Genomic DNA, 72,089 nt, shown 5'->3' with positions numbered 1-72,089 from the left:
TTTTGGAGGAACGATCTCTCAGCAGTGGTGGACATAATTTACTGCATAACTGTGCGTGTGTACCTGCAAATATTTCTTCTATTTTGAACTCCCTATTCTTAGGAATTCCTGAAAATGTTCACTGAAACAGCCAGTGTGTATATCAGCAAGCAACTTTCATGAACAAGACATTTACATTAACAAAACACACTGTGACAGCACACTCCAGCACAACAGTAGGAATTATATCTATGAAGAGCATGTTATTCACAGAGCACAGCATGCAAATACTCTTGGAGCTCAAGATTTCTTCACAAACCTCGGAATTACATTATGCATGCAATTCGTTAGTAGGCATTCATTTTTTCCAGACACGAATTATCAGAAACATTAAATCACCAGTCCAGCAGCCACGCTGTCGTCCTGGACGGCAGCTTCCACAGTGTCCAACTCCTCGGGGGAGAATGCGGGCAGTGCAAGGGTGGGAGGCGGTGGCGAGGGGGACACTGGCCGAGTCCTCTGCTCCAGCTGCCGGTCCGACCGCAGCAGCACGTGATCCTCCAGCCTTTGTAACCGCTGCATTAAGTCGCGCTGCTGCTGTCGGACCTCCAGCACCAGGCACATCAGCTTCAGCAGGGTAGCTGAAACTGAAGCAATCAACAATTTCAGTGAGAGCAGGGTTAACCTGGGCGCAATAATATCATTTGCGTACTGAGGTACAATAAAGAACAGTATGAGGCTAACAGTAGGCAGCAACACACTCTGTACTATGCTCCTAAACTTCCCCCAGTTTTTATCCTCCAGGACACTTCTAATTCATGTTCTATTCCTTGCTAGCCTAATTTAAATGCCATAAATGTCACCATGCACTGACAAACACCTAGGTGAAATGGAGCTGCTCTATGTGTGATAGCTAGCACAGAACCTGCAGCCTTGTTGTGTAAAGGACTTCTCAGTCTATGAGCTTCGCCAATTTTTACATTGCTTCATGGGCATTTCCACTGCTATTGCACCATGGCAGAGATGGCAGCAGTTAGTCGCAAATGGATTCTTCCAGTGTCATGAGAAGCATGTGCTAATAGAAGCGAGAAAGCAGAGCAGGCCTGTGCCCTTAATATAGCATTGCACCATTTGGAAAGTATTGCTCACGGCAAAACCCACATTGGCCAAAATGCTGGAGGTAGACATCTGTTCTAACTGCAAGTGCTGGCAGGGATCAATGCATTAAAACTGCAACAAAGATAGCCCTTATGGAATTATAGCCCTTAGCTGACAAGCGAAATGCAACAAAGAGGTGGACCAAATGTTTCTTGCTAGGCACAGGAGGTCCCAAACCGTTGAGAAATAAAACAAGGTCACATTTATCTCTTACCACGCATCCATTTTCTGCAGGCAAGACAAGACTAGGAGCCAGCTGATGTGCTCCACAAGGCAGTTAGGCTGTTCAGTTCTTTCCTAAGCAAGAGGTCCTCCTTCAGAGCATGCCACTATTATTGGCTGCTTATCTCCTTCAGCACCCTTTATGGGAGCTTTGTGATAGCGCAATTAATTTTTTTTCAGCACATTTCGCTGCATCCAAGGCACTGCATTGACTTCCAACCAGTAAACTTTTAAAATACTTTGAAAGACAATGAAAAATTACAATATGGGCCTTGCTGACCCACCGCGACCAAGCGACCAAATTATGCTGGTAAGGAAACAAATGCACAGAACATGGGACTACTGTGTAGAGTGCAATTCGTAGGAGTGGCTTCCTGGTGGTGATGTAGGCCGAGAGAGACAACAGAAATGCCAGGATCCAAAAGAACCCAACAAAAGCACAACATACAGCTCTTGGGAAGGGCACACAACAACCACTCCACTATGAATCACAAGAGGAGAAAGCAATGGAAGTACTAGGTTGTAAATTCCAGTACCACTTCAGTTCAATACAATGGATTTTGAGAAATACATGTGATGATTTTCAGAGTGACCCCTTTCAAAGCACATAGTTTGAAACTAGAAATGTGCTCCTAGCACCGTTTCAAGAGCCACTGAGGAGAACTCCGTGCAAATATCTTCCTGAATAAGTATATTCTCTAGGTCTTTCTGGGCCTGTTGACTGCTGCTCGGCAGCAGCAGGTACAATGAGAAATTTAAAATTTGCTCTGTTTTTCTTTAAGGCAAAGCAGATCTAGCTTCTATATTTTGTTGTGTCACTTGATACTAGACAAAATAGGAGTGTAATTAAAAGAAAGGAACACAGTGAAAAGACGGGACAAGCAGCATTTGTTCTGTCCTCTCACTGTGTCCCCATGTTTGGCTTGCATTTCTCTTTTTGCACAAAAGTAAACAAAGTGAAAATCTCACCATCAACAGTCCCAGCTGTCGACCCCTCCAGCTTGCTGGGTGGCGCACTGTTTTCGTTCACGCTCTCCCCAGCGTGATTCAGTGGGGCTGGAGATGAACATGCGTCATTGATGGCAATCCAGGAAGTACAGAACACACTACTGTGTACAACCACAATGTCACATTTCTATCCTAATTGAATGCAGAAATGCTACTTCAGGATATTTTTGGAGAAGGGACAGAACAGTTGCATGGCCAGGCTGTTTTTCATACAGGTGATCTTTTTAAAACACAATAGACACAAAATTACGAAGTTCAGAAACAAATTCCTGGTTATATAGAGATGCCCCCCAGGCAATAGTAACACTTCCTTTGGCCGAAAAGATATTTTAATTTGGTTTCAATCACAGGCTGTACAAAGACTTCATAATTCAAAACCCATCAAAACCGACACCTCCATGACAAGTAGTTGACGTGACAAACAATGTCACATCATGCAGATACCTATGACACATAAAAGAACGTTGTGATCCGACTGCGGCGGCGCGTTTCGATGGAGGCGAAACGCAAGAGGTGCCCATGTGCTGTGCGATGTCAGTGCACGTTAAAGATCCCCAGTCGGCTGAAATTATCCCAGGGCGCTACGGCACCTCCTTCTTCCTTTCTTCTCACACTCCCTCCTTTATCCCTTCTCTTATGAATGTCCACCGAAATGCGAGAGAATTACTGCACCACTTTCTTTCCTGAAAAATCAGTTTTCAATTTTTTAAATATGTGTCTATAGTACTTCAATAATTACATTTCTCATGCACCAGCATGGTGCATTGGTACCGTATTTTCCGGTGTATAAGACGCGGCTTTTTTCAAAAATCTTGCTGGTGCGTCCTATACAAGGGTGCGTCTTATATGCGAATTTTTCGTTTTTTTTAGAGAGTTCAGAAATTACTCAGGTTCATGTTCAAGCCTTTTTTACCGAAAAAATATCACTAGCAATGAAGCGGTTGTAACACGGTTAATACTTCAATACGGGGACCACCGTGCGCAACTTTTTTTAGGTGAACTTTATCATGAAACGACGGGGATGACGACTTCCGGGATCACAAACACACCACCGTTTCGGAAGCCCCAAGCAAAAGTAATGTGAAATGCCAAAAGATGACGACAATCACGCTTCTCGCCATTGTCAAGACAAGCCAGGACAAGCCGGCGTTCTTTTTTCAGCCACCCTTTGCCACTTTGTTTGCTCCATGTACGTAGTGCGAAGAGAATATTTCAGTCGCGTTGCCACCAGAAATGGGTGAACTTTTTGATAGCGCATCCGAAGGTGAAGACTTCCAAGGTTTTAAGTAGAAATAAAATGTTCTTATGGACATGTGGGAGAGTTTTTTTTTGTTTTTCTTTCTTTTTTTCCAAAACGTGGGCAGGAATGGCGCGAGTGTTGCCTTTTTCGACCACTTAGCGTTGCTTAAGAATTTCTCACAAGTACGGTGAATTTCGTGATGGTCGCGCAAGCGTGTTTAATTGATCCTCACTAGCCCAACTGGGAAAACTGGGGTGCGTCTTATATAGCAACTTTTTCAATTACAGCCTGCATATATGGCGGGTGCGTCTTATACACTGGAAAATACGGTACATTTAAGGACACAAAAGAAACTGTCATGGCGAAACCAAACACAGAGAGCAGAATATATGTCATGTGAATAGAAACCTGTTCGCAGTACTGTTAACGTGGGTAAGAGAGTTTGCCACGAAATGGTTACTGGCAGAATCACTGCTGATCTGAGAGCATGGCAAATGTATAAAGCTGATGCCAAGTCTGAGCACGTTCCATTTCTCTGCAAGTGCAATTAGCTACGGTGGAGTTTTTTTCCCAGATTTTGCAAGCATACTACCATAAATCCCCAATCAAAACTAACACAATGTCGACCTTACATTAAATAGAAATGAGAAATGGTGTTTTAGTTTTAAGGCGGTTAACATCCAAAGGCGACTCAGGCTATGAGGGACGCCGTAGTGAAGGGCTCCGGAAATTTCGACCACCTGGGGTTCTTCAACGTGCACTGACATCGCACAGCACACGGGCCTCTAGAATTTCGCCTCCATCAAAATTCGACCGCCTTGGCCGGGATCGTACCCGCGTCTTTCGGGTCAGCAGCCGAGCGCCGTAACCACTGAGCCACCGCGGCGGCTTAACAAATGAGAATTCATGTCTTACGTGGTGACGGCAGCTGTACAACATCGTTGTGGCCCTCATTTCCTAAAACAGAATTGCACATGAACGTCTTGTTGAGTATGCAAAATAATTTCTCATCAATAAAGAAATATGAGAATTTCAATTACCAGAAACTGCCGAGCTTTCTAGGGCTGAAGTGAACTCGTAGCGCCGCACCTTTTTTTCGGCGCTCTTGTAGGATCCTGCAAACATTCTCAATATCTCGACAAAAACCATGTCATCTCCAAGCAACAGTACGGATTTCAAAAAAACAAAACAACTGAGGCCGCCTTACTGGAAATCAAAGAAAAGCTAATTGAAAACATAGAAAATAAACTGCTAACAGTTGGCATATTCCTCGATATGAGGAAAGCGTTTGACTCGGTTAACAATAAGATATTGCTTGAAAAAATGCATTGTTATGGAATACGCGGTGTTCCTTTAACCTTATTTGCTAGCTACCTTGACAACCGATCTCAAACAACTATCATTAACGGTATTTCATCTGGGATCGGTCAGATTGTGTCTGGTGCGCCACAGGGCTCCGTTCTAGGACCAACGTTGTTCTTATTATATATTAATGATATCGTCAACCTTCATCCAGCAGACAACATTATAATCTATGCAGACGATACTAACGTATTTTTTTCAGGACAAGATAGTAATATTTTGCAAGCAGCCTCCAATAGTTGGTTATCCCAATTGTCTGTTTGGTTAAAATCAAATAGGTTAGAACTTAATGTCAGGAAAACAAAGTACATACTGTTTAGAGCCAAAAATAAGGAAGTTCCGAACAACTTCCAAATTCACTTCGAGCAAGCTCCTATAACTCGTGTCAGCTCTACAATGTTCCTTGGAGTCATTTTTGAAGAACATTTACTCTGGACAGATCGTGTAAACTACGTTTGCACTAAAATGGCTCGCTCTGTTGGTATCCTAAATAAATTTCGCACAATACTGCCTCGAAAATTCAAACTACAAATTTATTTCTCTCTAGTCTTTTCGCATGTACAATATTGTTTGTTGATCTGGGGAACGACTACCTCAACCAATTTTGTGAAAGTACTTACTTTACAAAAAAGAGCTGTACGAGCGATTGATAACTTACATTACAGTGAGAGCACGGGTCCTTCCTTCCTCAACCATAGACTGCTAACCATCACGGCCGCTTACCACAAGAAGCTTGCTGTTTATATCAGAAACCTTATGAAAGGAAACTGGCAGACTTTCGAGAGCACATATTTAATTGCCCAAACAGCATACAGTCTTAGGCACCCTCAATACCATGCACCAAAATCTCGTACAAACTATGGGTTCCAAAAACTAACTCACATAATTCCTCATAATTAAACACGTATCCATACTTAACAGAATTGTCGCTACAAAATATGTCCGAGGGCTGCTTTGCTGACTTGATGCCCGTTCAGCTGCCTGTATAGCAACACTCAGGCCAACAGACTATCAGTTTGAAAGCCTGTGAAACACTCATGTGGCAGAGGCATTGTTTTATTTACAATTAAAAGTGTGATTCTGGTTTCTAGGATTTAACAGCTTTAAGCTATGAAGAATGACGTAGCGGAAGACTCCAGATTAATTTAGACCACATGGGGTTGTTTAACATGCACTGATATTACAGAGCACAAGCGCATTCTGCACTGCTCCATTTCACCACAGACAGGATGTAACCTGGGCCCTCGGCTCAGCAGCATGGACCACTCAGCTACTGCGACAGGCTAACAATTCAAACTGAACTAAATGTAAACAGCTGGATGAGTTGGTTCTGAATTTGCATTATGAAACACTGTCTCAGTGCACAACAAAAATGGATGAGGAAAGAGCACACAACGCAAAGCATCAATTGATGTCTGGCATTTGTATTGTGTGCTCTTTCCTTGTCTGTGCTTTTTGTTTGCCAAAAAATGTTTCATAATGCAAAAAAAAAAAATTACCATACTAAACCTTTCTGTACTAAATATTATTAAGCATACTGAGTGCAGCACTAATTCTGGGAACTACAGGTCTTCAAAAACAAGGCACTAATGAGTTTCAGATGTAGTTCATCAGCTTACAAGTGCAATAGCTAACAGTTCATTCTGCTCCTCTTTTTGACAGCTGGCTAAGCGGTGGCTATCAACATGACTTCTTAGTCGTAATTTAGCCATGCAGAGGTGCAGACTCACAGAATCTAGCAAAGAGGCCTTTACAATCGCTGATGAAGCTACCATCAATATGTCTACAATAAGACTACTTATGGCAAGTGGTAACGACGACCACTGGGCAACGCATCCACTCCCCTCCGAGAGCTGGCTCGGCCTCAGCTTTTGCGAGCCGCGTCACCTCCGAGCTCCTGGCCACAGGCCAGTAGCACTCTTCTTTTGTCTCTGTGAGCCATCCGACAGGAATGACTGCAAGGCAGTCGTCCTCAAGAGGAAACTTCACCACAGCGAATGGTTTTGACATGCTGCACAGAGGAAACACAACAAAAGATTAATGGGCAAACAAGGATTTTTACCAGACACTCTCTGTGCCATTCTCTACTGGCACTTGCCTGTTTGGGTGCCGAAAACTTCACACTACCATGACAACTGACAGGTACTCTTACAACCATCTCGTTCTACTTCGCAACGCACTTCTGAACTTTCATGAGTTGAGAGTTACAAGTGTCACGAGCGCCTGCAATTTGGGACTTATTTAAACAATATTTCTGTGCCTGCTGTCATGTGAAACAAATAACAGCCAGCAATAGTGGCGTGCAACTTCACTGCATTGAACATCAAACTGAGTGCAGTCTACCAGGAGCATAGTGATGAAAAAAGAAACCAGTAAAACGCAGGATTGACCAAATGAGGAAGAGAGAAAACAAGCGCGTTCAATTAGCGAGCTCGAAACTAGCACTCGCTATATGTAGAGTCACACTGATCTAGACTTTGTAATACAAGGCTCTGAGTAGCGGGAAGGGACACACATAAATAAAAAGTACTCTCAATTTTTTTTCTGTAACCGATCACTGGCAGGAGCAGCATTACTTCTGGCAGTACAGAAGAATTGTGTTCATTCATCCTGTTCTTGTCACATTTCTCTCATCGCACGGAGACTCGCAACGCAACAATGTCAACACTGCCATGGAAGCATTTGTCAATCAAGCACAAGGCATGCAGGCTGCGACTCTATGACGTCTGACATGCATGCCTGAACCAAGCGATTAGCCTCACAAAAGCAAAAATTGGCGATGAAAAACACTCAACTGCATCGCACGTGGCAACTGGTTGGTCATGGGGGGCGCCGCAGAGAACGGCTCCGGAAATTTCGACCACCTGGGGTTCTTTAGAGTGCACCGATATCGCGCACAGTACACGGGCCTCTAGAATTTCGCCTCCATCGAAATTCGACCGCCGCAGCCGGGATCGAACCCGCGTATTTCGAGTCAGCAGCCGAGCGCCGTAACCACGTGACGACTGTCATTGCGATCATGATCATAATATCTATACACGTACATAAATGTACGATGTGCCGAGAAACAAACCCTCTCAGAAGCAATGCGCCAACAAGATTTGCCGGGATAGTGCGTTCACCCTGATGAAGGAACACACAAACACACACATTTAGAAGCGCTTCCCTTCGTGTACGTGTGTGTTACTTCATATTACCCCAACCCTTACACGCAGTTACACCTTGCAATGCGCCGCTGAGTTAATCAAAAGACAACTGCTGACAGATGCCTACGGACAAGTTAGATAAAGGGGCGACACACGAGGCGTGCTCATTGTCCTCACTCTTGACAAGTTCACAAGTAAATATTAGCTGACAACTAACATGAAAGGGAAAAAAGGACAGAATGTATACTTACGCAAGCAGTGCCTCCTGGTTCCCCTCGGTGACTCACGCGTGCCGCCACCAAACTTCAAAAAGCTTGAAGAAATAAAAATTCACAAGAGCGCTTTGCTGCCAAACGTCCAAACGAAATGACCACAAGCTATGGATTGGGATTGGCTTGGAACGTACGTGGAAGCGAGAGCGGATGCCTACGTTTATGCGTAAAGCGGTGTTTAGTTCCGAAAAATTTCTTTGAAGCTTAGTGTTGACAACACCGCCAAGAATAATTTTTATCAATTTTTTTACACTTCAATTTATTAATGAGCAAAAGATCTTATTTTACGCGACAGCTAAGATGAAATGGCATGGCTACTTTTGACTACTTTCAGCTCAAGTTTTGGCTCCTTTTAAAATGTTCCCAACGGCAACCCTGCCCGCGAGTCATGCCGCGAGTGCTCGCGCTTGTTTTTCTTTTGTGGTGTGGAGGTGTTGGTCGTACTGCCTGTCTGCTGTCCCTTTGTGCGGCTGTTGCGGTCCTCGTATTTCACCGCAAAGCTTCTGCATTTCGCCATGAATGCAAAGCAACGCAAGTACCGTATCGTTGAAAAAGAATACCGTGAGATCTTGCAAGATCTCGGTATTTCACAACGGCCGGTCGCATCTACGTCTTCAAGCTTGGATCAAGGCGGCAGGAAACGATCGCACTCCGAAACATCAGTCGACGTACGCACCCCCCAACTCTTGCTACCGTCCGAAGCAACCACGCGACGCAGAAGCGAAGTGCGCGCTGAAGACGCGTGATTGAAATCTATGACCGTAATCAATATGAAGACGATTAACCGATAGCGATTAATACGTCCCTATCGAAAAATCTCGTATATATGTGTCATATGTGTCTGGTTCATACGAGATTATGGAATATCTCGTATGTGTCTGGTTTGCAATTTTTGGGAAAGGAAAGGGAAGGGCTGGGGTGGAATTATAAGGCAATTAACAATAAAATAGCTTCCATTGAAGTTAGTAAACTAAAGAAAGTGAAAAAAAAATTCGGACGCGAAAAAAAAAACCTACGCGCCCTTCCGGATTCGAACCACCGACCTAGAGATCTACAGCTCACTACACTACCCACTACACCACTGCTGGCATGGCAAAAACTGCTTTACATTTCGATGACAAGACTTATGCTATGCTTCCCACTACTTTAGAATTCGACGGTTAGGTGCGAGGACAAATGTTTATTTTTAAGGTATAAGGAGCTGAACTACAGCCGATTGCACTTCCACTGATATTGTGGATCTTGATGTGATCTGTGATAAGCACTGAAAGATCTGATATTTGTATGTGTTTTAATTTTCACAGCGCCTGCACCATTGATCGTAGTACTCTCATTGCGCACATATTGTTAACTACAGTCGGAGCTCTTGCATGAAAATACCTGGCGTTATTAGCTCAACTAAGCCCAGAAGGCAACATTTGCCTTCTGGCTGAACGTTTGTCCAAGCACATTGGAAACGCCTAACGTCATACTGTTTGGATAGGCGCGGTTTACAACAGGAGGGCACAAGCAGAGAATCAAGGAGAAAAATATTTGAAACAGGCCAAGAGTTTTTTTTATGCGTTGGTTGGGCACTTGTTAATCGCTTGTTCATCCCTTCTTTTCCGCGTGTTTCAAACAGCAAGGCCCACTCTATGAGAGGCACTCATCAGCGGCTATGTGTTTCGCTCGAGATTGATGTAAGCTGATACGGTGCATATCGGAGCTCTTGTGTACGCACGAGTGTCGCGTGTCAGTTAAGGTATGCCACATATGTAATCCATACAAGTCACCTTTCCGTAGCGCGTGAACTACTATATATGCAGCAGATGTGTTCATCTGTGACATTTGTGACGCGTATGAGCTCGTACGCAGCCTATACGCGTTCATACGAGACACATTAATTTGTGACACACATGAACTCGTATGAAGTATATGTGCTGATACGAGGCGCATTTGTCGACACATGGCTCATATGGTGCCCATATGAGTCAAACGAGGCACATATGAACTCGTATGAAGCCTATATGTGTTCATATGAGGCACATATACTGACACATATAACTCATATGGGCTGCATACGAGGCAAAGGGAGAGAACGAGTACCGTGGAGGCGCAATGCCTTCGCATTCTTCCAATTCGAGTTCCCGCAGACGATGTAACGTTTTTTTTCTTAAGCTATATGTATCTCTTATATAAGCGCATGGTCAGCGCTGTCCTATCATGGAGCAAACGCACGTTACTCTTTACCCATTCCTGCTTTAATGGAGTGCTCGACACGTTGCGCCATACATATATGTTTTGGTGCTGTTCTGCAGGTATACCGCATTAACTGCGACGCCCAAGCACATCAAGGTACAGCGTATTTAACGTTAGAGTCGAGAAGTTATTTTTATAAAATGCTATTTATAGTTTTTGAAATTCAGGCCTGAAAATCGGTGCTGCATATATGTTTCTCCGACTCGCATTCTTTCATTGCACGACTGGACTTTTTACATTTACACAGAACGAAGACCACAACCTTAAAGGGGGAAATAATCGCACGCATGCATGCAACTTTGCATATTTTAGTTTAAAAAACTGAGATTTAAAAAATCTCACAGGAGGTTATGCGGGTTTTTACGAAGATATCATTATCTACGCCCCGGACTATATATGCTAATAAATAATTAACAATGTGCGAGCTATATATATATATATCGCGCCTATCGCCGCAATTGAGAAAACTAAGAAGTCACAATAGCAACTGCATGATGCTCCATAGCAGTCGGCACTTCAAAGTTGCGTTGCCTATTGCAGGAATTGGCCAGCTTCTAAATATGGCAAAGTCAATGCAGGGGAAACATTCGAGAAAGTGGTCCAATACTGCCAACTTCTAAAAATGGCTGAGCCAAGGCGGGTGAAACGTCCGAGAAATTGGTCCAATACTACCAACTTCTAAAAATGGCTGAGCCAAGGCGGGGAAAACGTCCGAGAAATTGGTCCAATACTACCAACTTCTAAAAATGGCTGAGCCAAGGCGGGGAAAACGTCCGAGAAATTGGTCCAATACTACCAACTTCTAAAAATGGCTGAGCCAAGGCTGGGAGAACGTCCGAGAAACTGGTCCAATACTGCCAACTTCTAAAAATGGCTGAGCCAAGGCTGGGAGAACAGAGGCAACGCGGGGCCTTCACAGGGCTGTCGTTTGCCAACTCAGATCCTACATTGGACCGATGTCATGTGCTGCTTGGGCTGCTTCCTTGTCTCTTGTTCTTGTCGTCGTTCGCGCTGTTTGTTCAAGAAGGTTCTTGATATGTACGCTCCGAACTGTTTGGCGTCATATGTGTATTAAGGCGAACGCCTTTAACTGCTCATAGTGTCGGCCACTTTTGTCACACTATAGCCATAGAGTAACATAAAAGTAAAGAGCGGACACTCGGGCCCTTTCGCGGCCGAGTTCGGCGCTTCCCCGTTTCCGCCAGATGGCACTGAACGTGCAAATAAAAAAAAAGAAAAAGAGTATGATCTTGGCATGTCTTGGCTTGCAGTGACGTGCGCTGCGCGCCTACGGCCGCAGTTACGTCAGCAACAGCGGCGTTTTTTGAGTGCGTCAAGCCAACGGGCAAGCACGTCCAGGCGGCAGTGAGCGACGGACCGACGGTGTGAGCGGCTGTATTTTTTTGCGGCGTCTGCAAGCTTCGTGGGCACGTCCGTTTTGTGTACTGCTGTGGTGCAGCGACGGTTGTTTCTTCCACCCCGTGAACTGTCCAACAAGAAGCTGCAGCTGTCGGCCTTAAAGGCGGCGGCGGCGGCTCTTCCTAAGCACTTCCAAAGAGGCAACAAAGCTGCGTCAAGGGCAGATGCCCACCACTAGGTTTTGAAAGTAGAGCCTGCAAGATTCCCGTTATCGCCTATCATCTCTGAGGCCAGTGCGTTTCCCCGGGTCCGCTAGGTTCGCTTTGCACAAAAGTCGGCCGCACGGGAGTGTCCGCTCTTTACTTCTATATTACTCTATGCTATAGCTGTCTACCGAACTGATGACGTCATCGGTGGTTCCTACTGCGCATGCGCTTGGCGCCTGAGAACTTCGAGTCACACATGATGGAATTCAGAGACGATGCACCACCAGAATGATTCACCCAATGCATCAGTAGAATGATTCAGCCAGTAAAGTCTGTAGAAGAATTGGCAACAGAAGCGTAGTCTTTCAATCGCGAACAGCATGCAGTCAGGAAGGGAGGCAGTCAAATCGGCGCGGAAAAGGCTTTCGCCTCGCGCACTTTTGATCGTCAAAGTGCCCCCGTAATTTTTGTACTTGATGTCGCGGAAATAAATCCTTCAATTAATAGGACTGTGCTCGTTCTCATTCTTCGTCCCACTGTGTGTGTGTTCCTCAGGTTGCTCTGTTCACTTCATAGCGTAAGACAGTGTTTCAAGACGTTCTATTGATTTGTTTTGTTTTGATGGGGTTTAACGTCCCAAAGCGACTGAGGCTATCAGACACGCCGTAGTGAAGGGCTCCGGAAATTTCGACCACCTGGGGTTCTTTAACGTGCACTGACATCGCACAGCACTCGGGCCTCTAGAATTGCGCCTTCATCGAAATTCAGGATCGAACCCGCGTCTTTCGGGTCAGCAGCCGAGCACCGCAACCACTGAGCCACCGCGGCGGGGCAAGACGTTCTATTGAAATTTCCCTATAACGTTTGCTGAGGTAAACAAGTTTGGATATCATACTCATGTTCAGTATCCGCCAGGGTGTACAGGTGCCGCCAAAAGTAAATGGAAGGCAATATTCACGAAAAAATTTAATCATTGCCCCCCCCCCCCCCCCCCCACCAATTCATGCATCCTTGAATACATATGTGCAGCCTAATTGCGATTTTGCGAATTGCACTGTGCACCAACAAGCATGAACCATTATGCTTTAGATTTAAAGAAATTATTATTTTTTGACGAAGTCGCCTTCATTTACTTTTGACTGCTTACCGTTTTCTTACTTAACAAAAGATACAGCCTGTTTTTGCCTAATAAGATGAGCTCTTTTGTAAGCTGGCCCGGATATGTTGATCGCATTGCTTCCCTGCCCTCGCACAGGTGGTTTCAGAAAACGCATGGCTTTGACCACGAGTTATCTACCCGCGGCTTTCAGGTTACGCAGTGGTACCGTTAAGAGCACGCAGCATCGTAATAGCTTCTAAGCTTCAGGAAACGTTGACTCGACCTCACCTCATATGGCCACGAAAACTTCAGCGGACGATGTATTTCAGGATCAACAACGAATGAATGGCCTGGCACTGCCGGAGTTCTGGCTCGGCCACTTCCTCTCAGCGTTCGCCATCCAAATGTTCGAGAGTGCCATGGTCATGGTTTTCATGCTCTACCTGCGGAACGTGGAAGAAGAGAGCAGCACCTTCTTCAGCCGCATTGACGTCTCGCTTCTGGCCTTCGTCATGGCCGTCTTCAACACCTGTCACATAGTGACGGCCATGCTTATTGCCGCGGTGTGCTCGAATGGTGAGCCCGAGTTGTGCGGATGGGCGTAACTGACTGATTTTTGCTCTGATTTTTTTATTGAACTTTGATTTTTGATTGATTTTTTGAACTGTCGGGTTTTTTTATTTTGATTTTTGTTTACGCCTTATGATTGTTAGAGCTTAGTGAATGAAACTGCCTGAGTGGGCAAAACACACCTCGGATAGTAAAAAAAAAAAAACTGTTGCTTCCTTGAGCCTTCTACTGTTCGGTATGCCTGCGGCAGCCCATTTTCAGATCACAAGTGCACTCTCTAGTGGGCTCACCTTGGCCATTGGATTCCAAGTGGGGCATTGTGAAGGCCTGCCCTTCCATAAGTTGTGTATGGACTGGCTACGTTTGCACGACATTGTTTCATGGCTGCAATTGAACTCGACGATGTTAGTGTCTTGAGTCTACTGATATATTAAGGCAGGAGGATTTCCCACGGTTATGTAATCGCCGAGGGGCTTCCTATACACTATGAAAACGAGTTACATGGAGCAAAGGGCAGCATAAAATGCGTTAAGCAAACCACGAGAACATGAGTGCTCGAATACAGTACACCGTATTGGTAGGGAATATCATAATCATTGCTGTGAGTTTGTTAATCGTATATATTATTACGGGGGTGTTAGCCCAGCAGCAGACGGGACAGGCCACAGTCAGAAGACACACCGAGCTAAATCACTCGAGCACAAACTGCCACGTCCTCGTCGTCGTCCACTGCCAGCGTCCAAAACAACGTAGTCTTCGCCTAGCAATTACGCACCGTAGCAATATGAAAGTAATTGTGCGGATGCGCTCACCACAACCAAAAATTATTTTTTCTCACGAACATGGATGTGGAAGAATTTTATTCTCAGCATCTAAGCCGAGGGAGACTCCTCACTTGCGGATGTAAATTCTTCACCTTTCTTGTTTGCGTTAAAGCCTTTAATGAACTCTTGCCTATCGATTGCGTTGTTATGCACGTTGTCACCTGTACCCCACATGAAACAGTAAATAAATAAATAACAAAATGCAGTGTTTTTTATCAGCGATGTTCAAGCGGTTAATTTTTTGTGTGGCATTTTCAAACTCCACGTGCACTTTGTGTAATGACCCTTGCTTTACGGCAGATACTTTTTGTACCATACAGAACTGCAGGGCCGCTGCCCTTGTGTCACCGGTGACCTCGAGAAGCCCGCGTTAATAATGGGCTCCCTCCATTTGGCGTCGTTTTTCTCTCTCATTATCCCACTTCTCTCTTTAACTTATTTTTTAACCACCCTCTGCACTTGTAAGTCGATGGAGGCGATAGGAATGTGGATACATAAGTAAGAGAACACGGCAACTTGTACACGTCAGTTAGCCGAACAAGAGAATGTATTATCAGCGACCTTTTTAGTTATGAACAACTCTGATTAAACACCTGGCCGCTTGCGTAGTCAGTGCGCAAACGGTCTGACTTCATGGCGACAAAAATTTAATAGAGGTGAGCCGGAAAAAGCTTACAGGCTTAACGCATTGCACAGCGAAAGCTGATTTCCACAGGAGCAGTAAGGTTTGGATAGAGGCTGGCCCGTTTTGGCCTTTCACAGGCAACTGCCTGGTAGAGTTACCTGTAGACCTGGCCTTCTTCCTATTGCGTTCTTCAGTTAACGTCGCGTTCCCGGCACACTTCACGGACTGCAGGCTCACGCACATATCATCGATGAACTTCACGATGCAGAAGCAGTCGTCTGCTACAACGCGGCACTTAAACTATCCAGTGCAGAATACATGGCAAACCGATTGCTGAACAGCGCCGGAGCGACCGCTACAACGCAGTACAAACGCAACACTACAGCTATGTTGAAATTCCTCGGCGAGCTATCATGGTCATGACCTCTCCGAACCAAGACAGGGGCCGACTGCCGTCGACCGGCGCCCTCCTTTTCCGCCCCCCAAACAGCAAATTCTATTCCATTCCTCGGTAGTTGATATAGCTAAAAGTACTAGTACAGGCTATTACTAGTAAACATTTCTTATTGTCCTGCCTTTGACGACGTCACACCATTCTGACCAACCGCAAGTTTTTTAACGCCACCGCGTGGGTTTTGGGGATGCTGGGTTTTCATGTGATGAGCTACCTAACGCTTTCGTGTTAATAGCTTCTGGGAGCACATTAACCGATTTTTTAGCCATTGAGGGCTTGACTACTGTATTTTTTAATTTTGTTTCGTACTGGTAGCTTCTGGAAACACATTAACCGACGTTTTTATTCCCCTAAGTTGAGGGCTTGACTAGTCATTTTTAATTTTGTTTCGTTTTTTTTCTTATTGCAGGCCGGGCAGCGGCATTTACTGGCGTGATAGTGGGGTTCTTGATCCCGAGCTTCGACAACGCGGTCACCTTTGGACATTCCGGGGCCCTCAGTAAATTCGTGCTTCAGAATCGCTGGAGCAAGCTAAGGACTGCCATATATCCGCAAATTGCTGGCAGCGAAATACTGAGGACCTTAGCCATCTTTGACGACTACGAGGGTGAGAGATTCTGCGAGTGTTTCAATATGTAATTTCCATAAATCGAGAGTCGACTTTTCAGTGTGTATTTTATCGATGTACACAGGCGCTTGCATTATAAAGTGCTAATTCGGTACAGTGCAACAAACATTTGAGAAATGTTTGTTGTTTATAAAAAATGGTACTTTACACATTAAGCCGTGTGCGAGCATAACTTTGCTCTCTCTTCAGGTGCGAAATTAGGCATCTGTGACGAGAAGCACTTCAAGCAGTCTTTATTCACAAAGAACAAAGAAAGGATTAGTGCTCGCTCTGGTTACTTGAACATGAATTTAGAGTAGAACGTATATTTTATGTGGTGAACTCTGAATGTCGCTCTAAAGATGGCTTAGATGGCACTGGCGTCCTATAGGCTAGGGAGTGGTTTGGCATGCTATTTGATTTTTTAGGACGCAGCACCAGGGCTTCTACTTGTATATGAAAGTGGGAAATAAACGAGAGGCTGGAGGCTATCGTTTGTCGTATCAGGTAGTGGCTCCGTGACGCCTGAGATATTCTGTAACCGCAACTGTATCTGGCTTCCAGTTTCAAAATTTCTCGTCCAGCAACTCTGTGAAAAACTACAGCTGCCGTCGCCGTAGCGCCGCTATGAAGCAAGGAAAAAGAACGCGAAAGAGCCGACCGGAAATTCACCCTGGGTAATCTGCGAGTATAGACGACAGCAGCTCCGGTAGCGTTCACTTGCATGAATCATCGGGCGAAAAAATGCGGATATCATCGCGTGTTTTGTGCGTCGTTCCTTTGTGAACTTTCTCTTTTTCTTAGCAGTCCCAAATGAAACGGAGGTCGAGTGCTCAGTTTGGGTTTGGTGTGTTGCATTTAGCTCGCTCTGCGACCAGTTTTCTCCTCGATGCACGAAGTGCTCTCTAACACAAATGGCGAGGTGAACCAGATCTCTTAGATTATAGCAGTTGGAAGTAAGCAAGTAATAAACAATTATTCCGAGGAACGGAAAGTTTGGAAACACGGCTTCAAAAAGTGCACAGCCCTAGTAGCCACATTCTAGGTCTTACAGATGGCTGCGCCATCTAAGAAGGGCCAATAAAATGTCTTGCGATATATGGCACCGTCGTCCGAAAAGAGTTCTTAGTGGAAAGCATGACTCAACACAGTTGCAACCAAAATTCTTGATTGAAGTTTTGACCTTGAGATTCACTTTATTTAACATGGTCCAAACAAAGAATCCTATGTGAAGCTTGACCTTGAGGTTGACCTTGTACAACCTGTAGAAATAAAATATTGCCGCGTCTGGGTTTCGAACTCGTGGCGGAGGGAACAGATCAGCTTCGCTGGCCACTGCACGACAGCACTGTGCAATCGCCAGTGTACTAGAGCACTATGCCAGCGCCGCAGCCGATGCCGCCTTGTAATAAAATAAAAACTAGCTAAACACAAAGGAAAATCATGACCCAACGAGGCTCAACACATGATTTCGCACGTCTACTAGGTTTAAACCCGTTAAAACCATACCACATTTATTTTCTCTTTTTCCACATTTCAGTTATCTCTGACTATTATAGTAATGGATGTTATCTAATGCATAAGTTTCGCTGATTTGGTTTCAAGGCGGTTGTGGGTTTATCAAAAGTCTTCACATATGCAGGTTGAGCGATTCACGGCGGGCAGTAATCCCTAAAGGCCCGAATTTTGTCCAACTCTGACCGCCGTTATAAGGGAAGTTCCGCAACTGGTAGTATGAAAGAGCTCTGGGGTAAAGAGCTGAGATCTCAGAGCGATATAGCTGTTGTGCCACCTCAGCCGATTTCGCATAGTTTCAGTAGCGCACCCGCACCCACACGGCGCAATCTTAAAATACTGCATCATCAGCGTTGGTGACAGGCGTGCAGTACAATGGAAAACGGTAAGAGGGCACATCAGAAGCCCCGAGTGGACATGAGCGAAAGAGAAAAAATTGTGCGACCGTCATATATGTGTCACAGTGAGTAACACACGTTTCACCCTGCGCATACAAAACTGAACCACGCCTGTCGGTCAGCGCTACCGGGGAGAACAGAGCGGAGTGGCGCGCTGCGCCATACGTCACCGTTTGTGTGTGTGTACAATGGCTCGGCATGGCAGTGTGTGCTTGGGTGCACTGCGGCTCCGCTGCCTTACCACATACGCAACCCAAGTGAAAACTACGGGTTTCTCGCACTAAACCTCAAAATAGTCGTCTTTAGCAGCTTCCAACAAACTTGTGCATCCCTCGCAAAGGATGAAACGCCTGAGATCTCGCTTAGCCGCTCATACCGTGCCTGCGGCCTACGGTCATGACATTTGAACTAGTAGCGGTTACCACGCCCGTCCCCTACCCCTCTGCTCCTCATTGTACATCTGCTAGTATCAGTTTTAAATTTTATTTTTATGCGCAACCTCGAAGACTTATATCACCCTCATTCTGCGTATCACTTGGTGAGGTCGTTGCGAAATAACTGTCGTAAATCCGCTGTGTAATCTTCGATGTGGTTCTGATTTTTGATTGTTGTTTTTGTTTCGTACCTTATATATTTCACGTGGTTTTTCATAAAATTTCAGGTGCTAGACAGCGCCCGTGTCGTCTTCTATTTTCTTGGCCCATTGTCCGTTTTGCGCTGGTCCACAATATGAAATGTTGCGCTTTCAGGGCTTTCCCTCGAGTGTGTCCTTGGTGCGTCCGGGTACTTGCCTGCCTATTGCCCTTTACGCTTTCGAAGCTGCTAAGAGCGCGCAAGAAGCCACTCCGTGAAAAACTTGTATTTGCTGCTGAGCCGACGTCTCGTCGCGTTACGTGCTGCTTCTCTTGCACGCAGGCGGAGCCGGATGGGGCGTCCTCTTCAGGCGAGCAATGGGCCTGGACAGCGTCACCCTGTTCGAACTGCTCTCTGTGATGCTCGGCGTGTGCGCCTTGAACGTCTTCCTCATCTTCTACCTTAGCAACGTGTTGCCGTGGGCCACCGAGTACCCGCAGAACCCGCTCTTTTGCCTCATGGTAAGTGTTTGTTGAGCGGAGACAAAAAAAAAAAATGGGCGTTGCGATTAACTAAACAAAACGAGTAGCAACAAAGTAGGGGGTGATGCGCAGCTCGCATTTCGCAGCTTAACATCCATTCGGGGGATGCTGTTACGTGCCTTCGGTTGCTTGGTTTATTCCCATCAAAATCGGACACACACCGCAAAACGAAGGCGATGTGGCTGATAGAGTAAGTTTGGACTGATATTCTTATACGTTAATCTTTTACTTCAGCCACTATGCTTAATCAAGATTCCACGGCGTCTTATGAGCTTGGAACTCTGCAATGTACGGAGCGCCTGGGTATGCACAATTTCACAGCCATAAGCTGCACATCTTACACAACCTACGAAAGCGCTTTACATAATCCGGATAACCTTACAATCGCGCGGAAATAACTTCGGACAGTGCTGTAAACAAAAAGTATTCACACTTCAGAAACAACTCGGAAGTTCGAAGGGGGAGTCTAATTTTGCACTTGAAAGAATTGAAAGTTACCGACATCAAAGAGAACTGCATGTCTTAGGTGCTGTAATTCGCTTATTCAGACTTATATACCTAAGGGAGCTTTCAGAGATGCATGCATTCCTCACTTGCGACCTCCTCCTCGGCTTCGACGATTATGTCCGGATAGTGAGCTCGCCCATTAGTTCAAAAAGTCACATGGCGGAGAAAAGCACCTAGCAATTGTGAGCGCTTGTTTTGTTTCTAGACGAGTTCGGACCATTGCCGTAGCTAAAACTTGCGGGTCTAACGACACTGCGTAAGCAGATATGCTTTTACGATGTTCGCATGTCGCAGATCTTATCAATAATTGTTTGTACTTAAGCTATAGCTAAAGCAGCAGTTGTTTGTATAAGCGTGCAGATGAAAACACGTATGTGCGGCATGGAAGGTTGAACCGACCACATCTCACTTTCTGCGCTATGTTAGAGATAAATTCGTGGCTGGCGCGTGTCCTGTATTTATTTCCCTCTGCAGCAATAACTTCATGGCCTCTACTTTGCCATTTCCTCTTTCTTCGCAGTTTCACTCGCTTTCGAAGCGAATAGTGAGTGAATTTTCGAAACATCACTATGAAAATGATTTGCTATTGAGCAATGCTATTCACCGCTGGTTTACATGATGTATTCCGGGGACTGAAATGAGAACAGTTGGGGATAAGAGTTAATGGAGCTAATCTGCGATTCGCTGATGACATTGTTTTGCTAAATCACTCATGACATGAACTGCAAAGCATGATTAATGAGTTAGGCAGAGCTGAATGGTGGGGCTAAAAAGTAACGCGCAAAAAACCAAAGTAATGTTCAACAGTCTAGCAAGGGAACAGCACTTCGCAATCGGTAGCGAGCTGCTGGAAGTAGTAACAGCATATGTCTACTTAGGACAGGTAGCGACCGCTGATTTGTATCGTGAGAGAGAAATAACTAGAAGAATAATAATGGGGTGGGGCGCATATGCAGGTTCTCTGGGATCATGAATGGCAGTTTACCAATGTCCCTCAAGAGAAAAGTATACCACAGCTGCATCTTACCGCTACTCAGCTGAAAAGAGGGTTCAGCTTAAGGACAACGCAGCAAGCTATGAAAAGCAGAATGATAGGTGTTACATTAAGAGATCGGAAGCGAGCGGAGTGGTTCAGCGAACAAAAGCGGGTTCATGACATCCTAGTCGAAATCAAGATGAAGAAATGGGCTAGGGAAGGGCATGTAATGCGAAGGCAAGATAACCGCTGGCCCTTAAGGGTAAGGTAGTGGATTCCCAAAAGAATGAAAGTGTAGCAGGGGGCGGCACAAAGTTAGGTGGGTGGATGAGATTAAGTTTGCCGGAGTAGGATAGCCGTAGCTGGCACAGGTCAGGTTTAATTGGAGAGACATGGGAGAGGCATTTGCCCTGCAGTGGGCATAGTCAGGCTGATGATGATGATCAAATGCTTTGCCAGCTGCCTTGAATACGAAAAAAATATCCATTAGTGTTGCCGCTAACACCAACTCAAGAATCGGTGCCTGATTCTGTAGAGCTACTGAAGAACTAGTGACACTCCATCAATATGGCATGCATTCGTGTATAAGGACTTCAACAGCGACAGCTGTTAGTAGAACGTTAAGTTGGGCGAGTTGGTATGGATTCATGGTTGAAAAACCATGGTTTTCGTTGCCTTTACTCTTGTCTCTAGTCTTTTGTGCGCTGTTTTTCAACCATGAGCTGTTAGTGGCACATCCTCCCGATTGTGCGGCGCAGCGTTCGCACAAAGGAGTGCTGAGGCGGAAGAATGCAGCCAGAGCTGGGCTGGAACGCGAAACGGAGGGACAGAGGTGAGGAGCCCAAGTGTATGCCAGAATGGCTGCATATCACACCACCCTGTCATACTTGCGGTAATGTGGGCCTGCACTCTGTGTCCGAAATAAACAATATTGAATATTTTTAAAATGGAAGTGTATTAGTCGTATGGAACCAAATGAGTGCACTTGAGAGTTGCATGGCTTAGTCAACAGTATTTGTTTGTCCGAGAAGGTTAATTATTGAAAATTATATTGCTATCTTAAATATTGGTGTCCGGAATAGAGTGTAAGTGTGGAAGCTGCAGATCAGCTTTCAAAACAGCCTGCTGCAACGTTAGCGCCAAGGTGCCATTTAAATAGATTTGCTTCGCGGCCGTGAACAAGACTGGTAAAATAGAAAGGCTGGCAATTGGCAGTGGTGCTATTAGAGCGTCCGAAGACGCCTCTAGAAGAATTAAATCTGGTTTTCTCCGGGGCGGTGTCCCCGCCCTGGCTCTGCGTGCGCACTGGGAGTGCGATGTCATGTCACATGTGGTAGCTTTGCTAATTTGACTCGCTTTCTTTTAAGACTGAGAAATACAGCTTCGTAAATGGTACATCTATGCAAACATTTCAGCAAGGTTCTTGATCTGCATCTTCCGCACTGGCTCATTACTCCTGAAGCCATTAATAAACAGGTTCCTTATTGGTCTTTTCTACTGGTAACAACACCTTTTGATTGTCAACTGCACTTAGCTGATTTGACTGTGCTTGGAGTTGGAGACACCGATTTTTTTGAAGTTTCGACTAATTTTAGGTGAGACAGCCGGTATAATATAAACGACGCGGTGGCGCGCTGTTGTCCGTTGTCTCCGTCGTTAACTATTGCGAAGCTGAGCCGTCCCTTGCATTCGCCATCGGTTGAGTGACTACGTCACGCTATATGGGGATGTTGGGCCCTGTGGACGTACAGGCGCTATAGTGGGTACCAGTTCGGAAGCGGACTCTCAAGGTTGGTTTTGAGGAAAATGAAAGGTGCACCAACTGTTTTACTTCTCGGAGAACACCTGAACCAGGCCGTGAGGGAAGATAGGAAGGTCGGAGTGAAAGAAGAAATAGAGAAAGAGGTGTCGCAGTTGAGGGCTCCATAATAACATCCCACAAAACACCGACCCTTTGTGAAGAGTCCGCAAAGACCTAGCTCGTGGAGTAAAAGAGTGAAAAGAGAAGATCGAAATGTACATGTTCTGACGCACGATGCGCAAAGCCACGGTGTACAACTGATTTCACTCGCAATGGATCCAAAGGGGAGGGGGGGGGGCATATTCTAGGTTATTTCGATTCAGTTCACAACAAGGTTTGAGACGCTTTTAGGTCTTCCTCTTAGCGAAAGGAATTAACTATGTTTTCCACAGTACGGAGTACTGGGCTAATGTTAAAATGCATCCTGCAGATTTCGAGCAAAAAAACGAAGCTGAGCGAAGAATTTCAGCGCCTGTTCAGTCTTATTCTGTCCTACGCTTTTGTGACTTTACATCTGCAAGATTTTCTTTTCACTCGATTTCCGTGAAAACACAAGACTGTTTGAAAGCAGGCACAGAAAGTGATGACTTTTCTTAGAGCGGGATGTCGACACTAGGTGAGTATTTTGGCCAACACATGGTCGCGACGTTGTCTGTACTTGGCCAACACGCGGTCGCCGGCTGTGTTACGGCTGGACACAATTTCAACAGCTATCCGGCACCGTCTGCTAGCAGTCACGATCATAACTATTCGACATTGCCTCTAACTGCACTTCAGAGAGCTAAGTTGCGCTGGCATTGGCAGCATCATTTGCGTGGGCGTTTCGATGAGCATTAAGAATTCAAGAATTCATAACATGCAATTCACTCATAACAGTACTGCACGAACTCTGTTCTGTTGCGGAGATCCTGCGGTGACGAAACCGAAAGGCGCGCTAATTTAGCTGCTGTTTTCCGCAAATGGCCACCTTTATGGTTTCATATGCGTTGTTTCATCGCTCCAGAGAAGAATTGCTACTAACTGAAAGCACCAACTTATGTTTGAATGGTAAATTCAAATGAAGACGCGCTCAAAAATAAATTTAAGGGGCACGTAACTCCAATATGTGGTGGCAATGCGATGACATTAGAAGCTGTTGATACCGTTTCCTATTATTCCTCCCTCCAGCCAATGGTGAGGTCCTTTTCATTCTGTCAATGGGAATTCTCCGTTCTGGTTACCTCACTTAGCTTCAGCAAATGGGAGTGCTCCCTTCTGGTGACGTCACTTTCCTTCAGCGAATGGGTGAATTATGTCCGACGCCATATTTTGGCCCCATGGGGCTTGTCATGCAACGCATTCGAACTGCAGAGCTTGGTGATTTCTGCTCAAGCAGCTCCAGCTGGCATCAATGCATCCTGCAGCGAGTTGGGTACTCAGAACTGACTGAGCACTGCCGCAGAAATGAAGCGTGGTTATAATTTCAGGCCAAAGAAGACAAAAACTAAACACAAACGACGAGCATAGCCGGACTAAAATAACTCTAACTCACGGAACCCTGGCCATTCCCTTTTCTTTTGCATGCGTCATGTCATTCAGGAAAGAACAACTACTACACAATGCGGAGTAACCCAAGTCAGATCACCTACTTCGCAGTATGCTCAGACTGCCTGCACTCAGTCCGTGCATTCGTCTGCTCTGTGTGCGAACAGAACAGATCGATGCTGCAAAGTTCGCGCCCTCATTCGCGAGTTCAGCTGCGTGCCGGTAGACTGCCAGCAGCAGCAGCACGCGTTACCTTCGTGCTTGGCTCAGCAACACGTCCTTATGATTCCCCGATGGCTGCGGTGGAGCATTTTTGACTGCTCATAAGCTTTACGCCGTACCGGAACAGTCTTAAAAATGCGATGAAAACGCGTGGGAAATGTTTCCGACCTAACTCTGACGCAGCCTTTCTACCGAGGACCACTCCGATCAAGTTATCCGTTAGGTGCTGCGAACCTGCTTTTCTAATGTGGGCCTATCAAATCCGGATGTATGGTGACTATGCAGCATGCATGTGTGTGTGCGTGCTTGCTTAGCGCATTGAGAATGAAGAAGCGTTTAAAATTCCAACAAACGAATGAATGAATGAATGAATGAATGAATGAATGAATGAATGAATTAATGAATGAATGAATGAATGAATGAATGAATGAATGAATGAATGAATGAATGAATGAATGAATGAATGAATGAATGAGCGAGCGATCGAGCAAGCGAGCAGGGCTCGACCAAGAAGATTATGGCGATATGCCTGCACGAGTATTATAGTCATGAGTTCGTGAGAAGCAGAGGAATTCAGCATCACACTGCAGTCTCCGCGGTACGGATAGTAGTAAAAAGACAAGATGGCCATGGAAGAAAAGTCAAACACAGAAATTGAAGTCCCAGAGCAGAAGTGTGTAGGATATAGTCATCATGACCAAGAGCACAGGTGAAGAGCACGCTTTGTAGACAATTGACGCAATGCGCAGAACTTACGAAGAAGGAAATGTTTCGATTTAAATCGACTGCTCTGCTCCATGTTTTGGGCACGCAGACACTGAAGTCAATATGGACAGGCAAACTCCACAAGTGTTGAGCGGGCATAATCTGCCATAAAGCTTCTGGGCTGCAACGACTCAAAGAGGTGTTTTCCTCACATTCAGCCTGGTTACTGGATTCCTGGTCGTACGCTTCCCGTCAGCGAGGAAGTTCCGTTGGAGCAGCCCTATGCAGAACGTTTTGAGGAACATCCGAACGACGAGGTGGCCGTAGACATTCGTGGCCTTACCAAGGTAAGCAGACCGCGCAAACTGCTGACACCAGTGAAACGCTCGCTAATTTTTGTTGCAGCCGGGCATACGCCGCACTTTAAAGCATGCTTTTTACCGACGAAGGCGGGACGGTGATGAGAGTGGTAAATGAAAATGAGAGAACTTTTGTGCGTCGCAGTGAAAGTGAAAGTGAATAAAGCAACGAAACAAACCAGCGATTGTCTATTTACTTCTCGATAAAATCAAAAACTCAATATTAAAGCAATCCATTTCATGACATCACCTAACAAACAGAGGTAATTAGAAATGATTGCGATAAACCTGTTGTTCAGTGAGCCACGTCGGATTCTGATTTATAGCGGTCGATTATTGAGTGTTAAGGTTTGCTTTCCAAACACTACCGCCATGTTTGGGCCGGCTTAGTGTCGTTTCTAGTGCGTCTTAATTTTTTTTTCAGCATATCGATGCTTATAGTGCTTTCCTCTTCACTACGCATAAATCACTCTAAAAAAGCGTTATTTGGAGCATCGTGTTTTAGGACTTCAAGTGATCGGACAAAATATGCCCGTTATCCGAAGTCCCAGTCATCGCCACGCCGTTTGTTCCGTGCACGCCAGATGTGCACGGGCTACATACAGTAAACAACCAAACATGTAGGATATTCTAATGATCACTTGTCCTGCTGGTGATACCTCGACTCGGCCCCTTCTGCAGGATCATAATGCGCAGTTCCGCATTTGGGCTTCTCTGCATATCAAAGCTGGCCATAAGTTTGGGGAGGCCCATGCGTAATTCCGCAAATGGGCTTTCAGCATATTACAGCTGACCGAAAGGATCTTTAGCCCGATGCGTAGTTCCGCATTTGGGCTACAGGGCTAACGGTGTGGTGTTAGGTATGAAGCATTACGGAAGGATAAAATAGAAAATAAAAGACTTCCGGCTCGAGGCGTGTTCCGCTATAGCCACCCTGCGGTACCTTGCACTGGCAGCCATCTTCGGGTTGTCCATTCCTCCGCTGTCGCCGTGGCAGGTGGCGTTGTGCTCTGCTACTACGTGCCAACACGCCACTGTTACGCCGACTACGCCGATGTGGAACAAGGAACGGGCGCCTAAGAGCTGCGCTCTAAATACTCGAGCAGGGTGTGTGTCTGGGCAAGTTGGTTTTACATCCTGAACATGCAGCGCTGACAGACGAGAGATGAAGGAGAGACGAGACACACAGGGCGCTGCGTGCGTCGTCTCTCATTCGTCCCTCGTCTGCCAGCGCTGCATGTTCAGGCTCTAAAAACGACTCTTTTACTTCGTGAATGTGGAAGCGAGTGTCGGGTCGTCTTGTTTTCATCAGGTGTGGCATGCGGGAAAACCAACTGATAAATTTCGTATGCGGTCCGCACCCAGCACCGACCGATGACATATCCTGCCTTATGGGAATACTCCACTGAATAAAGAGCGGAGTAGAAAGCAAGGAGGACGCTCTTGTTCTGCTTTTCTGACATATTAAACTCGATCCTTGGATGATTTCTCCAGACATTAACTGACTGACAGTGGCAATCTCGACTAGTTAGCCCAATTGCAGGGAGGGGGAAAAACAGAGCAATCTACCTGTCTCACTCTTGGTTTTAACTTCTTTATCAGATGTTTGAATCTTGCCTCTGTTCGTCTTTGTGTACTGCTGCCGAAAAAAGGCAAAACTCGAAATTAGTTCGCAAACTGCGCAGCTTGTCGTATACTTTGCAGCTTTTGTAGTCCGTTGCATTCGGTCTCGTGTTTTGTGCTGCTTTTTTCCATTTTCATTTTGCAGAATATGTGGTCTCGCCATGGTGGCGCTTATGAAAGTCGAAGGTATTCTTTATTTAACATCGCGCGAGGACTGCACAGAACGCAGCGCCTAGAAAACTAGCGTTGTCCATGTTCTCTCGTTCCGCGTCTTTCAACCATGAATTAGTGGCAACTTGCCCGAATCGGCGCCTTTATCGACGGTATCCGATCGCTGCCGATTATAAAAAATTTCCGGTACCCATTTCGTAAACTGAACGTGAACCAGATAACGCAGATATTCGATTTGTATTCGAAGTTCATAACTTTAGAATGTCCGTATCTGTAATCGAATTTAGGAAATATATTTTTTTTTTGTACAACGTGGTTACGTTTTGCTACCCCACATCGCTATGTCGGCTTTAAAGCCCATAAGTGACACATTGGGCTGTGAAAGCGTGCAATACTCAATGACTCCGTGTGGCTTTCAAATTCATGTGATTGCTTAGCGCGCACTGACATCGCACAACATGCGGGCGCCGATTGCTTTGCGCCATTATCGAAAAGCGGACACCGCGATAGGGATCGAACCCGTGTCCTCGGGGCTCAGTTGCCGAATGTCGCGCTATGCACTGAGCGACAGCGGCGGGCTTTTCCACAAGAAAATCGCCCGAAAGAGGTTCTCGTTCATGGAATAGGCCCGGTTATTCTTGTTGGCCTGAAAGCCAGATGAAGAAATCGACTTGGTGAAAACACCTAATCAGCATCACGGAAAGCCTTTTATCAATCAGAATAACTATAATATAATGTGAGCGTAATAATGACGAACAGATATTAGGAATAAAGGGAAGATAACAAAATTTGCTACAAGTAGGGCCCGCGGTTGAGGGAAAGCAGGGCCCAGCTGAAAAGTTCCCCTCGTGCTTTAAGGAATTTTGAGCTTTAATGACGCCGACAATTTTTGAGAACATTTTAGAACGCCGCCAAATACAATCAGATGAAAACATACGATACACAGCTGCTTTAGCGGCGCAAAAAATAGAGTGTCGGCGTGTCCTTGCTAAAGAGATTTCCAGTGAGATCCGTTGAGAGTAAATTTTTCGTAACATTGTTGGTTGTTAGCTTTGGAATGAAGTGTTTTCTTTTACACCCGGTGACCCTAGGAATCCTAGACAAGAGGCTCGAAAGTGTTTTCTTTTACACCCGGTGACCCGAGGAATCCTAGACAAGAGGCTCGAATAGCTACGGAAGCACTTCTCGGGAGAGGCAAATTTTTATTCCACAGAAAAAGACTGAGAAGACGTTCGTCATTCTACGTAGCTGGGGAAGTTTGCTGTGTTAAGCTATGGAGGTGCACGTTTTTCAATATTCTCATTAAAGTGCCAGAGGCAAAGAGATATCCATAGAAGGAACGCTGAGGACCACTCCATCCAATCCTTCTTGTAAGTGAAAATTTGTTCTGTAGCTTTTTCTGGGTACGGTAATGTTTGTCCAACAGCAAATGAATTTTTATGACTGAAAAAATATTAATAAACAATATCCTGCCTCTCCATTCATACTTGTGAGGTCCACCATATAAATAACTGGTTGCTGCCGTTTTTAAGTTCAGGCTGCTGTAGCGTTTAAATCCTGTGGGATCAGCGTTTAAATAAATTTGGTACAAATGCACTGTCTACTGCACGAAATCGACCCGTAATGGCGCCACCTTTACTTGGTTTTCTGACAATGTCTAGCTTACAAAAGCTTTATTTTCTGTCGCAGTAGTCTGTTGCTGCTGCAATGCCGTATTCTATCCATACTAGCAAACGAACTTATCATCAGTGTCCCTTCAACACGACTCCAGGAGCCACGAATTCGAATGATAAGTAGAGCCTTCCGGAGTCCCGCTATGCCGTGCATGACGCGACGCCTTCTTTAGGTCACTCTATTCCCTCCGCGTCTTGTTCGAGTACCGAACAGATTTTTTAGCCTTATATGTGTTCCGCATGTAATATGACGTTACCTGGTTTGCAGCGCATATTCATTACCGCCTAGTGGCACATTTCGATCACAGAAGGATTAAAATATAATCGCATATATTGCATCATCAACCACCATCATCACTATCACCTGACAACGTCCACTGCAGGGCATATGTTAGAAAAGACTTTAAAAAGAGAAAAATAAAAGTGCCCAGCAGGACAGCATTCTTTTTACATATCCCTTCTATCAACCGAGTCCTGTTCTGGCTGTGATCACCTTATCCCAAAGAGCTTCCTAATCTCATCTTCCGACAGGACACCTCTTGTACGCGTACCTTCTCTAGGAATCCAGTCTGTTATGCTCAGGGACTATCGGCTATCTTACCTTCGAATCACATGCCCGGTTCATGCCCGTGTCGTCTTAATTTCTGCTATATCATTAACTCGCGTCTGCCTATGCTCTCTCATTATGCTCTCTTCCCATCTCTTAACCTTAGTCATATTTTATTTTCCATACCCCACTACTGTCCTCGATATGATTTCAACCCTTTTCGTTAGCCTCCACGTTTCTGCCCCATAGGTGAGTTACCGTGAGATACAGCTGTTATATACTTCCCTCATTAGGAGTACTGGTAAACTGGTATTAATGAGCTAAAAGTGCTACCATCTTACTAGAGTAAAACTCGAGGAGCCTATATTCATCACACAGTTCTCGACTAGTTCCAATTGTCCCATGGTACAAAAGGAGGAGCTCAGTGAAGAGTTGCTTTTTCTTTACTTCTAGGCCATAGAGGTTCATTCTTCATAATCTGTGCATTCAGGCAGAGCAACACCTGTACAGAAAGCAGTTTTACAAGGGACAGCCTCGTATTTCCGCCGCGGTGGCTGAGTGGTAAGGCGCCCGTCTACCGAGCCGGAGTACCCGGGTGCGAACCCGACCGCGGCGGCCGCGTTTCGATGGAGGAGAAACGCAAGAGGCGCCCGTGTGCTCTGCGATGTCAGTGCACGTTAAATATCCCCAGGTGGTCGAAATTATTCTGCAGACCTCCACTACGGCACCTGTTTCTCTCTTTCTTCTTTCACTCCCACCTTCCTCCCTTCCCTTACGGCGCGGTTCAGGTGTCCGCCGAGATATGTGAGACAGATGCTGCTCTATTTTCTTTCCTCAAAAACCAATTTACCAGCCTCGTATTGATACAGCCTGCACTGGTAGCCCTTCCAAAACCAATATTGTCGTTGAATGGAACTCCTGCTAGACTGAAGCCTTGAGTGTATATTCGGCGTTTACGCTTCCTCATGCACTCCCCAGATGTTCGGCCAGACCACCGCGCTCGACGGAGTCAGCCTCAAGATCTACGCGTCTCAGGTGACGGTGCTGGTGGGACACAACGGTGCCGGCAAGACGACGCTCATGTGCGCTCTGGCTGGTGAGTGGGGCCGCTGCGAAATGATACTCAGCGGGCGCCGAATGGGAGCGCTATTTTTTAAAGGAGAAGAATGTTTAGTCATAAGAGACAGTTATCACAAACGATACAGAAGGAGGCCGTGGTGGCTATATGCAAACTCAAGCTACGTTAACCCTCCTACTCACCATAGCGGCCAGACCTATCGGCAGGTCCGTGGGCTCGCCGCAAGCACTGGTAAAATTCAGTTGCTCTGCATTTAACCTTCTAAAACACTTAAACTATAGACTTGGGATTCTTCACGTTGTCCGGAGCTTCAGTGATCACACCCAGTGTGTGCCGCGAGCGGCTGGTGTGCAGTGCGTTCTTCAGTGACTCTGAGGTTCAACTTAGAGGCACTGAAGAGCAATGAAGAGCAAAAAAGAAAAAAGAGACGGAAACACACGGAAGCTAGATGCGCTAGGCAAATCATGACACCACACATAACATTTGCAGGTGCTCCTGATAGTTTTTTAAAGGTCTTGTCTTGGTGGCTTTGGTCTCTCGCCTGTTGCTTTGCAAATCGTTCTCGCCAAGTTGCTTTTCACTTGGCACACATCCCCTTAAATGTATATGGCATTTCTGTTCAGTTCATACCGTAACAGCACACGTGGTCATTTGGGTTATCGCACCTATCTTCTACGTGTGTCCGTTTTTGGCATGTTTTTTTGCTCGGTGGGTGTGCTGCCTGCACTAAATTCGGCGTCTCGGCAGCCTTGCTATAAACTTCAAATGTGGGGCTTCTGTGGGCGTCCTCTGCTTATGCGTGTTCGTGTCTGCTGCGCCAGTTCTCACAAACATTTCTTACCAATGCGTCTAACCTTCCACGCTTGTTAACCACATTTCTTGATTTTCTATTAGCTTGCAACATTTTTCAACGATAGCTTGATCAGCGCAGTTTTGTAGCAAAAATTCCGCAGTTATGAACGTTCAGGCTGTTCCGAGCATAAATAGCAAAGTAATACTTAACCCTAAATTCCTATACGCATCACAGTTTCGTTTATGCTTTATTTAATATCAGTCGACGTACAACAAGATCGAGGTTTTATATAGGTGCACTTCGCTTTTGGTGCCTTTTGTCAAGGAGCAGCTACGCGGCAAAATGCAGTTAGTAAATGTTGAAACACATAGTTTCTATTTTCTAGCATTTATTTTGGAATTTGCGATACTTTTGTGGCTTCGGGAGTTGACATGGTATAACCTAAGCTGCAAATCCAACAACTTTCAGTTAAACTGCCGCAACAGTTTCCCGAAGGCAGGACATCTGCATTTAAACCGTTTATGAAAATACCCGAGTAGTTCGCGCGTTAAAGGCCTTAATATAGACCAGACCAGATTGATCCAGACTCTTGAGCTCGACCTAGTGATAAATGCGATGTTTCAGGATGTTCTCTAAATGCATTCGCCTGGCGAATGGAATGGAAGCAGCGAAGGCCGGGTAGGTCCACTTATGAGTGTTTACTTCGTCCTGGCTTACATGGTATTCATGATAAAGTAGCTGTCACGGCCGGTGCATGAGTTCGCAGAGGTTACATGTCCTTTTGGGGGAGTCTCTCCGATATTATCTGCATTCGATCTAAAAGTTTCCGTTTAGCGACGTATCACGTTAAGAGGACTGGGGAGAAGGCGACTCAGATAATTTCATTGCTTTTTTGTGCTATATTTGCTCTCTGTAAATGGGCACTAGCCCCAGTGACTTCAGGCTGTCGCCGTCGCCGGCAGCTGAAAGCCATCGCCGAGGGCGTACACAGTACGTAGAAAACCGGCGAAAACGACGTAATCACAAGGAGAAGTACACAGGACAACGCTTCCAGCGTTGTCCTGTGTACTTCTCCTCCTTGTGATTGCGTAATTTTCGCTGGTTTTCTACGTACCATGTACCAACTGGCCCAACAAGCTACGCTTATTCAATAGTAATACACTCGTTGTGTTTTACCTCATCTGCTTTTCGGTTTTCAGGGGCGTAACAAATGTAGTAATCAATGATCCCTCACGCCTGTGCCCATTCGCTGTTCATCCGTGCTTCCTTGATCGCCGTTTGTCGTGTAGTGAACTTGAGCAATCTGCCATCCACAGGCTGAAATCTTCGCTTTCAATTAAACGTAAACATATTGCCTTTGTATCTCTTCCCTGCTGAACTTTAGGCCTACTCAGACCAACATCCGGCTCCATAAAGATCGATGGCGGCGACGGCCCCAAAAGCACTGCCTTCTGTCAGCAGTCCGACGTGCTGTTCCCTGATCTCACTGTCGTGGAGCACATCACCTACTACGGCCAGGTGAGCCACTATATTTACTTCTACTCCCTTTTTTTCCACTTTCAACGGCCACAAAGCGTTCTCGGATTCGTCAGCTCCCGCACACCGCTAGACACGTATATCTTCCAAACGATTTTATCAAGCGATAGATTTTCTCCAGCTTTCCTGGTAGATCACTATGCTTCTTGTGCATGCTCTGTTGCTTCGAATTAAAGTGAATGAGAAGGGGGCTGCAAAGGCTGTGATTTTTGCTAAAGCAGAGTCTTTTTGAGATTGCAGTGAGAATCATTTATTCAACCTTTCAATGAACGGTCCTCAACGCTTCATTCGCTCCTCTCAAGTATAAACCGATAAATTCAAGGTTATTAAAGCACTGGTGGTGCACGCCTTCAAACACAGCCCGCTAACGCATGCTCAGAAGCACACTTAAGTGCACTGGACACCTAGAAATCGAGGATGATGTACCCCTCTTAGAAGCGCAGTTTTCTCCACATTTTGATTCGTGCGGGTACTCTGCAGTAAGTAACGTTTTTATTGCACTGAAAGTGGTTTGACTATCACAGATCAATTCAAAAGTTGGTCATGACATTTAAAGAGACAATCAATTTATTACTCATGAATATACTTGAGCGAGGTTTTTATGTTTGTCGTGGTGCTTTACAATTCGAAATGGCACTTAACGACATTTCTTCTCTCTTCTGACAGCTGCTATTGATTAACATTTCGATTAGCTTCGCCAATACAACTCAAAATGTACATGTTCCGCAGACAGAAACCAACGGGCACACTTTCTTGATGCTTGGCACTTTGATCTGGAGCTACTAAGTTCAATCGCAGTAATAGCACTCGCTTCGTGTCTTGCTTGAAAATTCTCATCAATGATTTTTCAGTTGGCGTTTATTTCTCCGTTGCTAAAACTCGCTGCAATGGCATTTATGGGCAGAATCTGTACTGAGTCCCACCTTGTGTATACGCCCAACAGCTCCAGGGCCAGAGCCGTGAGCTGCTCATGAAGACCGTCGTCGACACGCTGGACTCCATGCGACTGGCCGACAAGCGGTACTTCTTCCCAGATGAACTATCCGGAGGCATGAGACGGCGGCTCAGCTTGTCCATTTCGCTCGTCACCAAGCCCAAGGTAACCGCCATGTAACGGGGGGCATAGGTGATACGTTTACCCTCTAATGATTTCGCACCAAAAGTTCAGAAATTTACGAGGAAAGGCGCGGTCGCAATCTTAAAGTGGGTGGACACGTGGGCTATACCGTAAAGGATATTAAAGAAGGGGCGAAATGAATAGACAATAAAAATAGCGTATGCTAGTTTTTCGTAACACTTGAGCGATCTCGCGAAACAAATTGGAGGGGACAATTAAGCTCCACTTTAAGGGTATGACGCGGTAGCACAGTGGAATAATCCCAATATATGCAGAATCGGGCATTCTCTACTTGATATTCATATATCTCTGGGAGTCCTCATAGCTTCATGACCGCTGCCGCGCACAGCAGCGTAAAGTCCTCGCCGCCCCCGAGAAGCCCGAGTCGTGCTCGAAAGCAATTATGAAAAAGTTGCAAATTATGGCCACTCTACTACTTGTTCCTACTTAGCACCCCATAGCGCACCTTTGTTTAACCACTCTGCTCTAGGTAAGCAAAAACGCAAAGCACCACTGCTCCACCCACAGTAAACCCGCTCTCGGCGGTAATTGTTTTGCGCTAAGCAGCGAAGTGCTGCACTTCTTTTCTCTTCTTTTTATTGCTTTCCCTTCCGACGCGCTCTAAGGACGTGCATTAGGAGTTAGCTGATTAAAGGACGTTTTGGTATCTCTCGCCACCCCCTAAAAAGTGATCTTATATATTCGGCATTATATCCTCGTGGTCAGGAATTAGCTTCAAATTAGCGGCTCTCTTGCATCTGGGTTCTCAGGAGCACCATGACTGGAAGCCAGCGCCAAAGGCATAACGATGACTTGAACCGCTGGATCATCATAGCGGTGATTTTGTTTGTATAACTAAATATTGAAGTCATTGTTACCTCTATTGCGCAAAGATCATAGACTGCACCGCTGATCACTGTCACATGTGTGTACAGAGCACAGAAGCGATCGGGTGTTTTCTATCTGTGTGTTTTCCGAAGTGCACGCACATTCCTTTCCGTATGCCCAGGTGACAGCGTTTGCTAAAATCAGAGTCTGAATGAAGCCAAGCTCTGATGAAATCGCTCAGGTGTGATCGATTGAAACCAAACGCGCAGCTCTTGATCCTGGACGAGCCGACAACGGGCATGGACCCCGAAACGCGGCGCAGCATTTGGGACCTGATCGGAAGCCTGCGCGGCAGTTCAACCGTCCTGCTCTCGACGCACGATATGGAAGAGGCCGATGTCCTGGCAGACCGCATAGTGATGATGAGCACGGGAAAGATCCTGTGCGCCGGCTCGCCTGCCTTCCTCAAGAAGGCATGCGGTACGTGCTGCATAGTTCGCTGGCGCTACCGTTACGTACGGTTAATGCGCTGTAAAAGGGTTCCTTCGCGCTTAGCATGAAATAATTCTTTTTAAGGCGAAAGCCTTTAATGCCTCATGCTGTCGTTAGCAGACGCGTCGGCAGATGTGTCGACAGACGCGTCGGCAGATTCGTCCGCCTTTCGGCGTCACTGCTTAAAATGCTCAAGGTTCCAGCATGAATAAAGGCGCATCTAATGAATGCAAGGGCTTCATAAATAAAATAAAAGGAGTAAAGACAAGAAAAGGAAAATAAAAAATAAAAATATGCAAAATAAACAACAATAAAAACAAAATAAAAATAAGATGAGGAAATAAAAATAAAAACAATAAAATTAAGAAAAAGAGCAAATAAATAAATAAAACAAAATATGAAAAATAAAAAGTAAATAAAAACAAACAGTGGCCAGGAAACGTTTTCGCCTTGCAGCACTTTAGAGAGCCGAAGTGCCCCCTGAATTTTTTTTGTGAGGGTTCTTAGCCCGATCTATTCTTATTCTGCTCGCCATTCACAATCTGAGATAGCCCTACTAGTAAACTCAGGGCTGGTAATCCGCGAGTAATGTGTTTGTTGTTAAACGTTTCTGTCCAAAAAGAAAAAGCGCCTATTGTTATGGGCACCACACAGTCTTGTTTCAAAGATGGCGCCGTACGGCGAGAAAGGGGTCTCAGGTTGCCTCTAGAAAAGAACTGGCCCAAAGTACGGCACGAGGACTAATTTCCACTGTCTAGATTAAGAACTGCGTTCGTGGCTTCCAGGACGGCACTCATTATCTGCCTTCTGCGGCCAAGAGGAACGCCCCACATATCTGTACAGGATAATCAAAGGTAGCCAGGTTAGGAAGATATTGCGAAAACGTATTACTGACAAGGAAATCGAAATATTTAGGTCAGAAGCACGGTTACCTAGAAAACGGCATTGCCAAATGTCAACAAAATTGAAGAATGCTCATTCCTCGAGAGAAAAACTGCTCAAATATTCAAGTTTTTAATTTATTTGATTGTTTTACATACTATGCACTAATTATTCAGTAGGCAGACTGTCAATTTCGTTTGCTGAGAATAGTGATAAATTTGGAGAGAAAAAAATTATGAAATATGTCGTGGGGAAGCTTTCGCAACTTTGCCATGACGTAACGAATCGCCATATACAACTTGCGATGAGTATACATAGCGTGATAAAGGTGAAGGTGAGAGTATTTCAGGCTTATTTCCGCCGTTGCGAAGAAGTTGCCGCTGCTTAGCAGAAGTTTCAAAGAGGCCTCAAGTGTCGTGTGAAGCTATCTCTAAGATATTTTTGCTGCGCGTCTATGAGGCATACCTGCTTTAGATTTGCAGAATGGATAAGCATCTAGCTCCTGCAAAGTGCACTGGGATTTGTCGTTATACAAGAAATGTAAACACAAGACACATGAAACCAAATCTGTTGTATTTGAACTCACTATCGTTTTCAAAAATCGGAGAAAAAACATCATATTTCTTCCTAACCTTTGTGAAACGATTCTCCAGAGGGAGGCGAAAAGGAATACAAAAGAGCATCTTGCTTTTTATTATGTCTAGCACTCTTATCAAAGGTCAATGCCTTGGCTTTATGGAGCATCGGTAGAAACCCCAAAATGAATTTGGGAAGGCAGCAAACACGCCGTCCACTGTTCTAAATTGATTCCACATGCGAAGACTGCGGCCTTTATCAGCAAGGGAGAGAATACTTAATATTATTTTATATACCACCACCAGTCTGTGACGTCAGTAGGATACGATAGCGCCGCTGTTGCCGGGTGCTGGTGCTGCCCATGGAAATCTATTAGTTTATTTTGAGATATTTTCAATCCATTTTCGAGATTTTTACAGGAGTGTACAAGAACATATGGTGTGCAAATAGTTTCACTGACTATAGTTTGAAGTTTAACAATATCATTATACACATGCAACACATGGGCCATAGACAAAGAAGTAATCAAGTCATAAAACAAGAATGGCACTTGCATATCATAAATACATTACAAGAAAGCTTAGCAGTAAAGAAGAAAAAAAATAGATTCATGCCGAAGTAAATGGAAGAACATAACTGTCCGCTAGCTTGACAAATTTATCCAAGGCAGGCTGAACTGTAATAAATGGATGGTTACAATCTCGGACTACTTGCGGAAAAATTTAACATCGGAAGGTATTAGTCTTGGTTTCAGCCGGCATTTTCTCATAATTAAGTTTAAATTATTGCCGCTTTTGATAAGAGAGGTATTCGAAACTATGAAAATGAGACCATCCTTCGTTAAAAAAGCTGGGTAGAGTCTAGAACAAAACGATTAAGTGCAAAAAACTTTCTGTAAACCGTTAATTGGGTTGTTTTATACACATGTTAGCTATGAACTGACGTTTTACAGTTTCACATTCTGTCCTCAAATGTGCTCAGTTTCTTTACGAAGGACGACGTTACATGTGCATTGTGACATTACAATGTTTTGTTTACCTGCATTGCTGTGGGCCGCACTCGCAGCTTTCACCGGCACCAGGCACCAGCTTTCATCGCCACCGCAGCCTGCTTACATCACAGACCAGTGTTAGTGCATAAAAATGTGATTAGGTATTGGCATTTTGGCGAATTTAATGCAGCGGACAGCGTATTTGTTGCTTTCGTATCTTCATTTGGGCGCTTCTGCCGATTGTCGAGAAGGCACGGATTTCAGCTTTCATATCATTCTCGGGAACAACAGCGTAGCACGTTACATAGTATTTTTTCGCCTCCTCCTCCTAGACACTGGTTTCAAAAATTTGGAGAAAAAATGGGCTACGTTTTTTTCCTTCTGATTTGTGAAAAACACTAGTACCGTATAGTCTCTCCTAAGGGCTGCACCACCGGTTTTGGACTGGATAACTCAGAAAAAAAATAAGTTGATACGTTTGTTTGTTCGTGTCCGGGCCGCACGTTGAAAATTTACAGCAGAATTTAAAAGGAAAAATTTGGAGCCCTTAGACTAATTTATATGGTATATTGAAAAAAAGCTCTAAATTTGGGACAACTTTCATTGAGCTTAAATTCCTTATATGATAAAGGTGCTCTCTTTTAGTACCCTGGTACTTATCTATTATTCAAATTTCCAGCAGGTGCGCTTCACAGTCCCGGAGAACAAAACCTTGAGACACCTCACGTGAGACTAGTGCAAGTTTTGAAATTTCTTCAAGGAAGAGGTAACCCCGTCGCAACGGCACAAATAAGCCTTAGGTATCCTCGTCAACTTCAGTTTTATCTAGCAAAATATAACCAGCGTGGCTTGTGTACGGCTTCATTCGTACGTCATTGGGATGCATGCAAATAGCGCCGTGCGCGAAAATATTGCCTCTCCCACGATGTTGTTCATAACCTGTTTCTCCCGAAATGTTATCATCCTCATAAAATTCGCGTTCGTAAAATTCATTGTTCGCGTTTTGAAATGTGTGCATAATTTCTAAGATAATCAAGCAAATTATAAAAAATGTCAAATTTGCGTAGCTACGCTATATGCGACTTATGTGGGCGAGCACTTTGGCGCTCACTCATGATCCGGTGTTCAGATCCATTGTTAACGGATGGAAGTTCGATGAGCGATAAGGGGCGAATGCCCATATATGCGGAATTAGCCAATCTCTACTTCACAATCATAGATTCCTCATGCCAGTCCTGGGGCAGGGGTGCAGTCTTTCAGCGACGCGCCACTTCCCTGCGAAGGCAGTTGCTGCCTTCGGTACGCTTGTGAGACCTAGGTTGCTCTTCGAGAGCAACCTCTCGTGACCGGTCATTAGTTGAATGGCTGGCTGCAACGGTAGGCAGTGTGTATATTGTGAATCTTATGACGGAGCGAGCTTTATTCCCACTGGAAAGTATGGCAGCCAGTTCTCCGAAGACGACGGTGGCTCTGTGGTCACAATATACCAGATGTCCCAGCTAAATGTAACCAAACTTTTAAAAAACACGGTATGTCCTAGCCGTCTGAAGCCAAATGAGGGTTGTTTAGAGTCGCATGGCCTAGTCTGCATTATTTTTTTCGTTCTTCAAGGTTGGCTAATTAGTTAGGCTTAATTAACTAACTTTTTAATTATTGACTTGAGGAACAAAGTGTCAATGGAAAAGTTGTAGATCGCTTTGAGAAACAGCTTACTGAGACATTTGCAGCAAAGTAATATTTACGTAAAGTAGTTTTTTTACCGGCCTTTAACCATAACCCGCAAAATAAGAAAAAGCTGCCACATGACAACTGTGCCACTTCAACGTCCCAAGACACGCCTTAAAGAATAAAATCGGTTTTTTCTGAAGTCCTCTTCTCGGTGAGACTTTGGGTGCATACTGTGGCAGAGAAGTGAGCAACCAGCTGGTCACGTGATAACTTTTTTTGAAGGCCAGTAAATGAAGCTACGTAAATCGTAACTTGACGCTAACAGCACTACGAGCGGTTTTTCGAGGCGATCTAAAACTTTTCCATTGACACTTTCTTCCTGAAGTCAATAATTAAAAAGTTAGATAATTAAACTTAACTAATTAATTAACTAGGAAGAGCTAAAAGATACTCAATACTAGGCCACGCGACTATGAACAAATCTCAGTTCGTTTCACTGGACTAGGACACTTCGCCTTTTTTAAAAGTTTGGTTACATAGAGCTGGGACACCCGGTATATATGCTATCTACACCCGGTGTTTCAGCGAAGGTGAACCCGAAGTTTTGTGCGTAAGTTTTTTGAGGTATGAAGGCTGCTTTTGCGACGCAGTAATGATACATGCTCTGGCCAGCGTTAAAAAACCGCTGAATAAATTTCACAAGTTGACGGCATAACTAATTTCTGGTAATTAACCTTTTAACAGTCGGCATTAGGCAATCCGTTGCAATTAGATTTGTAGCCGGTCGTTATAAATACCCATATCAGTTTCTCGTATTCCAAAAACTGATAACCCTTGTTGCTGTGGCCCAACAAGTTTTGCTAACACCGTGCCAAAATGAAATACGCTTTTGAGAAGCATTCAGTCAAAACAACCACTCCAGTGCACGTGACTGCTTGAAATAGCCAAATTTTGTCGAGCCACAGCACCGAGGGTAATTATGTTTTAGAAATCACATATAGATATAGGGATAGGAAAGTAGGTTCCGTTGGCTTCCGTAGGGAAAAAGTTGAGTGATGTTGGCATTTCTCAGACGCATTTATTGTGAACGTTTCGTTGTTGGTGCGGTCTTTCCGGACTGCATGACACGCACCCCCCCCCCCACACACACACACACACAGGATGTTTCAGCGAACCCTTTCAAAAATGTTCAAAAATAGGCTTTTTGGGCAAAAATGTGGCTTTTGTGGCATAGTATTACCAGTGTTGGCAGACACCACAAAACCGATGAATCGTCTTTAGTACGATGGTTAACTAATTTTTGATGATTAGCGTTTCAACTAGTAGATTTAGGCGCATAGTTGCAATCAGAGATTTGTAGCCGGTCGTTAGTAATAGGCATATCAGCTTTTAGAATTTCGAAAAGGCGATTATCTTCGCCGCTGTGGCTCGACAAAATCTGACTGCACCGTGAGAAAATACATGTGCTTTCGCACGCATGCAGACAAAGTAAGCCCTCCAGTCCACGTGACTAGTCGAAAAAGCCTAATTTTGTCGAGTCACAGCGGCCAGGTTAATCACGTTTTCGAAATTCTCAAAAATGATATGTCTATTATTATCAACCGGCTACATATCTCTAATTACAACTAGGCGCCTAACTCTAATAGTTAAAAAAGTTAATTAATAAAAATTAGTTAATCAACTTCCTATTTGTGTCGACCCACCGGTTTTCTGGTGTCCGCCAACACTAGTAATACTATGCCGCAAAAGCCATATTTTTGTCCCACCGAACCTATCTTTGAAAATTTTTCAACGTGTTCAGCGTGTTTTCAACGTGTTCAACGGACGGACGGACGGACGGACGGACGGACGGACGGACGGACGGATGGATGGATGGATGGATGGATGGTGCGTTGCCTTTGAAACGGGGTGGTATCATGCTCGGCTTTTTTGTCTTATTTTTGTTTCAGTGCTTTAAATGGTCTTAAAATTCGCCATTTTCTGTAAATGGCCGTCGATAGCAATCCACCGCATCTTGTTAACGTGACACATCGCTGTTGGTCTGTAGAAAGACACCAAGTAGCCTTTAGGTAAAAGGCTTTTAGGACAAAGGCCTTTAGAGTGGAAGCCTTTAAATCGAACGCATTTGCCCTAAAGGTCTTAACCCGACAGGCATCTTACACATTAGTATTAGTTACGGAATAGTACTAAGTAGTGTACAAATATATTCAACTGTAACCCCATGACGAGACACGAATGTTTTTGCATTCACACCACATAAATAGTTTTAAATGTCCTCCGCAATTTTAGAACATAAACTAACACGTTATGTATAGCTTCAGGATGAGAATGGCGAAAATTTTTATTCAAATACGTGAAGCATCCGTAGAGTGCTATAACAAGCATTCATCTTGGTACTTTGGTGTCTCAACGAATGATGTACACCTTTGTGTCCTTGCTTCCACAGCTCGTGTGTCTACTGGCAGCGTAGTCTCTAAATTGCATATGTAGACCTTCCAATAGTCCGCGGTTACTAACGATACAAAGAGCGAAATGGCCAGCGATTCCCTCAGAGGCTGGGTCAGTAAAGGAACCTACTCTACTTCCCGTTGTGCCGTAATCTCTCCCAGTCTTGACCACGCTCGTGATTACGCGTCATCTAATAATCAGCTCCAAAATCGTAGTTTCGGTCTGAGCAGCCAAATGTTTGTCTGATACGTAGGGTAACCACACGCTCTCCTTGCGCTATTCAGCCTGCAACATACGCATATACCAGGCGTCCCAGCTAAATGTAACCAAGCTTTTAAAAAACACGGGATGCCCTAGCCGTCTGAAACCAACTGAGGGTTCTTTAGAGTCGCGTGACCTAGTCTGCAGTATTTTGTCGTTCTTCAAGGTTACGTAATTAGTTAAGCTTAATTAACTGACTTTTTAATTATTGACTTGATGAACAAAGTGTCAATGGATAAGTTGTAGATAACTTTCTTTTAAGGCGAATAAAGCTACGCAAATCGTACCGTGATGGAAACAGCACTACTAGGGGTTTTTCCAGGTGATCTAAAACATTTCCATTGACACTTTTTTCCTGAAGTCAATAATTAAAAAGTTAGATAATTAAGCTTAACTAATTAATTAACATTGAAGAATGAAAAAATACTCGAGACTAGGCCATGCGACTCTGAACAACCTCCAGTTGATATCACTGTACTAGGACACTTCGTCTTTTTTAAAAGGATGGTTACATTTAGCTGGGACGCCCGGTATATCGATGAGAGCACGGTGAAAAGATTTTCCTGTCTGCTATTTCGGAATGAGAGACACGCGCGACGTCCGAAGAGCAGGGTGGACCACATTGCATCTCATTCTTTCTGATGCTGCAGGCGTCGGGTACACAGTCCACCTAAGCACGAAGCCGAGTGAGTTCCAGACGCTCGACACGCTGAGTGTCATCCGGAAGGCCGCTCCCAATGCGGTCATCAAGGACGTGAAGCCGGGCAGCGTGTCGGTAGGCTTGCACACCCTGGAGCACGCCGGCTTTGTCGCCATGTTCCGCACCCTGGAGGTACAGGCCGAGCAGTTGGGCATCGAGAGCTTCCGGGTCACTGTGGCTACTATGACAGACGCGTATAAAAAGTAAGTCACCACTTATCTGTCGGTCATTCTTCCCCTTGTTCAGCAGATAGAGGCATTGGGTATCCTCGGATGGCATCTGGGTATTAAAGCGAAATTCCAGGGGAAGTAAAACCGCTTACTGCAGTGCCACTGGCGCGTAAGAAGGGCGCAAAAAAAAGTGCGTTCATGCATGCCGAACGTATGTAGGGCTAACTGAAATTGTTCGACTGCACGGCATTTAGCTGAAACATAGGCACAGAAACAAAGAGCCAGTACAGATGTTGCCCTCGTCTACTTCCATTGCCGATGGTTTTAACTCACCCTTTTATGCAAACAAATACTGATATGGTCGCAATTTCATTTTAAAGATTGCGTGTCTTATTTGTACGGTAATGCCCTCTGTTGTTTTCTTTTCCTCTCTGCCTTTTTTGCTTGCGTTTTTGATGTAACCCGAGCCATCGCTTGTATAAACATGTGTATCGCCTTCGCCGCACGCTGCTGTGCTGCTCTGTATGCTGGGAGGTCAGTACTCCTCAAGCTGTATTTACAGCTTTTTACCTGCCCTCCTCGCAAAATTCCCTTTGTTGCGGATTAAATTACTTACTTTCTTGTTTACTTATTTACCTTGTTTTTGTGTCCAGCTTATGTACGCCCGGGAGCAGCAGCGGAAACTTTTTTTCAGGTGGCAGAAAGCCTTATGAATGCTAACACAATAAATGCAATAGTGTCACGCTGGTTTCTGGGTTTTCTCTTTCTGTTCAGAATTAACAAGCTTTGGGTTGCACAAGTAGCAATGGATGGCTCGCAGGTCGAGGCCAGGTCTGCTGAAAGTAAGTTTGGATTTTACTTGTTTCACTAAAGAGATGGAATTCCATGATGCATTAAAATCTGTTGTGTTCAGATATCTGAAATGGTTGTAATGCTGGCCGTCTTTTTATCTGTGAGCATAGATGTAGTTTAGGTGCGTGCAGTAGTCTATACATTGGAGCAGAAAATTAGTACCGATATCCCGTATATTAATTTGAGGTATGTTAACTTGAAGTTTTAATACATCAAATTTTTGCGGCATGTTCATATCGTAAGTTCGCATTAAAAAACTAAAGTTAATCTCCGCGAAGGCATCAAAGGCAGCTAGCGTAAATGCTATTTGTTTTAGAAGAACTTCAATATGAGCTAGATGATGTGTAGTGCGTCGTTCAAGCGTTGTGTTTGTGTTTAGGCGCTATTCTTTCCTTTCTGAACTGCTATTTGTGTTACCTGACAATAGCGAAAAAAATATATATTACTTAAAGGCCCATATTTTCGTGTACATTGTGTGCTGTGGTTAAAGATAAGGCAAAGATCCTCGTTAACTATTTTGATAGTCCAGAGAGTAAGTTTACCTGAAGTGACGAAATTTATGTGACAAATGAAACTGACAGCATTATATCGCACCCAAGAGCTAACGCTTCGTGGCCCTGGCGTCGTTCTAAGCCAACTGTCCGTCATTCCTGTAAGGTGAGCGTTAAAGCCACACACGTGACGCGTCACATTGGTCTGCAGCCTCGCAGCAAGAGACTGTGTTGTCGTGCACGGGCGTCGCCACGTCTCCCAACAACGGACAGCGAATGCAAGCCCTGCTAGCCAAGCGGCTGCTTTACTGGACGCGGTCACCGCTTGCCATCTTGGGCTGGCTCCTCACGGTGGCGCTGTTCTTCCTCTGGTGCGCCGCTTTTAAGGCGCCCTCAGCAGAAGAGGCGCAGGCGGTGAGCCTGGAGGTGAGCAGCAAGGCCCACTTCGGTGGCGCCCGCTGCTTCCTGCAGGCGACGCCAGAGACAAACTTCTCGCGCCACTTCAAGGACCTTGCCAAGCTGGAGGGCGCCACCGTCACTCGGATGCACAACGCGGAGAAAGAACTGGTGGCATTCGCCCGGAAGGATTTCGTCAAGTACTACTCTCACTACGCCTACGGCTTCGTGGACTACGGCTACAGGTGATTGTTTCATCTCGTCTCAGACGAAAGACAGTTGATATGCGGCGACCGGCGCCAGCCGGAAGTACAGGCGCGAGAAATATAAAAGAGATCATCATTGTGAAGCTCAGGCAGCTAATTTATTCTTAGTACAGCGTTGTCCCAACTGATAAAGCTGCACGTTTCTTGGGGAAAACTGCTAAAAAATATTTGTCTGGTTCTTGCTCATATAAGGGAATATTCTTTGAAAAAATGCTGATAATAAGCTGCTTCCAATATCCATTCAGACTGGACTAGGTGAAAGCGCGAGAGAGAACACATCACGCACAAAGCGAGGACTGCGAGTAGAGAAGGCATGTGTGAAATGCCCTCTTTATTCCTCCTCGTCTGGTGCTCGATTTGCGGTTAGCTTTTCCTGTCACAAAGACGCTCACACAAACACATACTGCGCGGGCGTCTTAATTAATATCTCGTAAATTATAAATTGCAAAAGATCCTCGTCCCTATTCACTGGGTTTCCTACACACACATACATGATTTCATGATGAGTAGGAGGAGGTGGTACGCTGTAGTGAAAACATTTTGAAAAGGGCCCGCCCATTTATAATTTCTTCGCGGCGCGCGTAAAGGCACTCTACAGAGTTCCCCCCCCCCCCCCCATGATGTGAATACAGGTGCATTTGAAATTTTTAGCGTGCGAAATATTCCAATGTTAGGTAGCGGTCAGTATTCGGAGTATGCGATCAACTATACCGAGGAAAATAACATTGGCTGTGCTCGTACAGGAACATGCTGCAAGAGAGAGAAATCTCCTCATGCCAAAGCCTGTGGAGTTCCAAGGTAGAGTTGTAGATTAAAGCGTTCAGAAAAGAAGGAAATTTATGAGGTTGTTCGGCATGGCTGTGAGTGGAGAATATCTAATCCTGAAAGATAATCAACGCACCCTGAGAGATCACATGCAATAGGAGCGTTATCACTATTCTTACAACATGACGTTGACCTTGCCTAAAGCTCTTAGGTTAGCGATATGTTTGGTGCAACTGAGCATGCATAGTTAGCGCAGCCGCATGAAGCGAGAGGAATGGCGAAGGTGAAGTGGTATACCTCTGGCGACCGCGGTGGACACAAGCCTGAATTCAAATGCCTTGTCTTGAATTTGCAATTAAGCACTCCGAGGCCGCATCTATAGTTATAAATAGCTCCACATTCTGGTTCCCAAGAAATATATCTGTGCTTTACATGGAGGGAATAGTTGTCCGGTGCAGAACATTTGGCTGTTAGCGCAAATAAGCGAGCAGTATGAGAACTGTTCAGTTCTTTCAGGCTCGCGTCCAGGTCTCCCGGGTACACCTTTAAGCCTAACGCAGCCGCTTTGAATCTAGCTTCTGATTCTGGCATTTTTCTTCACTTTTCCTTTTATCAGGCTGGTCCTTTCTGTCGGCCTTGTTACAAAATACCTTAATGTTTCTTTTCTTTCGTGCGGAATTTTTGTCACTCCATTCCATGTATTTTATGCATACAACCTTAAATCATTTCCGTTTAGTATCACGGCTGCAATATCGCCATAATTCTGCTTTGCGCGACACATGTGAGCACGAGGTTCTGTTTCGAACTGTACGCCTCCTTCGTCCATCGTAGCCCACTACTGAGTACAACAACTTTTCGGGACAAATATCAGTGAGAGAAGCCATGTTTCTGGCTAACATTCCGGCCACGATTTGGGATATCTCAAGACTGTAGCTTTGACAAAAACAATCGAATGTGCTAATTGTAACTGCATGCCATTTGTACAAGCTGCGCTTGCTGCCTGAGAGTCTGTTGTTGCCAACTTTACTCACGAAGAGGGTTATGGACAAAAGCAGGGTGGACATGCTGTTTCGCTTTTGGTTCCAGTTAGATACTGCTGCATTTCGTCTACGTACGTGTGCTCGAATGTTGCGTAGCTCTCTATTTTTAGGAAGGAACGCAGGGTGTTGACAAAGGACATGCCGAAGCCCAGGAAAGTGCTTTTGAAAGAAAGAGTAGATCATAAAGTGGCTTCAGAGCTGGTTATCTTAGGTACGAGGGAAACGTTTGCCACTGTGACTGATTCACGTTTGGAAGTGTATTCAGTTGAAGCCAATCCAGCATTCATACTCACAACGCGCGGGTCTCATGATGAACTTTCTTGGCGCCTTTCACCCTTCTACGACACAGCGCCGAAGGGTGGTACAACCCGGCGAGCCCCGTGTCACGAAACGTGCTCTTGAACCTCCTCGGCACGGCCATGCTGCGCACCTCCTCAAACTCACCGACGGCCCGCATCAGCGCCCAGGTGTCCTTCCACAGCAACCGCGAAAGAACGGCCGAGGCAAAGCCTCCCGCAGAGGAGGAGCTGGAGAAGATCAGGTCTGTGATAGTGGGCAACAACGAATTCTGGAGTGGCTGGCCGGCGGCAGTGCTGGGCCTGGCCGCGTGTACCGTGGTCTCGTTCCCCGTGGCAGAGAAGCTGAGCGGGGCCCGCGACCTGCAGCTCATGACGGGCGTCTCTGGCCTGCTCTACGTCTTGAGCCACTTCTTGTTCGACCTGTTCTTCCTGTACCTGGTGCCCTTCGGTGTTTGCTTCACCATCTACGCGTTTTGGTACGCGGAGCTACAGGTCACCACCATTGGTGAGTTGCGAGTCGCATTGGTTCTCCGAGCATGATTTCGCTTTCATGATCGAATCTGTCATTAACTTACTGAAGTCTGCCGACACTTTGAAGAGTTAAATGCTGGGTTAGTTGGTAGTCGCACAATATAAAATAATTTTAGAGCCAAGAATACACATGAAGAAGACAACAAGGGGCGCTTCTGTTGTCTTCTGTCTTGCGTGTAGGCTTGGCGCTAAAAATCTATTTATAAGGTTGGTAGACACTGATCGCATGCAACATTTTGGGCTTTCGGTGTGGCGCTTCGCAGAAGAGATCATGCTGGCATCCTCTCTGATCCTACGTATAAAGCACAGTTCACAGATGCTGAAATATTTGGCTTTTTTGCCCCTATTGCGGTGGTTCTTTAGAGTGTGGCGTTCGGGTTCTGAGCCCTAGGACGCGGGACCGAATCCCGGCCGCGGCGGCCGCAGTTGAGTGGAAATAGAATGCAAGAATATTCATATGCTGTGCGGTGGCTTTGTGCGGAACAAATCCCAGGCGGCCAAATTTAATATGCAGCACTGTAGTGCGGTGTCTGCCATAGCCCGTGTTCAGCTTTGGGACACTGAACCCCACATAATTACCCACTCATTTTAAAGAGTTGCATACAATGAAAGGCATACAATGCGTAACGAAGCGTGCGGCCTGGCTGTCTTTGCGCGTGTTAAACATCAGCCGTACGGACTTTAGCTAGCGACCACATGGTAGCACGTCTCAAAAGTTAGCTTTGAATGAAAGCATGGCAGATTGGAACCAGGTTGTGCAAGCAAACATAATGGGGACCTCGTAGACTATCCTGATACAGTCAAGAAGTATTGTTGAGGTGTTTATGTGATATTGAAGTTTTATCGTCAACAACACATGGAAATGATCAAAACTAAACTCGCTGTTTAGAACAGCCGTCACAGAGCAAAAACTGTGTTGGCCATAAACTGCCATCGCAAAGGGAAGTTAGCCCTTATCCTATATCAGCTTATGCTTCATCATCCAGTATTTCAGTTGGTGCGGTATGAGTTTCTATCGCCAGGGCAGCGAATCGACCACCACACGGCGCCTAGAAATGGGTATCTATTAGTCAGGAGCCTAGCAAGCACAACATTACAATGAGGAGAAATGTGATAGATTGTCCACCCATGATTCAAAACGAAAAAAGCTGTTCCAATTAGGTCCGTAAGCTATTCTTACCAAGACGAGAATTTTTGTTTAAATTATTATTGACTACAGAATTTTTATTGTACGTATAAAAATGGTATGATCAAAACGTAACTCAGCGTTAAGAACACAGCAAGAGAAACCAGAACTACAGAAACCAAAACTAAGTTTGCATTTTATTCTTTTGTACTTTATTCCTTTGGAAGTTTGCCTTTTTTTCCTTTGGCACTTTGGAGTAAAATTACTGTCAAATATTAAGGATTTTCATTGAATTTCCTAAGCTTGAGGGAATTCGTGGAAGCTGCGTACCTGAGAAGCCGCGCGAGACCGCACACATTTACTAAAATATTTCAATCATGCACACGGTTTCACCGAGTGGGTGGTTTTAGGAAATTAAAACAAAAGTGGAAATCGCAGGTATGGTTGAAACATTGCGAAATATAAGTTATTCTACCATCTCCCCCTGCTAAATCAATCAAACCACAGAGCATGCTAAAACAACAATTAGTGTATATCCGAAACATGACATAAAATATTTTAGATACGAAAATATTGTTACGCGGCTCCCAACCGAAGAGTGAGGCGCAGTGAACGATGAACTTGCGATGATTTAATGGCCGCTGTGTTTTAAATTATCTCACCGCCATTTCACCACCAAAAGAAAACAACACGAAAACACAAGAAAGCAGTGTTTAAATTCCCGACTTATCGCGAGGAGAAAAAAACTAAACCGATAACGGTGCTTTGGGCCACCTCAAAAATCATTCCGCTCTTCATCAGATGTTTGAATAGCAGTGCGGAGCACCACATGCGGTGTAAAAATGTTTCCTTATAAAAAAAAAACCAATTGAATATCCCTAATTTATGCTCTAAGGAATAAATAACGAGGTCTTCAATGTGTTTTTCACGCTGCAGAAGCAACGAAATATAATCAGCCCGGGGGAGCATAGCGGTAGAAGATTTATGGCTATTATTTTTTTTTTGAGAGAGGTTTGATGTTTTTTATGGCGTACTTTAATTTTAAAGAAAACGTTTCTCGTTGTTCGTGTCCATTTATTTTCTAATACGCAGCCTGCCTGACAAGAATCAAGTGGACAGGCTATAGATTATTTTCCGCTTTCAAAAACTATTTTCTTGTGCCAAATACCATATCCAAGTTAGATTAGCTAAAGTCCCAGTTCTGGGCCTATCATAGTGAGGCTCTCCAATCCGCTGGCCATAAGGACACTTTCGCTCGGGATCTTATCTGTAGGGAAGGGGGGGGGGGCAGTCGTTAACAGATATGGTGAATATACAGCGCAAGGCAAAGACAAGGGACAGAAACAATGACAAACACATTGGCGCTGACTGTCAGCTGAATTTTTTTTCGAAAGCGCAATCAACGTGCAGTTGAAGAAGGGGGTAGAACATGAAGATTCAGGCCTGGAGGTCACCGCAATTCAGAGTAGTCGTGTAAATTAATGGAAACGTGAGTTATGGATGATGAACACGATAAAAGCGATAAAGTGGTAAAAGCAGTAAAATCGATTAAAACCGTGAGGGCCGTCACGTAAACAACAAAAAAAGAGTTAAGTTAGAAAGTAGTGCCACAAGTGGCAAAAAGGGGCTATAAAAATGGGAAAAAAAGGAAACAAGCCTTTGGTGATTACATTTCTTCAGGTAAAATATTTCGAGGCCGCTGACCGCACTCACTATGCGTGCCCGGCCGTGCCCAGGAATTTCATCTCTTTCTTGCGCAAAAGCAGAGATGTGCTGGCACACTGTTCCTTGGCATAATGCATTTCGAGGGCTTCGATTATTTCCCTGGCGTACGATCTCGTCCTTTTTCGATAATGACATATTCCTCAAAAGCGGTACGCTAAGTCATAATATCACAATTCGTGGTATTTCACAAGGGTGCCGGAAATTGCATTCTCATTTACGTTGTTTGCGTAATGGTCGTTTACAGCTCAGTGCTTTTTCTTTTTATTTTACCGCTTTTACCGTATTAATCATCTGTAACATGTTTTCATTTATTCACGCGGCTACTAGGAATTCTGTTGACCGCGCCGCCTTTATCTTCATGTACCGCCCCCTCCTTCGACTACATATTGATTGTGCTCTGAAATAAAATTCAGTTGACAGTCAGTGCCCATGTGTGTCTTACTGTTTCTGTCCCTTGTGTTTGCCTTGCGCTGTATATTCACCATGGAAAACCAAGTAGGCAGTCAACTCGCTCTAGCTTACAGCTAACTCATTCACATGCTTTATGCATCCCCAACCCTCTCCCGTAAAATTTGCAGAGCTTAAGGTGCGAGATAGAGCAGTGGCAATGCGAATTAGAATATTTGTGTGCAAAAGAGTTTATGCGTGAAAGCCACGGATATTGTTGATGGCTTAAATATTAAGCTAAAATTTACTGTGCACTTGCACCCAAGTATTCTCCTGAGCACTTCAATCAGCCGAGTCGTTTTCCAACCGAATTGTAGTGCACCACTTTACTTTGGGCTTCTTTTTGTGCATAACACGGCCGTTTAATGCGAGAGCATTGAAAACCTGATCGGGAAGAAATTGTGCCGTCGGAAGCTAAATTCCCTGATTAGCTGAATGGAAGTGACGTCAATATAGCTGATAATTCCCATCGACTGGAGGGAATTGACGTCGCCAGATATGAAGTCGCGTTGTCAACACAATGGGCAATTATTTGTCCTTGAGAACATTTTCGTCCAATAGCGGTGGACATAAAGCGCGCATTGCGAACGGTACACCGACTTTGCAATGAAATGTTCGCAGTGGCGCTCTACGTGATCATGCTGGCGTTCGCTCCAGTGGCGATATTCGAGCCGTACCTCATGGCGCTCCTATTCGATTCCGAGGGCGGGGCCTACTCCTGCGCCTTCGTTCTGCTCGTCCTCGCAGGTAAGACGGATCACTTCGTACAAGTGTAGGGATATGCAACACTGTCTTGCCGTCTTAAGCACCGCTAGAGTGGACATCGCTTATTCCACTGTGTAGAAACGGAGCGTTTGAGAAGTGTTCGCATCATTGTTCAACTTTGTAGCTCCACACCTACGACGTTCAGAAGCTGAGGTAAAGGTTGGTGGTTTCGTCGTGGCCGCGACAGGCATACTTTGATGAGAACAAAATGATAATGCGTCCATGTACAAAGTTTTAGCAATTAGAGCAAGGCCTTGAATGGTAGAAAGCCTTCTGGACGCCCACATGTTGCGTGTCTATAGCACAGCGCTTCATTGATATGTTGCGCTAATGAATCTCTATTTCACAGCACTCATTCATGAATGTATAGCAACGAACGCGACAACCACCAGCAAGTAGCTTTCAAGATATTCTGGAAAGTATGTGCAGAAATAACGCGACAAAGGTCAATGTTCGGGCTCACTTACCCCTTCCGGCCGTCTGAACATATCTAATAAACACGCGGGAACGGCACTAGAGAGACTGTCATACTGGTGGCCCCCCTTTCGTCTCATTAACATTTTGTTTTCCTGATAAAGAATGTTGCCATTTGTATGTAACATATCTTCACGTATGCCTCTTCGACACCGTGGCTACGCAATGCCTGCATGTCTACAGATGTATCCACAGAATCAAATGCTTTTCGTAATCTATGAAACATGTGTATGGGGGGGGGGGGGTGATATTCTGCCCATTTTTCTGTTGCCTGGTTGCCACTATAGATAAGCTTATTGGTCGAGCACCTTTTCAGAGAACTTTCTTGTCCTTTCGCTTGAATATAGAACAAGGTTACTGCAAATCTGTTATAGATTAGCGTATTTACTCGCGTATTGGAAGACTTGTTTCACCCTCAGGCACTCCAAACTTTGCAATCGTTCAATATGCGAAAGATATCCATAGCGAGGTAGAAAGCCGGTTAAATCCACGGAAGAGGAAGGGAGAAAAGGACTCCATCGGCGGTTGCTGTGGAAAGTCCAGCGAATGGCCGCTTGCAATTCTTCAGAGACCCCATACGGCGTTTGCTGTCACCTGTTCATAATTTAATCCAAGGTTCGACGCAAGCTCGTCAGGCCTATTGGTATCGCCATTATTCCGTTGATGTTTCGACCCACCGGTTGCTTTTTAATAGATAACAACAAAAGATTGGGAGTAGATTTTTACAAAGATAAGCACGGAGATCCATCGTGGCGTTACCACGCGAACCGCATATTATTTGCAGGCTTGGGTCTGAAAACGCAACTTCACACAGTCCTCATCCACGCGGCGATTCATCCCTCCGGAATGTCGCCGACCGTCTTAGACAGCATTTTAGCCAGCCGCCATCTTAAACGCTGAGGCTACGAAGTATTATTGAACGGCAGCAGGCCGCGTTCGACGTTGCTGAAAAGCGCGTTAGATGCTCAAGAATGCACCTTCAATCGTTTCTGCTCGTGCAGTAACAACGCCAAGGCTTTCGTATACCCGCGGATGATTGCATAGAACTTATCCAGAGCTCGTTTTCGCTGTCAAATTTATCGCCGGAAAACTACCCTAAACCATTCCTGGATAGAATTGTTGTCTTCCACCTTCAGCAACTAACAAGGGCCACCAGACGAGACAATGTCTTAGATGCAATCAAGGCGGAAAGCTGGGCTAGTTGGTGTGTCATCATTAATTAAAAGACTAGCTCATACCACTAGCACACAGACATAGAAGCAGACAGGACAAGCGCTAAACATCAACTAAGGATTTACTACGACAAACATGTACATAAAAGCACTTCGGTGGCACATGCGCACACTGGGTTAGAACGAGCACAAATTAATCAAAATGTGGCAAACTGCTCCTGAAATACAATGAGAAGAAGAAACCGGTCTGCACCATAAACCACGAGTGCAAGTTTGTTCCTTGCACTGCTGGCGCTGTATACCGCATACACCTCTCCTGCGGTACATGCTACGTGTGGCAGTCTGGACGCTGCCTAAATAAACGACTACGCGAGCACCGCGCGCTGGTGGATTCATTGGCGGGGGGCGGCTATTTGGCCACGCATTGTAAGCGGTGCGGGTGCGCGCCGGCGTTTCATGCCACGTGTGTGCTTGGTAGGGGAGGCACAACGCGGGATTTGCGAGGCGTACCACATTAACAGGGAAGGTGATAACTATGTCAGCACTACATCACTTGCCTTGACAAAAAAAGAAGAAATGTATCTCAGGAGAAGTTTGCCACATTTTGATAAGTTTGTGCTCGTTTTAGCGCAGTGTGCGCATGTGCCACCGAAGTGTTTTAAGTGCCTGTTTGTCGTAGTAAATCTCCAGTTGATGTTTATCACTCGTCCTGTCTCCTTCTATGTCTTTGTCCTAGTTTTATGCGCTAGTCTTTAGACCTTTCCTAGACCTTTTGCAAACGTCTCCATTCCATGGGATGGCATAAACGGTATAACTGTCAAACTCTCAGTAAATGCTAGGAATACAAAACCGCTCTCAAGAGTTCCTTTATATCAGTTTTACATGTGGCTGTCTGAGCTAATAAACATACTCGCACTTCTGAATTATTACCCTAAGTAATGTCCGAAACCGAAATTAATCTTTATGGCGTATCTAAGCCTGTTATTCTTTAAACTATCCATATATGTCGCATCCTCTGCCAGATATAATGTATCCGCACAAATAAGGGACAAATAACAAAGTATAAATGGAATTTGCTGTCTTTCTGAACTAAGCGCGTGTATCATGCTACTTTCCGTAATGGATACCGACTAAGCAGTTCACGCGGCTTGTCTCAAAGCTAGCCCCAAATACCCCAGCTCGGCATTACGTTTAGTGATTATGAGTACCGTCGTCTTCGCGCCCATCGTTCAGCGCCAGTGGCCGTCATCGCCTACAAGATTCTCCGATACCGTGTTACCGCGTGGTGGCTGCGCCCGGCCTTCATGCTGAGCGCCCCGTTCGCGCTGAACGAGGCCGCACTGAACGCTGTCAACCTGGAGCCGGCCGCGCGACTCTGCGCCACTTTCCAAGCCACAGCAGTGAGCACGCCTTGGACCCTAGACTCTTGCCGCCAGTGGATCCTGGACAGCCCTTACCTCGGCGAATGCTGCTTGCGTAAGTTGTCTGGCCAAGAGGCGCAGCATCGATTGCCGTCGTTCCCATCTGTACTACCACGGTCGTTGCGCTCTTTGGGGGCACAGCTGCCGGTTGAGAAGCATGGGTGCTTCTTTGGTGCTCTTTGGTGCCGTTAAAAATTTATGCCGAATGCCCAGTGAACGTACAATAGGTCATGTCCGACATTTTTGGAGAAAAATTTAGAATATTGGAAAATTGCAATGCTACAGTTCTGGAAGTATTGAAGGTAATGGTCCATCGTCTTTGTTTTGCAGTTTTTCCTTCGCTCGTATTGAGCAGTAAAGACTTCCATAAAAAGAGCAATGGGGAAAACTTTTGACGACAGCTGAAACGTTAATATCAAAAATATCCAAGCCTGCTGACTGCAGAATGGCGGATATATTGAATATATCGTAGTAAGATCTTACAATATATGAAAAAATTGCGCTCAAAAACTTTCCTGTTCAAATTTGCATTTGCACAGAATTGCTGGATGTGTTTCTTGCGATAGTAAGCCATCGCGGTGGCTCAGTGGTCATAGCGCTCGGCTACTACCCCGAAAGACGTGGGTGCGGTTCTGATCGCGGCGGCCGCATTTCGATAGAGCCGAAATGTTTGAAACCCCTGTACTGTGCGAAGTGAGTGTGCGTTAAAGAACCTCACGAGGTCAAAATTATCTGGGATCCTCTACTACGGCTTCTCATAGCCTGAGTCGTTTGGGATATTATACCCCATAGACTACAATATCATAATGGCTGGCTTTATTATAAATGAGCACAAAAAAAAACAAAATACCTGAGAGCGTCTGCGCTTGTTTTCATTTTAGTAAGAAAAGTTTGAGCAGCAGCAATGCGGAAACGAAACCCTCTGCTATGACAATTCTTCAGGCCACTAACAATATCCCCCTCTTTGAGAGAGAACGTTCCACTAAGAACAGCTTCTTCGCGACCTCACATATTTTGAAACTTTTCCTTGCGCGAGTGCGACCTGGAATAAATTAACCGCGCTCTTCCACAGCTGTTGACAACAAAGCGCACACAAAACTACGAGAACGGAGTACCAACTGACCTTATTAGGCTTTTCTACAGACCTTGTCCTTTACACTGCTGACTGACGTTCCATGACGGAAGCGAAAATTCCCCAAATCCGATATAAATACTCTTATTTATAGCCCTTTTTCTCTGCAGCAGCTTGAAGTCGTAGTGAATTTGGGATGAGTGCCGCAATATTAACTTTTATAATTCCCTGAAACTCAGCGAAAATTCCTTTTTCGCCAAATCCCATTTCCCAAATTGCACGGAAATCATAAAACTCCCTGAATGCACATCACTAGCACTGCTATTCTATCTTGACAAAATAAATTTTATCGAAGGGCGCAAGCAGTGCTTTTGGCCGAACTTTATACACATATAAGTAATCATTTTTTTTTTTGAATTCGTGCTTTAGTGTGAGTAAAGGAGTAAAGGACTTGCAGACTGCATGCCAAAACTTCGCTTGAAAGCTGCGAATTAATTTTAAATCACCTGGAGAACGAGCCTAATCGTTGCCGCCGTGCGCCTGTTATTAACAGGAGCGGTGAAAAACCCGCACGCTCAGCTGCACGCCCCGGGTGCCTTCTCGTTTTCCGCCGAGGGCGTGCTGCCGGATGTGCTGTACTTCGTCTGCCAGGGAGTCTTCCTGTTCATCGTGCTCAGCGTCCTCCACTCCGGATACGCCGCCAAGATTGCTGCAGTCGCCACCGGAGGTTTGTTCTCTTCGCGGCTTCTAATATCCTGTACAGTCATATCTCTTGCTGACAAATTCTGGCGCGAGTGGCAGGATGATATACCTGCAGTTGTTTTTTTGCCTATCTTCGTGGTTATAAATTTGATTATGCAAGATTACGGCTTTAAAAAATACAGAGCTGTAGCGGCGGACAGAAAAGAAATTACGGACGGTTTAGTGCGGTTACACCAAAGGCGAAATAGGTGCGTTAGCACCTAGGTTTTGACTTCAATTTTGATTTCAGTTAGAAGCTCTATTTTCAAAGTAGTGCAGGCTTCAGACAAATATCGGTGTAGACGGTGACTGGGGAACTAAATGCTTGCGCAGTAAAAGTGGAGGGGCACTTAAGCTCCGCCTTAAGGGCATGACGTCATAGCGTTAATGGGTTAATGCTCATATATGCGGAATTGGTCATTATCTATTTTCCACTGATATACCAATCTTCAGCACCCGCCTTGCATGCGGGAGGTGCCGGGTTCGATCTCCAGTGTCGCCGGGCACCCACCGGTGATACAATTGGTAAAAGTTATGCCCTACCTGGAACTCGGCTTCATTATGGTGAAATGCTTGGAAAATGGATGTTTGACCCCACCTTCGGTAGGAGAAAACGTATTGTGCCATGACGCTCTTCGGCCACGGATGTCCTTGCCCCATAAAAATTCATCATCGTCATTCATTATCGATGGCAGGCCCAATACCACTCCTGGCGCAGTGGTGCAGCGGTTATGCGATCCGCCACTGCCCCACCATGGCAGGTGCTGCCACTGGCGCGGCTTAGACCCAGACAGGCTTCAGACAAAGAACGGCGAAATCACCGAGTGCCGGCTCACGTGCACACGCCCTAATATCGCTGCACTACTGGCCGCTGTTGACACTCCACACCGCGTTCGTAATACCTGCGTGGCTTCTTGATCAGTCCTCGGCAGCATACACTGAACTAGGCTGATGCAGTCACTGCTTTCATCATCAGCAGCAGTCCAGCTACGTTACACTGCAGTAGAACGAGCTGTCGCCTTGATCACCGCTTAATTATGTCCAGTGCAAGTATTGGCTACCTATCGACGCAGACTTTCCTGTAGCCTTTTGTAACGGCCTCTGTTTCTTCCTTTTTCGAGCAAGCGCTGCTTTTTTGCTTAGATACGCACAAAAGGCGACGCACTACGAATTCGACACTGCGACCGGAAATAACGTGTTTTCCTTTTGGTGTTCTTTAGGCACATTAGAGAGACATTTCATGCGAGCGCATTAGGACGGCCATAAAGGCGACAACTCTCCGGCAGCTTCTGTATAAAGCCTTTACCTGCCAGGTGATGTTTAGAGTAATTCACTTTTCTCCACCTGTCAATCGTCAATGCAGGCAGGGGCTTATTATTTTTTATTTCCTTTTAGGTCGCCCCAACCTATTCATTGTCATTGTCAATCGTCCCTAAGCCCGCTATACGCAGTGGCACGGGCCGGGTCCATTTTTTCTTAAATTTCCTTCTTAGTCCAAAATAATGTTGTTAATCGACACTCTCTCCGCTGAACCTCTTCCATTCCCCTCTGCATTTGTAGCGCAGAGCAGGAAGACGCCGGACGAAGAATGACTCAGCAAAAGTGAAAATCACTCGCACAACAGCAGGCCTACATGGAGATTATACAGCCTTTTGGATTGCGGGAGCTATTCCTTGTGGCAGTGCCTGAGAAGAGCAACATCGCCTAGCAATGCATTGACGCATCGCTTAACCGCTACGCTACTGCGCCGGCAGTGCTATGACGAGAAGCCGCGATCTAACAATGTAACACATTTGTGCGTAGTTACGTGGCGAGAATTGGAATAGAATCAGAATTTGAATAAATTGGGGAGTGAAAGACAATGGGCTCAGAATTTAAATACAACAAGAACAGTAAGACTGGCGAGTGAAAAAGAATGTTTTCCAATTTATTCCGCATCAATCCAACTGATGGGCACTCATTTTTTTTTCTGGAAATTCTCAATCCGAGTGGATTGTATGCGATAAGGATGCGAGGAATGTATGTGTATACCTATATCACAATATAAAACCGCTATGTAAAAGAAAATGGTTTTGCAATTTACATCTCGTTTCAACATGCCTTCCGGCAATCATATTTCACAGTGACCATGGCATGGAGCATCTTTTTGAGCAGATGCAATAAGAATAACCAGTGCGCTCTTGTGCTATGCATATGGTGTACGAGTATAATAGGCTGTTTATTCCCTGCATAGCTCCTCGTTTTGGAGCGCCTATATATAGGTCTTTTCTGCGAGATGATGCTGCGCTTTTTTATCTAAGAAAATGTTTGAGTGCGAAAGAAGTGCAGACAACCGGTACCGCGTCTGTATAAGTGACGTGCAGTACGGTTTTAGTCTGACACATCTCTGAGATGGTCTGCAATTTGCCCTATTAGGATCCGGGAAGGCAGCTATAAAAGGAGGCGACGGCTTGGACGAAGACGTTCGTGCCGAGAAGGAGCTATCCAAACGACTCGCGGCGAGCGGTGCGTCGGCGGAGTTGGAGAACGAGGGTCACATTCTCGTGGCCTGCGACCTGTACAAGTCGTTCAAGGAAGCCAAGGCGGTGCGTGGTGTTAGCCTGGCGCTGCGCCGCGACGAATGCTTCGGACTCCTCGGCGTCAGTGGCGCGGGCAAAAGCACCACTTTCCAGATGCTCACGGGCCTACTGCAGCCAAGTGCAGGGGACGCTTACATGGCCGACGTGAGCCTCTCCGCCTCTCCCAGAAGGGTTGGTTTCGCTAGCTGTCCTCTGGAACCATAGAGGCATCCTCACCGTTATGGTAGCACAGAAGTTTGGATTACCCCATTGCAAACACAGTCGTCTTTGTGCTTTCAATGTAATGGTTTTAATGGTCCAGTTCAGTAGAGCACCCAGTGGTGTTGGCGTTGGTGGGCATAGAAAACATGGATCGGTCCAGAGGTTCGTGACATCGTACATAGAGCCGTGGAACGGAAAAAGATTAAAACATTACAAAATAAATAAGTTTCCCTCGAGGGATATTCGTGAAGATAATGAACGGTAGTTTCCCAATATTCTTGAAAAGGAAAGTGAATAACAGATGTATTTTTTTCTGGTACTGACCTACTGGGCAGAAACGTAAAGTTAAACGAAAATGGTTGCTCCATTGAAAACACAGTCGCCTTCTTGCTTTTTCATGCAGAAGCATTAGAAGTTCTATTCAGCGGCGATTCCGGCATGGACGCAGAAAGCGGAGTCGGAAACAACCTCATGTCGTCCCAGGCTCAGCCAGTATACAGTCAAAAATAGTTGAGGGCAGTGTTGGTATTGTAGCATTCAAATTTCACGAAAAGAACTGCGGGCCACTTTACTTGCCCATGAACCACAAACAGATACCCTTTTCATCTGTGAATAATCACTTATCACATTATCAAGAGGCTGACTACGGCAAAGCTTTTGCGCAACTTCAGCGTCGAATATGTTTCCAAATTAATTTATAAAATCCCGTCTATATGCATGTTTAAAATCATTAGCGTTATCTTATTTCTTGTACCTAACTTTACATATTTTATTGCGAATTGTGTTTACTAATAAGCGTCAATTTTTACGCTTGAACTTATTTGTTCATGCTGCGACAGCTGTTTCTTCATTCTTATGTTTTTTTTTAGTACGTATACGGGGTTCCTCCTATATCTTTTGGCTCTGAGACACCTTTTTGCAATTTATATGTGCAGTGTAACGTCGCCGATGCAATGAAATTAAGCAACTATTAAACCTTGATACTAATCTATGCGTACCTGCCCTGCGGTCTCATTGTGCAGTGGCAGTCGTTCATCGGATACTGCCCACAGTCTAACCCCTTCCTGGAGAAGCTGAGCGCGATCGAACACCTGCGGTTGTTGGCGCAGCTGCGGGGAATTCCCGCGCCGAACATCGAACGAGCAGTGCGGGCCGCCATAGAGCTCACAGACCTCGAGCAGCACGCTCCCAAGCCCTGCGGTCTATACAGGTGGGCACTGCAGTGCAGCCATAGAAGTGTTCGGGCGTGAGGCGGCTGTATAACGCTACTCAGGGCGCTCTCAGTGTGAAGTGCATTCCCTTGTCCAAAAATACAGCCTCGTCCTGTTGTCGAGCTAAGGATAAAACTGTTGATGCGGTCCTCTTATCCTGGAGGCATTGAAGCGTGAGGGTAGCAATCTGCTTTCCGGTCCACAAGTGAGCGGGCAACCTACACAGGGCGTTTCACGATTCGATGACGATTTAGATACGGAACGCATCGACTTGATTCATGTGCCGAACTTAGCGGTGCGTGTTCTGTGCGTTTCTTTAATCCTTCTCTTTCCTAAATGGAACAAATCATGTTGTTAAGCATCGTATGGTGAATGGGAATAATCGCTGTTTGCATAAATGAAAAAAAAAAGTTTTTCTATCGACGTGTATTAAATACGAAGCAGGCATCCTAATGGCGACGTTAATTGCACCTTGTGTTACCCGCGAGAATATAGATAGCAGAGTTGCTTGAAGTCAGGATAGACCGCTTCAGATGGCCACTCAAGACAGGAAAAATAGCGCACGGGGCAATAAAGACGCATACGAGCATAGAAGCACCGCATGACAGCGCGGACTGCTGCTGATTTTAATAAGCCCAAGGGAGGTGTTTTATGGGCGTCAAGCGTGTGTACTCCCTCTGTAATGAGAAAAGAAACCAAGGAGTTTATTGTGGCCCTTACTGTGTTGCTCGCTATGCGTCGCCAGTCTTCCGGATATTTTGCTGGTGAGTGGAAACTCTCTCATTGCCCCTTCCAAACCTGAGACTTCCGTGGATGCAATAATAGCTCCAGTGAAGAGCCTAGAAGCAAACTGTTTGGGCTGTATGCACTTTACCAAGACTTCCAATTCAATCCTAGTCGTTTCTAGAAGTTCCTAGTCGGCGGCCAGCGTTTCGCGTCTGGGATGTCACATGTGGCGCATTTGTATTCCAATGGATTGCTTTGCAATAAGGGAGAAATTCCCTTTAGTGCTTGAGCAAAGTGTGTTCCCTTGTTTCTGAAACTGGTGATCTCTCCGGCCCGACAGACGCAATGACCTATAGACGATTAGGAACGCTGCTTAGTGTTTTGAGCTGCGAATAGCTGCCTCGAACCAATGCGCCTGCTTTTTCACACTGAGCGTAGCCAAATCAGTGGTGTTAATTGCTGCTTTTCGGGAAACGCCCAAATCACACTTCCCGCCCCGTCACATTCACGACGCCGCCGAACGCGGCTACATTCACTAATTCCGCGTTCAACAGAGCTCCTCTGGCTGTGCGTAAGCGGATGGTCGCGTGGAATATTTGTTAGTCATCGGCATTGGAGACCTGCGATCCGAGAAAAATCGCACGCCAAACAAGGGCCCACCCCAAGGGTCACTTTTCACCCATACTACTATGATAGGCCTAGCTGAAAAACTAGAGAAGATCGAAGGCATCAGGCACGCCATGTATGCGGACGACATAACAGTCTGGACAAACAGGGGCCCCCTCGGGCAGAAGGAAGAAAGGCTGTAGTAGAACTTTTTGACGGGTTAGTTGGTACATTGTCTTGAAAGAATGTCGTACGCCAAAAAAGGACGAAACAGGAAGGAAAAACACAGAACATGCGCCTCTTTCCTGTTCTGTGTTTTTCCTTCCTGTTTCGTCCTTTTTTGGTGTACGACATTCTTTCAAGAAGAAAGGCTACAGGAACCGGCTTCCTGTGTAGAGCAATACCTGGGAGAATGAAGACTCGCATGCTCGATCGAGAAATCGGATCTGCTGCGGTTCTGTAGAGGCAACCAGCGAGGACCTGAGACTCGAGGTCAACCAGGAAGGAACCCATTTACCGGAAAAGACAGCAATAAGAGTCTTGGGCTGAGGGTTCAATCCACCCAACGCAGTTTTCACACTTAGACCCTGCCCAGAGCAATAAAGCTACAAGACGCACGCATGATCTCCCTCATCACCAACAGGCAATATGGCATGCGTGAAGAGGACATACTAAACAGTTCCTAGGGCCAGGTTGGTAACGCACTTGAAGAAAGCAGACGTGGGGAAGCACTGTAGTTCGCTTGACGTTTCAGCCTTCTTTCACAGACGCACGTGTGTGTGTGTGTGTGTGTGTGCGCGTGCGTGCGTGCGTGTGCGTGTGCGTGTGTGTGTGTGTGTGTGTGTGTGTGTGTGTGTGTGTGTGTGTGTGTGTGTGTGTGTGTGTGTGTGTGTGTGTGTGTGTGTGTGTGTGTGTGTGTAAACTGAGCGAGAGCAGCACGCCGCTTGTGCGATCATGGGGTTCAGAGCCCTACGGTGGCATGTGGTGTTCTTTGTGCAAAATCATCTTTATCTTCTATCTAAACGCACTCCCCCATTACTTTTTACTCGTTAAGGAAAGCGTTAATAAGAATACCATGAAAATTCTCACGTTACCAAATGCCTTGCGTGTACAGTCGGGGACAACAGACTCCGGACCACGTGTTCTTCAAACGAAGCGTATAGCTCGACTATCAGACAGCGGCTGGAGGCCGCACTTGTGGAGATGAAAGAACAAAAATTTAACATTTACCTCCACAAGTGTGGTCTCCAGCCGCCGACTAATAGCTGAGCTATCGGCTTCGTTAGAGGAACACGTGGTCCGGAGACTTTTGTCCCCGACTGTACCTCAAAAACTGTTTGTTGTTTTCTTACCATATCCGTGAGGCCCTCAACTTCCCTTTGTGTGTGCACGCGGGTGTGCGTCTTTGTGTGCATTAGTTCGCGTGCGTGCTTTCTGTCTCTCGCAAGTATTGTTGTATGCCGGCTCTTGAGTCTGTGGCGTCCATGGCTTGTTATCTTGCATAGAAGCATTAGGCTTGAATCTGGTTTTCAGTAAATGACCACAAAGGCTGATTTCATAATGGCTCCAACTCTTCCGTCCTCTATTAAGCGGCGGAAACAAGAGGAAGCTCTCGGTCGCGCTCTCCATCATGGGCAAGCACAGGGTCGTTTTCCTCGACGAGCCCTTTGCCGGCATCGACGTCGTCGCTAGGGGCAACCTTTCCGGCAATCTCGCAGCGATCCGCAGCGCAGCCAACACAGCCATCCTGCTCACCTCTCAAGGGTACAGTGCTGACCAATAAGCGCGCATGTCAGTAGACAGTTCTGGGCTGAGGATTGCGTGTTACCTGTGTTAGCCTCGGTTATACTAGCGGCAAAGTCAAGGGAAGCTGCGTTGCAATAAATGTGCCAGAGCAAAATATGCGTCAAACTCCTCCTCCTAATATGACCACGGTAACCTCAGCGATGTTAGATTGATTATTTAAGATTTCTGGACTACATTTTAAGCAGGAGAGTTTGGCATACCTTCAAAGCTCTGACGCATTTTTATGGCACACTACTTAAAGGACGTCACCGCTGGTGTTGTGGTTGCTCCTACTGTACTGTCGTAAGCCGCTAAAACGGTGGCCATTTTACAGGATTATTATTGTGCTATCCTCTAGGTATGCCGTACAGGCGGAATTCCGAAAATTGGAAGTGACTAATGTGTTCCAGACAACAGTAGCCATTGTGGAAATTATCTTTATGTTCGGTTTAACATCGCGATGCGACTGAAGCTGTGAAGGTCGCCGTAGCGGAGGGCTCCGGATTAATCTAGACCGCCTGGGTATCTTTAAAGTGCACTGACATCGCACAGCACACGCGCACTTTTTGCGTTTCGCCTCCATTGGAACGTGGTTTCCGCTGCCAGGCTTGAACCCGGGCACGGTGTCGAACCGGAATTTTTTAGGGTTCGGGTTTGGTTCACGCCTTTCGGATTCAGTTGCCGGTTCGGCCCCTAAGGCACATTCCCTTCCTCTTTGAACCGGTTCGGACGAGATCGAACCAGTTCTAGCAGCGTTACAGCTAGAAATGGCTGCGGCTTAGCCTAGCTAACTCTGGTTATGCAAGCGAAAGTCACGCTTGCATAACCAGCGTGATGAGAGTCAGGGCGATTCCTGATATTCCATGCAACATCAATAAAAAGGAGCTTTTGAGATGGCCGAGTAGCTTAAGGTGCGCACCGCCACTGCTTCGAATAACTACGGTAGTTTTTCTTCTTTTTTTACTGCGTTAGCAGTACAGTCGTCATTTCCGCGCTTGTACATGCCGGTGTGCTTGTAACTGAGCGTGTGCATGCGCGTGCGTGTGCAGCCTTCAATTCTTGATGCAAAATCCGCTGGGCGCACTTTCGGGCGTTCACTGGTAGAAATGCATTCCACCCACTTCACACAGGGTCCATCACATATTTTATTCCAGCACAGTCATACGTAATGTGTTCCGAGAGGTGGTAAGGCGCATTTCGCCTGGGGCGTGACGCCGGGCGTGGCGTGAACAGCGTGAAGCCAGTAGTTTCATATCTTTTGGCTTCGCGTGCGCTTATCTCTCACCGTACCGTGTCCGCAGCATGGAGGAGTGCGAGGCACTCTGCGACCGGCTCTGCATCATGGTTGCGGGGCAGATGATTTGCCTGGGCACCCTGCAGCACCTCAGACACAAGTTCGGCACCGGGTACACCATGCAGTTGGTGTTGAAACCAACTCCCGTGTCCCGCGACCGAGGCCGAGGGGAGGGAGACACCACCATTCGCGACAAGACTGGTCGCGCGCTTGACCATGACGTGGCCAAGTTGTTCCCCGGAGTGGTTCGCCTTGGCGCTCACGACGTGAGACTTTTCCGGCCCTGTTAAAGGCCAAATTTATTTTGCTGCGACTGTATTTTACTTTTAGCAATACGTTCGTCGAGTACCTGTTCTTCACTTCATTGCGTTAAGGGGAAGAAGCTCTTGAGGCGAATCTAGGAAAGGAGAAAATGGATAGAATTAGTCCAGATTGTTTCCGTCTGGGCCAGTTGCTTCTGCTCTACCCAGGCGCGTTTCTCACTGACCTTGCAGTTTCGCCTCAACTTCGCACGGTGAGAAAGGTTTTCTTTGAGGATCGGGGCTCTGCTGCAATTTGCATTTTGTTTGCGGATGTTGAAGGTACAGTGTTTTGTTTCCTAGTGTGCTTGCGTGTTCATCCATTAGCATTCATCAGGAAAGCGCCCAAGCTTACAATTCCTAATGCATGAAAATTATCCTCGAGCAGCCTCACTTTAATAAATGTGACGTATGAGCAACTGAAAACAGCACCCGAAATACATTTCAGTGCGCGTAATTCTGCTCAAATCCTATGTAGTATGACTATTAGGCATTCAGCTTTGCCGCAACACTCAACCGTTCGCTAATACGCTTGCAAATATTTGCTTATTGTTTTAGGATTTATGGACATTACTGAAAATTGTTTTATTATGGAATCGCATCTCGACAACAGTGTGCGGCCGGGGCGAATATTGAATAGTGTATGAATGAAACCCTGCGTCAGCACCGATGTACCGGGAAATGGTTCAATCGTTGGAGCGCTTGACGGTGTTTCTAGTTTAGAAGCGGTCGTTTGGAGGGGAAGGAGTGATACTACTGCTCAACGTTTCCCTCTTCTTGTTGTTTCCCTCCCAGTGTGCGTCACTTTCGTCGTTGCCTGCGTTGATAAAATGCTGAGTTGAACTGAAGATCGCATGTTCTAGACTGCTTGCAGGCTGCATTAAATGCATCCCAGAAAATGCATAGCGCCTTCTAGGACTGTCCATAGGTGGCGGTAGTTATTCTCCAATCTTGGAACCTCCACCATCAGCCGCTTTTCTAAGCTTGTCATAGCGAGCTACGGCGCTTGCCGAGGTTCGCCGGCTTTTGTGCGTGGCATAACAGCTGGTATATTATGAAGATTCCAATTGATTACATGCGTTTTGATTTCCTGCCATTCCTCATCAGATAAAATGACACCACGCCCCACATTCACTGTTGATTACTGGCTTAAGCCAAGGGCATAGATTCGGTTTAGCCAATGGCTAAGGGCAGACATTTTGAAAACTTCATCAAAGTGGGAAGTAATCGTTATTTTAGACCGGCCCAGTCTGTCCAGGTTGTGACCGGCAGGTAGTGACCGCTTATCTGGATCATGAGAGGGAAATAACTAGAAGAATAAGAATGGGGTGGAGCGCATATGGCACGTTCTCTCAGATGATGAATGGCAGTTTTCCAATATCCCTCAAAAGAAGTGTACAGCAGCTGTATCTTACAGGTACTCACCTATGGGGCAGAAACGTGAAGGCTAACTAAGAGGGTTCAGCTTAAGTTAAGGACAATGCAGCGAGCTATGGAAAGAAAAATGACAGGTGTTACGTTAAGAGATCGGAAGGGGGTGAAGTAGGTGAGGGAACACACGCAGGTTAATGACATCCTAGTCGAAATTAAGAGGAAGAAATGGGCTTGGGCAGGGCATGTAATGCTAAGGCAAGACAACCGGTGATCCTTAAGGCTAATGGAGTGGATTCCAAGAGAAGGCTAACGTAGCGGGGGGCGGCTGAAAGTAAGGTGGGCGGATGAGATTAAGAAGTTTGCGGCGATACAGTGGCCGCAACTGGCACAGGACGGGGTTAATTCGAGAGACATGGGAGAGGCCTTTGCCCTGCAGTGGGCGTAGTCAGGCTGATGATGATGATGAGTCTGTCCAGTGCTTACCTCCGAGGAAGAGGATGGCGTGAGCACGCGCTACATATGCGCCGACGACTGTGCCATTACTTTCGTCAAAAAAAAAAAAAAATCTCCGCAGCCATCGCTAGAATTCGCGGAGAAGAACGAACAGATTAAAGATGATGAAAGCGATCTTGTATACACCACAGCGCAAGTGGCTACTAGCTATGCACGCCGCGCTGGATGATGCGGCGATGGCCGAGCGGTCTAAGGCCGAGTGGTAAGCGAGGTTGATTTGTCTGAGCTGCCACCGGTTCGAATCCCTCTCAGAGCTGCAGATTTCTTTCCGCTGGATACGATTCGGGCAGACAGTCTAGAAATATTTTGAAGAAACGCTCCTTCATACCCGGCTCCAGGTTCGTTCGATATTCGCTTTAATTTGGCAACAATGAGAGCTCAAAGCGTTTCGCGTGAAATAAGCGAAGAATCTGCACGCAAAATAATAAAATGCGTCTTGCGAAACAGTACATTAGCAACACTGAAGACAGCCAGTGTTGATAGCTTTGCGGCTGCCTTGATTTAAACGCTGCTTTGCTGGTGGCGTTCTCGATATTGGCGCACTTGCAGTGAAATTGCAACCGCATCAAAATTAGTGTATCTATTGCATAACTGACGACGTTACGTGAAAAGCTGCTCAGGCGGTAGTAAGAGACCAATAGCGAACAGATGCTGTCTAGCAGCGTGTGCATGTCGTCGATCAATTGAGTGCGATATTCGATAGGTGCATATAATGTATAACGATTTCATGCAACAGTTAACTTTTTTTTATTAGGGGGGGGAGGGGGGATCGGTTGTACTTTCATTTCCTTCGGAGACAAGTTATGAGCTAGCACTCTCATGATTTTTGATCAGTGAAGAGGTATCGGCATGTCACACGCTGCTTGGATTTGACTGTTGAATTTGGTATGACCGCGAGATAAATTCTCGTGACCTAAGCCATTCTTGCAGTAACCGCATTCCGCACGACACTAGCTACGTTTTACAATTTCCTGCTTCACAATCCACATAGTAACCACGGCTGTTAGAATTTCAGTAATAGGCCGCCCATTATTATCACTATAGGCTTGGCAAATACCAGTAATTGGGGTTCTCTGTCAGATCATGAAAGCGGCGCCGTATCACAGACTAAGTTGCACTTTGCTGACAGTTATCTATATTTTGCGTTCCAGAACGTGCACGACTACCACATCACGCAGAAATTGCCCTGGAGCACGATGTTTGAGAAGATCGAAGAGCTCGAGCAGTCGTTCACGTTCTCTCGTGTCCTGATTCAGGACACGAATTTGGAGCAGATCTTCATTGGATTCGCTCGAAAAAGAGGCATGCCTGGCGGAGCCTGACATACCTCTGTCTACCGGGACATGTGTTTCAAGATCTTTGTGGAAACTTAGTAATGTTATATCATGCGCATATATTCCCCTCATCACGTATTGCAAGTGTTCATAAGCCACTGTCATTTTTTATCATGATTTAATTGCTCTTCCGCGTCGGTTCTTCACGAGCAGAAACTGTCTCGTGCGCTCCAAAATCACCCCTATTGGCACCTGTTGCCGAAGTGGGACGATTGCGTTACCAACGCACTAGGTACACACTGTATTGCTTTGTGCGTGCCTATTCCAAATGTAAAGCTACCGAAATACACTGGAAGTGTGCCGTGCTCGTCCACTGCTGAGCGCGTAACCGTGTGTCTAGCACACGCACTTGTTCTAATGTGACTGTACTAAAAAAAAAACTCTTTGGTTAATCACAATTCGTTCAACGTTTAAGTGCAGTTCGGACCTGGTATAATAAACTGGCTACCATCAGAGCCTGTACTATGACCATATGAAGCATCTAAATATTCATTTCTTGAATATTTCGTGAAATTTCATGAATAAATTTAGTTGTAAGTCAGCCCTGTGTGTTTCTTTTCTTTCTTTGTCCTTGTCTTTTGCGCTGTGTTAAGGAATCTAAATATTTTAAAATTCCTAAAAAATTTCCACAACATTAAATGTGTAGTTATTAAAAAAGGAGGTTCTTTACAACATCCATTAAATGGAAGTACAGCTTTCTGGCCTAACCATGCTAGTGAAAGAAGCGAGAAGTTCGACGTTTGCTCGCTACTGCTAAAGTAATATTCAGTGATAAACACTCATATTGCAAAGGAACGTGCGATGCAGTCTTCCGAACTGACTTACGTTGGTAGTAGCAAGCAACGTTTTTAGATCCCTTTTTATCGGCCCGGGGGAGCTTGCAAACTGAAAGGGATCTAAAAACGTTGGTAGCAAGTGAGCACTCTCGCATGAAAAGTTTACGAGCATCCTTCTATAGATGCACATATAGCGATAGTTTAAGTTTTGTAACTGTAGTTACGGAACTCTCGAGTAGGTATTTGCTAAGCACTGCATCAGGCGCTGGTGACGAGCGGCTGATATCCGCCGTTGGATTGTTTATTGGAGATAAGCAAGAGTTAAACAGAAACTGTACATAGTTGTTCTCTCTGGATCACGTCCAATTTCCATCAGCGCACATTTTAGGGATGCAGACCTATCGATCATGGCCCACTGTGCTCGAAGGGCAGCGCGAAGCTACTCGATTTTTTAATTTGCGACAGAAGATTTCTGCAGCTCTATCTAGGAACATATTTTCACCTCCTGCGCATGGGCTCTGAGGAACAAAGAAGACTTGCGGCGGCTGGAAGAAAAGGAGGAAGTCCAGTATCCTGCCGCTGGCGCACCAGGCTCTGGTCGACCTGTCTTGTAAATACCATTTGTAAATAGAACCTGTAACAGTGTGGTGCAGGTTCTGGGTCGATCACCACGGACCCCTCTCGAAACCGCTGCAGCCGAAGAATCGCCGGATTGCCACCGTTGCCCGTGCAAATGCCAAAAGAAGCCGAAGCACGTCCTACCGGCGCAGCAACGCGCCACTATCTAGAGGACAACAACAACAACAACAACAACGCCCGCTTGGCGGCACTACCGTGAGCCGCGGGCGTTTTCCGGGAAGGCTGGCGAAGACGTGGATGATTGGCTCACCAATTACAAGCGGGTGAGCAAATACAACGGCTGGGATGCCACTCTTCAGCTGGCCAATGTCGTTTTCTTTCTCGATGGCACCGCGCTAACTTGGTTCGAAAACCATGAGGCGTCTATAACCAGTTGGGACCGCTTCATGGAAGAGCTCCGCAGCTGCTTCGGAGATACCGTTGCCAAACGAAAGAGCGCTGAGCAGTCTTTGCTTCAGAGAGCGCAAGTGCCTGGAGAGACCTGCACGACTTACATAGAAGAGGTCTTGAAGCTGTGCAAGGTCGTTAATCCCAGTATGTCCGACGAAGATCGCGTTGGTCATCTCCTCAAGGGCATCGCAGAGGACGTCTACAGCTTTCTTATTAGTAAAGAAAATTTAGACTCGCCCACGGATATCATCAAGTACTGCCGCACCTTTGAAGCTCTAAAACTGCGTCGAATTACTCCCAAGTTCGGTCGCCTGCCTAACGTCACCACCGTCGCCGTGAGCTCGAGACTCTCCGGGCTCAAAATGCTCAACTCCAGGCCAAAATTCATGCGCTAGAAACGGCTCGGTCCTCCCCGCCTATTGCCCAGGTAGCTCCGGAACCGATGCAACAAGTGCCGGTGGACCCGACATCATCTAGCTCTGACGCGCGTTTCACCGCCCTCGAAAACGCCCTTGCCGCATTAGCGACTCAGATGTCAAATTTCGGCCAAATTCAAGAAAACCTGTTCAAGTCAGCCACGGCCACGGTTACGGCCACCGTCACGGCCAATATTAAGACGTGGCTGGAGTCAAACCCCAGGCTTCTACGCCGAATGGGGCCCCTCAAAGACGCAAACCGCCCATCAATATTCAACCGCCCCATCGATCTAACCGAACTCAAGGAAGAGCCGGAACCGATCCAGCCGCAGGTGACGGAACCTGTGCCGGCTCTCCAAGGCAGTCTCCCTTCAAATCAACATGGCTGCGTCCCCTCCCAACCAACACCCTAAAGGGCGCCGCCCCCCGCAAAGACAGCAAGTTTTTTCCCTTGTGCAATGGAATTGTCGGGGTTTCAAAAACAGGACCAAACGCGCCCACTTAAGGGCGTACATTGACAACCTTGAACACCCCGCCGCAGTCCTTGCGTTGCAAGAAACCGGAGATGCGGTTAAGCTCACGGGCTATAACGCTTTTCAACGAGACCCGTTCACCTGTATCCTAGTCCATAAGGGTTACACAGCGCAGGAGGTTGATCTCGATCTAAATTTGGAATATTCGTACGTGATGGTCTCTGTCCTCCCCCTGCGGCGAACAGATAGCCCCGCACACATACTTAAAATACTGCCCCCCGAAACTCAAAAACATCACTTTTTCTAACATCTTTAGCGCAGCGCTAAGGATCGCGGGTCGCGACCCCCTCATGATAGTGGGCGATTTTAACGCGCCCTGTCTCATGTGGGGCTATTGCAAGAAAGAGACGCGTTGTCGTAAGTTGGCGGAACTTATATCTACGCTGGGCATGACTCTTCTAACCGACCCGGTCCACCCAACACGTGTAGGGAACTCCGTCACTCGGGACACTTGCCCCGACCTTACCCTCGTGAAACACATCCAACACGCAGAGTGGATCAACACCGAGGACACCCTCGGTAGCGACCACTGCATACTGAACACTGTCATTTACACTCGGCCCTTACGTCGTCCCCTTGCGCAAGCCAAACTTCCCGACTGGAACGCTTTCCGCCAGGCCCTCCCAGTAACTTCTCTCATGGAACAGGACTACTCCACTTGGGCACAATGACTCATGCAAACACTCCGTTCGCACGAAAACCATATCCAGCTTACGGAGCGTGCACCTGACGTGGATAACCACCTGATGCACCTCTGGGAAGCTCGCCGCAGCCTCACTAAGCGA

The 72,089-nt window shown here is 45.9% G+C and overlaps 2 protein-coding genes across 3 annotated transcripts in view; one reads left to right on the top strand and one right to left on the bottom strand.

Annotated features, from left to right (window-relative positions):
- LOC149343967 (uncharacterized) overlaps positions 1-6,420 on the bottom strand; it is a 9,497-nt gene extending 3,077 nt beyond the window's left edge. For both annotated transcript variants that reach the window (XM_089546111.1, XM_089546110.1), the window contains exons 1-4: positions 4,648-6,420; positions 4,523-4,564; positions 2,329-2,415; positions 379-626 (exon numbers count right to left, since the gene is read on the bottom strand). In XM_089546111.1, coding sequence (XP_089402237.1) covers positions 379-626; positions 2,329-2,415; positions 4,523-4,564; positions 4,648-4,756 — 486 coding nt within the window. In that variant the 5' untranslated portion in view covers positions 4,757-6,420. The remainder of the gene's footprint in view (positions 1-378; positions 627-2,328; positions 2,416-4,522; positions 4,565-4,647) is intronic.
- A 24,063-nt stretch (positions 6,421-30,483) lies between these two features.
- Positions 30,484-68,538, top strand: LOC149343966 (phospholipid-transporting ATPase ABCA3-like). Its single transcript, XM_089547113.1, has 16 exons — positions 30,484-30,601; positions 32,761-32,894; positions 33,856-34,011; positions 35,127-35,337; positions 42,826-43,078; positions 43,820-43,887; positions 44,600-45,029; positions 47,205-47,659; positions 51,605-51,730; positions 54,628-54,870; positions 56,441-56,614; positions 59,044-59,378; positions 60,431-60,618; positions 63,542-63,715; positions 65,038-65,296; positions 68,368-68,538. Exons 1-16 carry the CDS (start codon positions 30,484-30,486, stop codon positions 68,536-68,538), a joined length of 3,495 nt encoding a protein of 1,164 aa, XP_089403239.1.
- Positions 68,539-72,089: the final 3,551 nt, after the last annotated feature.

The sequence above is a fragment of the Amblyomma mixtum genome, chromosome 5 (genome assembly GCF_055824585.1).
Source record: "Amblyomma mixtum isolate Tamu chromosome 5, ASM5582458v1, whole genome shotgun sequence".
Lineage (NCBI taxonomy): Eukaryota > Metazoa > Arthropoda > Arachnida > Ixodida > Ixodidae > Amblyomma > Amblyomma mixtum.
The sequence above is the reverse complement of the archived record's forward strand: the minus strand, read 5'-3'. Positions and strand labels throughout refer to the sequence as shown.

Coding starts and splice junctions, on each gene's coding strand:
- LOC149343966 (XM_089547113.1), top strand. CDS start 30,484: ATGTTCGGCCAGACCACCGCGCTCGACGGAGTCAGCCTCAAGATCTAC. Junction 45,030..47,204: donor TTCGTGGACTACGGCTACAG/GTGATTGTTTCA, acceptor TCTACGACACAG/CGCCGAAGGGTGGTACAACC. Junction 51,731..54,627: donor CGTTCTGCTCGTCCTCGCAG/GTAAGACGGATC, acceptor CCCATCGTTCAG/CGCCAGTGGCCGTCATCGCC.